Raw genomic sequence first — 71,758 nt, 5'->3', positions numbered from 1 at the left:
CTATTTTCTCACACCGTTTCTGTCTTAGAACAAAAGACATGTGCACATGGAAATACATTCATCTCCCCACATTTCTGAGGCTAATCTGTTTTTGATTACCTCTTTTGGGAAATGGTGTTAAAGTCTAATACAATTTAATGCTGCTTCTGGAAGAAGTGTATTCATTTCTATGGAAAATTCCTTTATCTCTAGGAAAAATATCTAAGAAAATGGCTTACTTCTTCCAAAACTTATCAGTAATCTCTGTGTTTTTATTTTTAAATAAAATCCCTAAGAAATCCAATTCACTATCAAAGCAAAAAACAACAAACTCGCTCAAATCCCAGATACTTCATGTTTCAGAGGAAAAAATATAGTCCGAATTAACAGTAAAGTTTCCGTTCTTAGTGTTAATTTACAAAAGTCACTTTATCTTTCTATAAAATGGGACCAGTAAGGATCTTAAAAATTAATTCCATTAAAATAAAAATAATACCAATATTGTTTGTTTTCAAAGTTTGCATTCACTGATTGACAGATCAGAGCGAAGGGTTCCAATGTGTTCACCAAAGTAAGGTAATTTGGGGCATAAAGTAAAAGGTCACAGATTAATAACAGATAAACTGAAATGGTTTTGTGTAATAAAGAGAGGGAAATCACTGATGTAAAAAGTAATGCTGATGAGATGTCAAGACTTTTCCATCTGAAGGACTGAGCACAGGGAGATCTTGAAGGGCAGTGGGGAGAAAAGTAAAATGGGGCTCCTTACTGGGAGTTCATAAAGCCTACACTTTCTGGAATTTTCCACAAGTATTCTGAGATGGGCAGACTGAAGGGAAACACTGGTCCTTTCATCTGGGGGAGGAGCAAGGGGGAAAGGAACGCTGGATGGGACCTCCTGTGATGGACCAGCCGCCCACATCCCTGGGCTGATGGGCTGGAATCGTACAGATCAGACGAGCTGTCTGCAGACACAAAAGAGCTCATATTAAAGGTATATCTTAGAAGTCGCTGAAAACACAGTGCATCGTTTAGCATGTCATCTCTTTTTAAACTATGCAAATGTGACACTAATAAAGAGACTGAAGTCTGTTCAGCGGTTTCGCAGGTGAAGCAGAGGCTCCTTGGAGGAGTGAAGTGATCAATCAAGGGGGCGGGACTGGATTCTGTACCCAGGAGCCTGGGATCACGTGTCCGTGCCCACTGCACTCTGCACGGCTGCCTTTCAAACACCGAAGATTGTTACTCAAAAGCAAACAACCACCTCAGTGAAGTCTCCTCCCACGTCTGCCTCCATGGGTGCCTCCTGCCCAGACAGGGTACCTAGCGTCCCGGATGGAGAGGAAAGAAGAACAGACTACCTAGGAAACCAAAACTTAAAATAAAGTACAAAAGACAACTTTCAAAAAGATGTACCTGTCCAGTAAAAGATTAGCCCCATTTGTAAAGCTCGTATTAGGAAACAGGAACAATGAGAGAAGGACTATATCTCAGAAGGGAAATAATGATGACACCCAAATAACTAAAAGGATAAAGGTGCAAATAAAGGGCAAAGAAATTAAGTCCTAAATCCCAAGAAAACCTGAACAACTTTTTCAACAACACCTAAAGAAGCTGATTCCCAAGAACCCCACACACAAGCATCAATTTCCAAGAAGAAACAGTAGTTGAAGCATCCTTGCAGAAATGAGTCTTTCACGAAGCAAAGCCTGCAGACTAAAAGCAGTGGGAGTGTCTCAAGGGCCCCTGGTCACAGTCACTGTGAAACGAGATGTGCGAATTGATATCAAACTCACAGAAGCCAGCCCCCAACAAAAATCCTCTCTCTCCTGAACTAATGAAAAACTCCCAGCACCTCCTGTACTCACTACGCCTTGAATCTTAAAAGGGGTCTCTTTTCTGAGAAAGACGGGCAGGAGGGAGATGGGGGGGGCGGCGGAGGGAGAGAGCCCGTTCGCCCTGTGGATTTCCACAGCCAAAGGACTCTTCCCGGAACAGAAGTAGGAATCAGAAAATCTGATAGCGGCCCCACTTTACCACCAAGACCCAACTTCTCTGCAGTTCACCTTCTCGTCTGCATGATGGGGTCTCTCTCACAGACAACACGGCAGGAAATGTGTGTGTAAATGTGTCTCCTGACCTAAAGGAAGGGACCCCGGCTGATTTCGAGTTACCCGGTACTTGAGATGATCAGACGGGCTTGACGTCCGCGCTAAATGACCCAACGGTTTACCCAGGGCTGCTCCATTTTGCAGGTTGCTGTGACCAAAGGATTTGGTAAAGTGAAGAGAATTACTCATTTCTAGTGAAGTGATCACCAGCCTTGGTATTTCACTCTCCAGGTTTCACAAATTGCTCCAAAAACCTCAAAACGAAATTAATTTTCATTTTAACAGAAAGGCATGGTATCCACTGTTACAGGCTGAAGTGTATTTTCCCCAGCTCCCTCTGCCACAAAATTCACACGCTGAAGCCCTAACCCCGCTACCCAAGAGTGTGACCTTATGTGTGAATAGAGTCTGTGTAGCTGTAGTTAGCAAAGAGGAGACCACACCGGCGCAGGGTGAACCTTAATCCATTACGACCGACGTCCTTGCAAAGGGGGACATGTGGACACAGACCGGCACGGGGGAGGCCCTGTGAAGACCTGCTTCTGCTGCCACAGCCAGGGAGCTGGCAGAGCCGGAGAGCGGCCTGGGGCTGACCCTCCCAGCGGCCTTCAGAGGGACTCTCAGCCTCCACACCTGAGAGACAGAAATTTCTATTGTTTAAGCCCCTCAGCTGGTGGTCCTTTGTTTTGGCAGCCAAGCTAACACCCCCCCAGGGGACCAGGGGAGGCTCTAACAATGAATCAGGAGTCCCACAGTGAGCAGGACCCAAAGGTCCAGTCAGATTGGTTCATGGAGACCCGGGTCCACGCCTTCCTTCTTCAGGGACGAGCCAGGGCACAGGGGACAACATTTCAGTTGGCGACGGTTAAGCTTCAAAGAAGCCTAAGCCTCCAAAGAGGCTTCCAGAAGCCACTTTATACACTAACATCCTGCGGTTTGGTCCAAAAAGACACAAACGCTCACTGGAATCCAAAGCCCCATTTCCAACACTACAGAGTCGTGACGCTGAACCAGAGCCGCGGCTTCTTTCCAGAAGAAATTATGCACGAGGAGGAAAAATCGGCTGAGCACAGAGTAAACAGCATCTCTTTATTATGAAAAGTAAATTATATGCTAGGAGAACATTCTAAAGAAGAAGCCTTGTTTGCAGGCTTCCCAGCTAACGCCTCATCTCTGCTGGGGAAAGTCAGTGTGACCCCGGCCGCGGGAGCTCTGCTCGCCTCAGCTGGGCCCCAGGTCTTCTGTGCCATAAAGGCACCTCGCCTCCGGGTAGAAACACAGCCCTGGGCTCCAGCTGCATGAATGTCGTTCGTAAGAAAGAACATGTACAGGCAAATACAGAAGACAGTAAAAATGATGAAATAGCTACACTGACCTCTTCAACTCACTCCTTCGCCCACATGTAACGCTTCCCAGAAATTAGCACCATCTTGTAAAAATACTATATATACACTACCAAACGTAAGGTAGATAGCTAGTGGGAAGCAGTCGCATAGCACAGGGAGATCAGCTCGGCGCTTTGTGACCATCTAGAGGGGTGGGAGGGAGGGAGATGCAAGAGGGAAGGGATATGGGAACATATGTATATGTATAGCTGATTCGCTTTGTTATAAAGCAGAAACACACCACTGTAAAGCAATTATACCCCAATAAAGATGTTAAAAAAAAAAATACCACCTGGTGATGTGCAGCCTCCCGGTTGGGAGTCTTACTAACTTGTAGCCCTTGTCCTCTTTTCTAGTTCGGTATACTCTGCAGTAATTGTCAATTAAGTAATTTTCAGGGATTTATTTAATTTAGCTTTGAGCCACATATGTTTGTTCCAAAATTTATTTCCACTTTCATAGGCTAATCATACAGCACATCAGCTAACGCCACAGGAACAAAACATCATATGAAAGATGTGGGACCTTTGCCGTTTCCCCTAAGCCAGTCCTCATCTGAAAGATGCTGGCCTTGCAAATACCAGGCATTTCTGCTGGAATTCACGTGAGAAACCATGGCCTTCAAGAAAGAATGCTGGGCTTCCCTGGTGGCGCAGTGGTTGAGAGTCCGCCTGCCGATGCAGGGGACGCGGGTTCTTGCCCTGGTCTGGGAAGATCCCACATGCTGCGGAGCGGCTGGGCCCGTGAGCCATGGCCGCTGAGCCTGCGCGTCTGGAGCCTGTGCTCCGCAACGGGAGAGACCGCAACAGTGAGAGGCCCACGTACCGCAAAAAAATAAATAAATAAGAATGTTAAAGGAAAATAAATATATTTCTAGATTTTTTAAAAAACCAATCCCTGTTGAAACAACTCAGGTTCCTTTTGAAAACAAAAATATTAATGTTGATATCTATAAGCTGAATATATAAAATACCTCTTTAAAAAGACGGTGTGAAGTCTGTGGAAACCGTAGACACAGTGTCTGGCCTTGAAGAGAAGTGAAGAGTATCAGTAACCAGCCCAGACCGATGATTCGGACAGCAAAGTGACTCAGTTATGCAAATACATATATCCACTCTTTTTTTTTTTTTTCCCAGATTCTTTTCCCATATAGGTCATTACAGAGTACTGAGCAGAGTTCCCTCTGCTATACAGCAGGTTCTTCTTAGTTATCTATTTTATATATAGTAGTGTGTATATGTCAATCCCAATCTCCCAATTTATCTTCCCCCCCCCCGCTTTTATCCCCTGGTGACCATAAGTTTATTTTCTACATCTGTGACTCTACTTCTGTTATATAAATAAGTTCATTTGTACCCCCTTTTTTTAGATTCCACATATAAGCAATATCATATATTTGTCTTTCTCTGTCTGACTTACTTCACTCAGTATGACCATCTCTAGGTCCATCCACCTCACTACAAATAACTCAATTTCATTCCTCTTTATGGCCGAGTAATATTCCATAGTATATATGTGCCACATCTTCTTTATCCTTTCATCTGTCGATGGACACTTAGGTTGCTTCCATGTCCTGGCTATTGTAAATAGTGCTGCAATGAACATTGGGGTGAATGTATATTTTCAAATTACAGTTTTCTCTGGTTATATGCCCAAGAGTGGGATTGCTGGGTCATATAATAGCTCTATTTTTAGTTTTACTTATGTTTTAATAATAGTTGAGTCTCTTTACTAAGAAAGAAATGACCATCAGTTATCACGTTAAGAATGCAAGAAGGCGAGAAACAATAAAAATAACTAAAGACCATAAATAGTAAAACTTTGAAGACCGTTCTGCCCCAGACTCTATACTAGACCTTGGAAGGAACGGGACCAGTCATAATTTGTACTGACATAAGAAAATTAAGCATATGCACAAATGGTACTTGGTAAATTCTTAGAACCATGACAGTTACTCTCTTAGAATATAAACAACCACTAGAAACACGGGAATCTTCCGAATAATCTATGGAATCAAGTATCTACTCCTGGTGAAAGTATTTGAAGCACATGATAATAGTCACAATTACAGAATAATGACTATAGTGGTACAGAATTCTGTTTTATTGGAGAAAATGGAAATGAGATGGGCCATTTGAAACCACAACTGAATTAGGCTCCTTAAGAGAGGAACCCAAGGGCAGGAGCATTTCCAATGTGAGATGCACTTCTCCAACTGCAAGAACACACCCAAATTCTAGGTGCCGGAAGCCCCAGCTCTGGCTCCTCTGCTTGTGTGGACTAGTTTTTCTTCATGCTCTTAACTTTGTCTACATCTGATTTTTTTTTTAAAGATTCACGCTCGCTTATCTTGTTAGGAAAATGTAAGAACAGAGTGAACAAGCTAACCTTGACACAAGGTCTTACAAGAAGAAAGATTTTCTTTGAAGCATTTACCTTAAGGGATGACTAGACCAGTAAAAACAATGGCCATAACCATTTCTGCATCAGCATTTGAGATCTGAAAAGAATTCTGCAAAGAAAAGCATGGAAAGATACCCTTAGGATAATAAGCTAATAAGACCGAAGGACCGCCACCACCAACACACCTAACACCGTACTCACTCTCACCCTGACGGGTCTCAAAGGGCGCATTAAAATTCCTCCGAACCAGAGAGGTGCCCTTTCAGGCTGGGATGTCAGGGAGACTGTGAGAACATGGTGCAGGGACAGTCCTCCCCTGGTCAAGACTGGAGGTGTCCCGTGTGTGGGCCCAAGAGCCTCAGTCTCACCTGCAGGCTGGTGGGGGTAGCTCTGTCCCTCCTTCAGGAACAGGGTTTATGTTTACTAACGTAAGCCAAGATGCCAATAAATGCTAGAGGACAAGTTATTCTGCGTTCACCAAAGCACCCAATGCAGTGCTGAATATGTGGTAGCACTTAATAAATGATAACTGATTGGTTGCTAAGGGGATTTTTTTAAGGTGTCAGCAAAATAGTGTGTGTGTTTGTGCACATGTAACCCATGCACTTCCTGGAAAAAATAAAGTTCCAGAATTACCAAGCACTCTCTACCCCTTTTGTCGGGTTCTTCACTCTTGCAAGCAAAACAATGTGGGCTGTGACTCTGCTGTGGGCCCCTCCCTGAGGGCAGGACTCTCACTTAGCAGACAAGCACAGCACTGGGTCTACATTTCGTCTTTGGCCAAGTCTGTGCTAGATGAAGGGATATTTGAGGGGTTGGCTGTTAGGAGTGGCAGGGGTAGGACATAAAAACAATGGATGGGGCCCAGCAAGATCTATCTCCCAGGATGCATGCGTTGATCACTGATTTTGCCAAAGTTATAGGGGTAGAAGAGTGATGATTTTTTCCCCCAGTTTTAAATGCAAATTCTTTAAGATGAATACTGAGTGCATTAATGAAAACACTGGTAAAGGAATCTTCATAGCAGGACATTGGTTTTTTTTAATGGAAGTGTCCCTTTAGTATTGCTAGGTATTTCTTGAGAACAGTTCAACCTAACCTTGAATTCTCAAATTAATGTAGGGAATGAAGTAGGATGCATTTCTTGCAAGGATAAGAAGTCTTCGGTTAGGCCAATTCCGGGCCTTCCCCCTGAAGTCCCCAGGAAACCGATCCTTCAAGGTGACGGCAGATAGAGCTCCTGGGTTGAGCTGGGACATCCAGCCAGTGAGGGAGGCCCTCTGGGCCTAAGCAGGAGTTTGCATCAAGGATCCATGGCTTCAGGGGCCTCCGTTTGCCCACAGCACACCCCTCCCTCTCCCAACCACCCCAAGCTCGCAGCCACACAGGTTCCCCGTGGATGAACACAGATGCCTAGGGAAGCAGCTGGACCTGGAGGGAACAGGGAGAAGGGGCAGTAGGTGACCAGAGAGGACCCCAGTGCTGTACAGCCATCGTATAACTAGGGGAAAACCTCCGGAGGTCCCCCAGGGGTCTGGGATTTAATCTCAAAATTCATTCAATTTGTAGAAAAGAAATGCAACGGTTTCTGCACAACTGTGTTTACAGGCTGGGACTTCTAACATGCGTTAGGTTCTCCCTGCGATGGACAGGGGGTCAGCCTTGCCTTGGATGTGATCTCACAGCTGTCAGACTTCTGGGCTTTTGAATGACAAAATCAGGTGTGGAGCTGGGCAAGCTTGAACACCCTTGATAATGAAAGAAGATTACTTTGTGCTGTTCTTTCCAGCTTTTATATTTGATCCCCAGCACGTCGCATCCACAGTGTAGCTAAAATCAAAGTGCTTATTCAAATCCATGTCCCACCTCTCTGGGGACCTGCTGGACCCACCTGGAGCCCGAACCGTGGGACCAGAACATTCACACTTTCTGCCAGCGATTTCATTACGTGTTTTCATATCCTGGATTCCTTTCACATAAAAATACCCAAGTCTGGGTTATTTAAAACAAGCCAAATAGCCTTCTGATTTGTTTATCTCATCCAGCTTTTTTGTTATCTGGCTTGATTTTCTTTGAAAACAGCCTTTGGTCTCGTGTTCTTCCGCACAGCTGATCACCGCAGCCTTTTTAGGTGGCATTTCTGTCAGCTGAGAAGACTCAGCTAGACTTTTTTTTTCTTCGGTAAAAATAGATATTTTCTGATTGGAGCTTATGGAATTTTCTCTGCATTGTCACATGCCGATCCCTCATCCATATAAATCTTTACTGTCTCTGAAGAAATAGTTTCTAAACAACTTTTCGGAAAGCCGGAAGAGAGGGAGAATAGCTTTTCAGGACGTCTAGATCGTGTGTCACTGGTGATCTGGTCGACCAGCCTGGGGGACGGGGGTGTGAGAGGCGATGCCCAGCTGTCAACCATGCCTTCCTCTGAGAAGGGCAGGAGGCTGAGATGTCGGCTTGAGTCTGGCCAGCGCGATACGCAGGCCACGCTCCCTGAGCCTCTCTCTGCATCTGCCTTCTCCCTCCCTGACCGACTCAAAGTCATCAGACCCTGGGGGGCAGGAAGTGTCCCGAGCAGGGGCCACTCTCATAGGTAAGGGTCCTCACACCTGCTTGAAACCTGGGAGCCTTTCCAGCCCAATCCAGAGTGAGGGAGGGGAGGGGCGCCGGGAGGGCATATGCTCCTCCGCTGCTGAAATGGCGACACCCTTCCCACCTAACTCTCACCCAGGGAAGCAGCACCCTCCCAGCTGTTCTGAGACCGCCCTCAAGAAACTGGTCGGCTGTAGCCCCTTCGGGTCAGCCCCTGTCCCTCCTCCCAGTTTTTTTCTTATCTATTAGATCCTCAGTAGTGAATACGGATGGGTGTGCAAAGCTGCTTCTAGCAGGAGCCAAGCCAGCTTTCTCCATCCTCACTGACAAGCTGATGTAGCTAAAATAAGAGAAAATCAATAACACGATGGTCCCAGGCCCTCTATCACTTCAACTTTGCTTACAGCGCTTGTTTATGTGCCCAGGTGCCTTTCCATCTGGCCTGGGTATATGACCTGAACAAAACAGACAAAATTCCCTGTCCGGGTCACATTTTAGCTGGAGGAGAGCGACGAGAAACCAATAGCTAAGCACTCTGTAACTGACACATGACGACTGGCAGGTGGATGGGGAGCCAGGCAGGGGCTGAAATTCCAGATGCAACAGTCCAGGAGGTCCGCACGGGAAGAGAGTCTGTGCAAAGACTTGGAGATGGCGAGGGCGCGGTCAGGCGCCGTCTGGCGGTAGAGGGACCGTCCCAGCAGAGCCAGCAGGTGCAGAGGCCTGAGGGCGCCATGACCTCGGCATGTGCAAGTGTGAGAAAAATCAGGGAGGCGGTCTGGCTGGTGGAGAGGGAGCGAAAGGGGAAGAAGTAGGAAACATAAGGAAGAAACGCTTACAAGTGACGCACCATCCTGCAGGCATCTTTCAAAACACAGCATATTAAAAATGCTTCCAGCGCTATTACATCCTCAAAATCACTGGAAATATCTATGTAACATCCCATTATTTTGACATACTTGAATTTGTGGAATTGCTCCCCACAGAGGACTGTTTCTGCTCCAGTGAACACCTCTGTGCACAGAGCTTTTGTGTTCTGCTTCAGAAAGTCCCCAAATGTGGCCTTGCAAGGTACATGGCTATGAACGTTTTCATGCCTCTTGTTATACGCTACAATAAAATAGCTTTTAATGCGAGGTTCATCTTACAATAGGCGACACGAGCTTTGCTTCTCTGGGTGATGTTAGAAGTGTCCTGAAAGATTTCTACAGCTCAGACACACTTTCCGTCCTGGCCGACTTTCATGAAAGTAGATATGGGAGCATTAAATGGATTGACTTACTGACATGAATAAATTAAGTCTTATGCCATGTTCCTGACTAGAAAAGCTGAAAAATGTACATGTGTATAGTCTACAAAAATTAATTTTAATTGTATTGTGACTACAGTAAAAAATCCAATTGTGGTTTATTATTTAATAAAATAAATAAGAGTTTAAACAAAAAAACAATAACAAGAACAACCCCTGCTATATCAGATATAACATACACTCTCAAGGCACATTAATTAAAGCAACGTGGTAATGGGACAAAAATATACACATAAACCGTGGGTGAGAGCAGTTCAGTTAGTAGCTGCAGAAAATATACAGGGACTTAAAATATGATAGAAGAAATACTGAATACCAATTACCAAGTGACAGATTATCTGAGACCGTTGTGGGGAAACTGACCATTTGGAAAAAAAAAAAAAGTAGTTTAAATCTCACTTCCCAAATACACAAAATTAGGGATAATTAAAATCATTATTATAAAACATGAAATCATAACAACAAAAAGAAAATATAGGTGAATATTTATGTGACTTGGTTGGGGAATAACTTTTTAAACATAAAAATGGAATAAATCACCAAGGAATAGACTACCAGATTTGTCTACATAAAATTTAAAGACTAAGGACTTCCCTGGTGGTCCAGTGGTTAAGACTCTGCCTTTCCACTGCAGAGGGTGCCGGTTCGATCCCGGTCGAGGAACTAAGATCCTGCGTGCCGCGCAGTGTGACCAAAAATTTTTAAAAATTTAAAGACTATACTTAAAATCCCAAAGTGGACAGAAAAGGTCTGTCTCGACCACCTTTGCATAATTCATGTAATTACATTTGAAATAGATGGACAAATCCACATCGTTGTTAATATGAACATATTTATGAAATCTTCCCTCTCCTTTTTGGCTTAGAAACAAAAGTTTCTGCCTTCCTCCTATTTGCGGGGACATGAAATTGAAGCATTATCCGTATATTTCATTACATGTCTGTAACACTTTTGATGTTTTCTACTACATTTTAACGAACCATCTGTCCAAAAATTGGTTTCAAAAATTAAAAAATCAGTAATTGGGTAAATTATAGACTTCTTTTTGCTTACATTCTTGGTGGTGATCTAACGGTTACCATCTGATCTAAATGTTCCGAGAAACCAGGATGCAACTGAACGTTTAGACACAGGACCCCAGACAGGCCGCTCAAGGTGAGCCGGTGAAATGTACAAGTGTGTCCAGAGTGCTCTTCCCAAGGACAGGGACGTACATCACCGTGTAGCCTTGAGGAAAACTTTCAAGTGGATTCAAAACAAAACAAAACAAAGCAGAAAAGCTAGATTCATTTGGGCTAGATCAGGGCGAGAGCAGAGCGGTGCAGAATAGTCCCCACATAAAATACAGAATCGGGAAGGTGGGGGAAGGTGGCGAGTGAGCCCCTGAGCAGATGACTCAGCAGATGATTCATGACCTGAGCGTGAATAAAGAGAAGGCGTTAAATCCACTATGGAAAGAACACCAGCCTGGGCTAAAAAGACCACAGAGTCCAAGCCCAAGACCCAAGTCCATGCCCCGGCTTTGTATTTACTCATCTCGTGACCTGGGCTGATGGCTTCCCTTCTCTGGGCTTCAATTCCGCCACAGCAACAAGAATGTCGGCCTTACAAACACCAGCGATGGCAGCCACACCTGCTGGACACCACAGCTCACACCAGAGACAGGCTGGGACCTGGGACCTGGGTGCCTTTGCTGCAGGGCTTGCACCTGGACACACGTCTCCTCCAGCAACAAAATACAAAGAAACTAAAAGGGACTAAAAATAACTGTGCATGTGCAGCTGGGGAAAATTATGGACAAAAAGATACAAAAACACCAAAAACCCAACTGCCACTTCTGAAGAGCCAGGAGCAACAACAGCGTGTTGGGAGCAGAAGCAGGGCACTGCGCATGGCCTGCACACACCGCCACCGAAGGGGTGGGCAGACCACCTAATGACCCCACCCCACCCCAAGTAAGGAGCCAGCTTGACCCTCCCCACAGCTTGGAGCAAGCGAGCAAGGGAAGCTGTTACTTGCCCTCACTCTGCCCTGCTGCAGCAGGGGCCCCAATAGAGCCTCGCGTGGATCTCCTGTCTGGCTTCTGATCAGTTTCTCTTATCAGCTAAAGAGGCCAAGAATCCTGGTCCATAACACACCCAGGATGATCAGTGAGCTTCCCGGCTCCAAGACAGGCAGGAGCATCTCCCACTTACGTTACAGAGTGGTGCAAACCCAGAACCCCTGCCCCCGAAAGCTGTCCATGGGTCAGATGGTGAGGGAGCTAAGTGCTCAGTGAAGCGTCTGGAATAAGTGGAGACAGTGAGTCCTGCTGGGTCGGGAGAGGTGCTCTCGGTGGCTGGCCTTCCCTCCTCCATGTGCCGGCCACCACCTCCTGAATGGGAGCCCCAGCTGGGCATGGAGGACGGGAACCTGTCACCTCTATTAACTTCACCAGGTTGTTAGGGGATCAAGTATGTTAATGCCTGTGGAAGTGTGGAGGGCTTTTGTCTATCACGATCAACTATACAGATATTAATGTGTTCTATCATTGTTGGTGACTGATTATTCATACTTCAAGTCTTGCTTCAAAATTTGGTTCCCCTTGAGGCTCTCTTTTCTTCTCCTTGAGGCTTTCCTGTATTCTTCCAAGGCCACTGTGTACCACTGTGCACAACTCATGGCGGGAGGGGAGCTGTAATGTCAATGGTGCCACTAGCATTGTCCTGTGCCTACACAGCTGTATGCAGTGACCCTGTTCCCAGGCTGCTTTGCACAATCCTTCTCTTAAATCCGCACTGGATTTCGTTAGGACCTTTATAACAATTACCTAAGTGTGTTGCACTTACTTTCACACCCTGATGCTTTATGCCCACCTGTTCAGTCTTCTGACCTGGAATCAAATGATTTGAGACCTTAATTCTACAGCTTTATCTCTAACACCTACAGAATGCCTTGGAATTTGCTCAATGAATTAATAAAGTGAATTATTATTATAACTTTAACACTGCTTCCATCACAGAATGATCAAACCTCATTCCAGCTGGAGCTGTGTGTCAAGTGGTCCAAGGATCAGCACAGGTCAGAAAACAGACCAGATGGTTGGGGAGGAAGTTAGCATGGGTTTATCAGGGGAGTTTACAGGTTGGACTGACACTGGGTCCAGGCGAAAAAGAACCACAGCACGAGGGTATTTTTTACATTGCTTGACAGTATTGATAGGGGTAGTGTTTAAGGATTAAGTAAAATGCTTTTTTTTTTTTTTTTGAGAAAAGATAAACTTTGTTTTCGTCAATCAACAAACCAACCTCCTGAAAGTAACAATCACTGACTGTATACAAAATACTAAAACAACTACCCGAAGGCTCTGAGAATAAGCTAAAGCAGGTTTCGGAAGGGAAACAAAATTTGGAATTAAGAAATAACACATGGTGAGTTTCTTGTTTTATGATTTTTGGGCATCGTCACAGTACGGTTCAGCTAAAACTGATCAAAACCCACAGGAATTTCTGTTTTCAGCCAGGATGAAGTAACAGGGTCTGGATTTGCCCTCCGAGCTTAAATGAAAAGATAGGAGGCAAATATATTTTTCAAAATATGTGAAACAATGGATGTGGATCATATTCTGCTCCTTTGCTTGGCTGAGCATTTTGATTGGACACTGGACGTATTCAATTTCAGCTCAGGACACAGATCCCACGGACCACTTGCTTGAAAGAAGAGAAACAGATAAGGTGAAGCCTAGGACTGCCCCACATTACTGCCTGAGAAGAGTTTCCAGGCGACAAAGCAGGAAATAAGAGTCTAAACAGAGTCTGGTGGTCCCCCTGAATTAAGGAAACAGATTTGGGATTTGGGAAGATAACAGCAGCTAGAATTTCTGGTTTTAAAACCAATGAAGGGGGGACTTCCCTGGTGGGGCAGAGGTTAAGAATCCGCCTGCCAATGCAGGGGACACGGGCTCGAACCCTGGTCTGGGAAGATCCGACATGCCACAGAGAAGCTAAGCCGGTGCGCCACAACTACTGAGCCTGCGCTCTAGAGCCCGTGCTCCGCAACAAGAGAAGCCACTGCATGAGAAGCCCGCGCACCGCAACGAAGGGTAGCCCCCGCTCACCGCAACTAAAGAAAGCCCACGCGCAGCAACAACAAAGACCCAACATGGCCAAAAAAAAAAAAAAAACCAATGAAGGGAATCCCCTGGTGGTCCAGTGGTTAGGACTCCATGCTTTCACTGCAAGGTGAATGGGTTCGATCCCTGGTCGGGGAGCTAAGATCCCACAAGCCACATGGCACAGCCAAAAATAATAAACAAAATAAAATAAAACCAATGAATGTAGGGGATATATATATTCTCAGCCTTTAAAAAGAATGAGATGATGCCACTTGCAGCAGTATGGATGGACCTAAAGATTCTCATACTGAGTGAAGGAAGCCAGAGAACAACATCACACGATGTCACTTATATGTAGAATCTGAAAAAATGATACAAAAGAACTTATTTACAAAACAGAAACAGACCCACAGGCATAGAAAACACACTTATGGTTACCAAAGGGGAAGGGGGGGGGAGTGATAAATTAGGAGTTTGGGATTAACATATACACACTGCTGTGTATAAAACAGATACCCAACAAGGACCTATTATATAGCACAGGGAACTATACTCAATATTTTGTAATAACCTATAAGGGAAAAGAACCTGAAAAAGAATATATATATGTATGTACGTATGTGTGTATATATATATATATATATATAAATAGATCTATCTCACAGAAAAGGATATTATTAATAAAATGCTCTATATATAGAAAATCCTAAAGAATCTATGAAATAATTACTATAACTAATAAGTGAATATAAAATAGTGCTAGGAGATGGAAACAACCTAAGTGCCCATCATCGGATGAATGGATAAAGAAGATGTGGCACATATATACAATGGAATATTACTCAGCCATAAAAAGAAACGAAATTGAGCTATTTGTAATGAGGTGGATAGAACTAGAGTCTGTCATACAGAGTGAAGTAAGTCAGAAAGAAAAAGACAAATACCGTATGCTAACACATATATATGGAATTTAAGAAAAAAAAAATGTCATGAAGAACCTAGGGGTAAGACAGGAATAAAGACACAGACCTACTGGAGAATGGACTTGAGGATATGGGGAGGGGGAAGGGTGAGCTGTGACAGGGCGAGAGAGAGTCATGGACATATATACACTAACAAACGTAAGGTAGATAGCTAGTGGGAAGCAGCCGCATGGTACAGGGATATCGGCTCGGTGCTTTGTGACCACCTGGAGGGGTGGGATAGGGAGGGTGGGAGGGAGGGAGACGCAAGAGGGAAGAGATATGGGAACATATGTATATGTATAACTGATTCACTTTGTTATAAAGCAGTAACTAACACACCATTGTAAAGCAATTATACCCCAATAAAGATGTTAAAAAAAATTATTATCCAAAATAAAAAAAAAAAAGTGCTAGGTAATCAGGTTAAAAAACAAAATTCGTATTTTAATGTATTAATATCAAATAAATGGAAAATAAAATTTAAAACAAGTACATTTAAAATACCATCAAAAAATAAAATATTTAAGAATAAATTCAACAAAAGATGCACAAGATCTCTACACTGAAAACTACAGAATATTTTTAAGAGCAATTAAAGGAATTCTAAGGAATGGAGAGATACATCATAGTCATTGATTGGAACACTCAGTACTGTTAAGATGTCAACTCTTCTCAAACTGATCTATACATTCAACCCAATGGCTCAATCGCAATCAAAATCTCAGCAGATTTTTAAAATAAAAATTGGCAAGCGGATTCTAAAGTTTACATGGAAATTCAAAGAACCTAGAATATCCAAAGAAATCCCTTAAGAGGAAAACCAAGTTGGAGAACTTGAACTACCTGACTTCAGGATTTGTCAAAAGCTACAGGAATCAAGCCAGTAGGATACAGTATGATTCAGCAGAAGTACTGACAAATAGAGGGAGTATAATGGAGACCCTAATAACAGACCCCCATTCATGTAGTCACGTGATTTTCAATAAAAACGCCAAAACAATAATGAGGAAAGGAATGACTGTATAACCATGTGGTAAGAAAAGGAATCTTGACTCCTCACACTCTACACAAAAAGTGATTTGCATTTGATCACAGTTAAAGCCACAAAACTTGCAGAAGAAAATGTAAGAAGAAACCTTTGTGACTTAAGAATAGTCAAATATTTCTCAGATAGATCACAGAGGGAAGTACCATGAGAGAAAAAATTAGATTTTATTCAAATAAAAACTTCTTATCAAAACATATCGTCAAGGAGGGACTTCCCTGGCGGTCCAGTGGTTAAGATCCTGCGCTTCCAATGCAGGGGGCGCGGAATCAATCCCTGGTCAGGGAATTAAGATCCCACGTGCTGTGTGGCACTGTCAAAAAAACAAAAACAGAAAACAAAACAAAAACTATATCATCAAGGAAATAACTAGGTGAGCTACAACTTCAAAAAATTACAAAACCTATATCTGACTAAGAACTGGTGTGCACGACACATAAAGAACTTCTACACCACAATAATAAAAACACAAACAATCCCCTGATATGGACATGAGATTTGATTAGACACTTCTCAAAAGAAGATACAGACATAGCCAATATGCACATGAAAAATAGCTTAACATGATTTGTCACCAGAGGAACGCAAATTAAAACCACACGAGGTACTACCACCAACCTACTAGAATTCCTACAGTTAAAAAGGGCAGTGCCAATCTGTATGGAAACACAAAAGACCCCAAATAGCCAAAACAATACTGAGAAAGAAAAACAGAGCTGAAGGAATCAGGCTCCCAGACTTCAGACTATACTACAAAGCTTCAGTAATCAAGACAGTATGGTACTGGCACAAAAACAGAAATATAGATCAATGGAACAGGATAGAAAGCCCAGAGATAAACCCACACACATATGGTCACCTTATTTTTGATAAAGGAGGCAAGAATATACAATGGAGAAAAGACAGCTTCTTCAATAAGTGGTGCTGGGAAAACTGGACAGCTACATGTAAAAGAATGAAATTAGAACACTCCCTAACATCATACACAAAAACAAACTCAAAATGGATTAAAGACCTAAATGTACGGCCAGACACTATAAAACTCTTAGAGGAAAACATAGGCAGAACACTCTATGACATACATCACAGCAAGATCCTTTTTGACCCACCTCCTAGAGAAATGGAAATAAAAACAAAAATAAACAAACGGGACCTAATGAAACTTAAAAGATTTTGCACAGCAAAGGAAACCACAAACAAGGTGAAAAGACAACCCTCAGAATGGGAGAAAATATTTGCAAACCAAGCAACTGACAAAGGATTAATCTCCAAAATATACAAGCAGCTCATGCAGCTCAATATCAAAAAAACAAACAACCCAATCCAAAAATGGGCAGAAGACCTAAACAGATATTTCTCCAAAGAAGATATACAGATTGCCAACAAACACATGAAAGGATGCTCAACATCATTAATCATTAGAGAAACGCAAATCAAAACTACAATGAGATATCATCTCACACCAGTCAGAATGGCCATCATCAAAAAATCTAGAAACAATAAATGCTGGAGAGGGTGTGGAGAAAAGGGAACCCTCTTGCACTGCTGGTGGGAATGTGAATTGGTTCAGCCACTATGGAGAACAGTACGGAGGTTCCTTAAAAAACTACAAATAGAACTACCATATGACCCAGCAATTCCACTACTGGGCATATACCCTGAGAAAACCATAATTCAAAAAGAGTCGTGTACCACAGTGTTCACTGCACCACTATTTACAATAGCCATGACATGGAAGCAACCTAAATGCCCATTGACAGATGAATGGATAAAGAAGATGTGGCACATATATACAATGGAATATTACTCAGCCATAAAAAGGAACGAAATTGAGTTATCTGTAGTGAGGTGGATGGACCTAGAGTCTGTCATACAGAGTGAAGTAAGTCAGAAAGAGAAAAACAAATACCATATGCTAACACATATATATGGAATCTAAAAACAAGTGGTTCTGAAGAACCTAGGGGCAGGACAGGAATAAAGACACAGATGTAGAGAATGGACTTGAGGACACGGGGAGGGGGAAGGGTAAGCTGGGACGAAGTGAGAGAGAGGCATGGACATATATACACTACCAAATGTAAAATAGCTAGCTAGTGGGAAGCAGCTGCATAGCACAAGGAGATCAGCTTGGTGCTTTGTGACCACCTAGAGGGGTGGGATAGGGAGGGTGGGAGGGAGACGCAAGAGGGCGGGAATACGGGATATACGTATGCATATAGCGGATTCACTTTGTTATACAGCCGAAACTAACATAACACTGTAAAGCAATTATACTCCAATAAAGATGTTAAAAAAAAAAAAATATATATATATATATATAAAATAAAGAATAAAAACAGCAGTGCCACCAAATGTTCGCAAGAACGTGGTGCAACCGGAACTCTTACACATTGTTGGCGCGAGTATAAAATGACATAACCACTTTGGGAAAAGGCTTGCAGTTTTCAAAAATTAAACAGATACCTATTCTCTGACCCAGCAGTTCCAATACTAGGTAATTACCCAAGAGAAGCACCATATATGCCCATCAAAAGGTCTGAACAACAATAATCAAAATGGCTTTATTCGTAGTAGCCAAAAATGGGGAAAATTCCCACTGTCCATCAACAGAATGGAGAAATAAACTGTTCTGATACAGTGAAATACTGCTCAGCAATAAAAAGGAAGCAACGACTGATACAAACAAGACGGTAAATCTCACGATTGCTGTGCAGATGTGGCCGGGCAGACAGAAAATGCCCCCTAAAGACACCCAAGGGCTAATCCCCGGAAACCGTGACTAGCCCAGCTTATTCGGCTTCCCTTGGCAAAGGGAATTCAGGTTGCTAACCAACTCATCTTAAACAGGGCAATTACCCTGAATTACCCAGGTGGGCCTCGTGTAATCACAAGTCTTTAAAAGTCCCAGAGGGAGGCAAACACAAATCGGGGAGCTGCAGTGCGAATGCCTGATGGGCCAGGGCAGGATTTGAAGATGGAGGAAGGAGGTATAATGTTGTTGTATAATAAATACAGATCCTGGTCTTTGTCCACAGTTCTAGGCTCCTAGCTCCCAACACCTTATAATTTCCTTGATTAGAGCATCAGGGGCATCTTTTGTCATAATATTTGGTTTTCAGAGGCCTTGCTTCCTGAAACACCTTCAGAATAATAAAGGTGAAATGGGTTTTTTTGTTATTCATAACAAACCTCTGAGTTCCCATTAATGAGGTGACTTTTGCAAAGCCTAGGTAGGGGTGGGCGCTGATTGGCAGGGGAACCAGCCATGTGATTAGAGGGTTGGAACTTTCAGCTCCACCCCCACTCTCGGGGGCGGGGGGGGGGGGTGCCTGGAGGCTGAATTAACCACCAACAGCCAACGATTTAATGTCAGGCCTACGTAATGAAACCTCCATAAGAACAAAATGGGATATGGGGTTCAGGCAGCCTCCAGGTGGATGAACACAAATACGTCCTCGTGCCGGAGGGGGTGTAGGCGCATTCCGTGGGTACAGAAGCTCCTGTGCTCGGGAGCCCCTGGACCCTACCCTGTGTACCTCCTCATCTAGCGACTCATTTGTAGCCTTTAATAGTCTTATCATGATGAGACTTTTTGTGTTTTGATTCTGTCAACTTAAAGAAAAACACACAACATAGGAGTTGTGAGTCTCAGTTTTATTCGGGGACCTTACTGAGGACCTCAGCCCTGGAGACGGCCTCCCAGTAGCTCTGAGCAGCTGCTCTGAAGAGAAGGGGGGAAGCCAGTTTATAGGTGCTTTTTGTCTGGGGAACGTGTGACATCAAGTATACACATCTTGGTAAAGGACTACTGCTAGTCACAAAGAAGAGACATCTCAAGTTAATGATTTTAGTGCTCTTCTGTGTTTGGGAAGCTACAAGAACCTGGGCTCATTGAGCTCCTCCTGAGACAGACATGCACCTGTCTAAGGGGCTGCCCGTCCACAGCACAGAGCATCCTGTTACCCTCTTAACTCCGTCTCAGAGGGCACATGGGTCAGAGCCTGCCACAGGGTGCGACTCCATCCTTGTAGAAGTGGGTGGTGAGCAAAAACGCTCTTTGTTCTTCGTTGTTAAGAATTCCTACTCATCTTGTGTGAAACTTAGAGAGTTTAAGACATGTTTAGTTCAAAATGGAGTCACAGCGGCCAACGTGAATTTCCACATTAGCTGTTCTGACAAAGCCGCTGTAGGACGTGAGTGTCTTAGAGTGATTCTAAGAAAAATTACTCTAGACAAGAAGTCTGATGGGCAACGGACGTCACCGGGACAGACAGACCACTGGTAGAGCCAAGACCCCTCCCCTTGGTAACACGCCTTAAAAGGAGACCACTGAGCCCAGTGACCTGGAGGCTCTTGGCTGCAGGACCCGACCCCAGTCACCGAGAGCTGGTCCGGGTTCCACGGGAGGCCCCAGGGGAGAGGAGGGGACGTACCCCTCAGGCTTGTCATGGGACCCTTGCCAGACTGGAGCCACTGCTCGTCCTGAGATGCCTCGTCCCCGACTTCTCCTTGGAGTGGCTCTTCTCCCCCTTTCCCTGCTCTGACTAACCTGTGTTGTGCGCTCACTGTGTGCAATTAACCCAGTGATTCGTCAGCTGAGTGCTGGCTACAGTTTTGTGTTCCTCTAATTCTCACCTGCTAGGCCCTGCGACAGAATAATTCTTTCTAATGAGCCAATACTCTGTAATAGCAAGTCAACCGGCTTCCTGAGTTCTGAGGGCCGAGCAGGCAAACCAGTGGAACTCAAGGAGGAGCCTGTGGAAACCTCTGATGTACAGAAGCACAGGTGACAGCCTGGACGCATGTCTGGGATCTGAAGTGGTGCGTGAGGGCAGCCTTGAGGGACTGCGCCCGTCACCTGTGGAGTCTGTGCTCTCTCCTGGCAGACGGTGTCAGAACTGAATTGAATTGTAGGCCATCCAGCTGGTGTCGCAGAATCGCTTGGTGCTGGGGGGGGGGGCACCCACACATTTCATAGCCAGAAGTGGAAACAGGGTCTTTGCAGATGTAATAAGACGAGGTCACATTGGAATAGGGTGAGCCCTAATCCAATGACTGGTGACCTTACAAGAAGAGAGAAATTTGGACACAGACACACAGGGGAGAGGCCACGTGAAGACAGAGGCAGAGACTGGAGTGAGACACAACCAGCAGCCTGGAGAGGCGAGGAAGCATCCTCCCTACGGCCTCAGAAAGAGCACGGCTCTGCCCACACCTTGGTTTTCGACTTCTGGACTCCAGGACTGGGAGAGAAGAAACGTCCGTTATTTTCAGCCACCCGTTTGTGGCAGTTTGTTATGACAGGCCTCGGGAATTCAGACAAGCAAGACCTGTCACTCCAGCTCCACCTCTATCCTGTGTTAACTGCCAGGCCTGCCACAGGCAGGCAGTGACCAGGGAGTAACAGCCGGAGCCCCAGCCCCGGGCAGGTTTCTGCAGCATCTCTGCATCCCCTTCGCTTTGACAAGAGCCTCTCCCCTTGCAGGCAGAGCGGAACGTCTCACAGTGTTTATCGAGCAGGTGACAGGGGCGGAAGGTGGACTGATGCCCCGAGGACCAGCCTGATTCTTCTCCTGTGACTCCTGAATGTTAGAAGGTGCGCGCCGGCCTCACTCCCTGTGCAGAGGGAGAAGGGACAGATTGTGGCAGAGGGAGTGCAGAGGGGCTGCCGTTCTGAAAAGGCCCAAGATCGTTCCTTCTCTTCCCCGGGGCCTTCGGTCTGTGTTTCACGGGCTCTCAGAACCGGGATACAAGGACCATCTCTTGGTCTGTCTTTCCTGGGTGGAGACGACGTGCAGGCTTTTTCACTCCGCAGCATCTCTGGCTGGTGCCACCTGAAGGCTGGACCCCATGCAGAACTGAGGGGGACCTTTGCCTGGTATCCCTCACTGGGAACAGCTTTGGGTGGGTTTACGGATGACTTGAGCAGGCCCCCCAAGTTAATTTTCCCTCCCAGCATTCAGAGAGCGTATGCTGGATCCCTCACTAAACGTCCGTGTTTCGGGACACGACAGACACGAGACACTGAAACGAGAGACTGACTGTCAGACAGAGCATTTACCACACCCACTTGCTAGACGTGGCCCTGTCGCTGGCTCTGGCCGGTGGGTGTGGGAGGGACGGTGTCCTTCCAGCACCGGCATAAGAAGTGGCTGTGCTTTCGCTGCCTCTTCTTCCCTGACTCGTGCCCGGAGGTCTGAACCTGGGTCAGAATTCAAGGGCGTCTGTGAACTCGAGCGCCAGGAGAAAATGACATTTGTATTTCTAATCTCTACCCGATCTTTAGCGTCTCCTTCAGTTATGAACGCAGGCAAAAAACGCAGCTGCACCTGGATGAATGATTTTGTATTAATAGAAATCACGTTTTCATATTACATACTTTGCTATCCTATGTGCTTTTGAAAATGTATTTAAAAACACTATTCTGAGAAAAAGCCCATTCACGAGACCACCACACGGGGTTCATGGCATAAAAAAAGATGAAGCCCACCGATAAGGAGAAAGGGGACCCACGGAACCACCACACCAGGAGCCTGGACCCCGAGTCACCGCGTGGAATCTGCCCAACAAGTAAAACATGGGTGCTGGACACTCCAGGAGTGAGAACTAAACTTGCAGGGTGGGGAGCCGCTGAAACGCTGGGTATGTTATTACAGCAGCTAGATCGCCCAAGTGGTACAGAACACGCCAGGCAATGGGTGGGAGCAGGGGTCTCTGCAAATCATCAAGTCTGGTTTGCACACTGGTGTGGACGGCCCAGTGCCCTGCGATCTCTGTGCACCTCCCCGGCATCACAGTGCCATCCTGGGGGTAGAGGCGGTTCTGGGCCAGCCCGAGTCAGGCTGCATGGACTGTTCCTCCAGCAGGTTCACAAAGCTCTGCCCATCTGAACTTTCTCTCGGTGAGACGCAAGGCCAGTGATGTTAGGTCATTATCACCCTGGCCTTGGAAATGAGGCCACAGGTCATGTCACCCACTGGCTTCACAAGGGTTGTGGGAGAGTGGAAATGGTGGTGGAGTGACACCCTTTCATGCAAAGGTGTCCGAGCGCTGTTTAACCAGCAACTCTCTTTCCACCACAGGGGATGGGCAGTCACATCCATGCTGGAACGCAGCCACGTAGTGGGAATGCTGAATCCTCAGCAACGTGGAACAGGAGGACAGGAGGCTGGGGGCGCGGGTGAGGATGGGACCTCCATCCGCAGGAGGGTGGGCCGCCTCCCGGACCAGGGTGATAACTGCGAAACCTCAGCTCGTGCCAGAGTCAATCTAAGCCCTTTATACCTGCCACTCCCTAACGCGTCCCATTTCACAGCGAGGAAAGTGAGTCAGGAAGCCAGTAGGTACCGCAGGCAGCTGGGAGGCAGGCCCAGGGCTCTGCATCCCTCCTGGACCCTCATGATCCGAGGCCCCTGCCTATGGGTTTTGTTGCTGTTCTCACTGCCCCCAGCCCCCGACCCTGTCTGTGTTCCTGGCTTGACTCAGCCTTCTGGTTGCTGTCTCAGTGGTTGTGAATATACATGGGTCCATGCCCTAGATCTAGAGCCCAGTCCTACATCTGCCTGGCCGGAAGCAGCGTGGCACAGAGAGGAAGCTTCTCGTCTTCCCGTGGGCAGGAGACGGGAGAGGGTCACGCAGGCCACGAGACCTCCCAGCTCCAGGCCCCTGGCTGGTGTGTCGCCTGAAACCATGCTTCTCACCCTTCACCAAGCACCGTCATCACCTGGGACCCTGTGAAGATGCAGACTCTGACCCGCAGGGCTAGGCAGGGCCCGAGACTCTGCATTTCTAACCAGAGGTGCCGATGCTGCTGGCCCGGGGCCCACACTGGAGTGCCATGACCTCTAGGAGCTGTTTTTCACATCCTTTAGGATGAGCCCGAGTGCACCTGCCCCACTCCCTCCCGAGAGCCGCTCAGAGGACCCAGTGAGTAGCAGCAGGAGGAAATGAAATCAGTGAAACAGTGAAATCAAAGCTCTGCCCACGCCTCCGTGATTTGCTGCTGGAGGGACCTTTTGGGCTCCTGCTGTCAGTCCCTGAGGAACCAGAGCGGAGATCTCAGCTCAGAAGGCTGACAGCAGGGGCCGGCTGGCCGCCAGGCCACACAGAAGAAAAAGATGCCGACCGCAGGAGCCGGCGGGGAAAACAGCACCCACGAGACATGGCTCCCAGCTGACAGTTCCCTGGTCAGCTCCCGACACGGTGAGATGGACACCAGCAGCTCGGCTGTTACAGTGCCGGGGGCAAGAGGATGCCGGGTAAATCCCAGGTGAGCATCTCAGCTGGGATGTAATTTAAGGATAAAAAGGTGTGTCACCTCTGGTCTCTCCCTTACTCCTTGAGGGTTATAATGTTAAAAGGATGTTAGAGCCACTAAACACTTGCCCAGCAAGTCCCAGCTGGAGAAGTAAAGCTCAGGGTCAGCTGGGCCTTCTGGTCTGCCCAGTCACGTGGCTCCAAGCAAGTAACAGCACGTGCAGGACCGTGACCCAGTAGAAGGGCGCAGGGCCACTCGGTGCAGTGACTGTCTGGGGAGCAAGATACCGCAATTGTAGCCTCAGCCCAACTCGATAGGTACGGGCTTTGCAATTCAGGTCACAATTCCCAGCACCGAGATTAAGAAGTCCAGCCTGTGGCTCTGTGTTTCCGCGTCCTGGCCCACCTCCTCCCTCTGCTCCAGCCTTGGCTGTGGTGGGAGGGGCCCCCAGGCTGAGCTGGGTTTCCATGGAGGTGCAACGGCTGACAGCGCTCGGCTCTGGACACTTGCAAGAACACATTACGTAACGTCCACAGCAGAAGGGCAAGGACACTCAGTGGTCTTAAACTCCTGAAGGTCTTTGTGGAGGTTTGGAGAGAGACTGAATTTTTTTCTGTTCTGGAAACCACAGACACAGGGCAGGAACCAAACAGAATGTGGAAGCAGATAGAAGAGAGACACTCGGGGACTTGGGCAAGGTCGCTCGTGACCTGGGACGTCCCCCGAGGGCCTCCCGACCCTGACCTCACACCTCACGTGGGAGCATTTAAGTGTCCTCTTCTCTGATGGGCAGGAAGAGGGAGGGGCCGCATTTCCCCTGCTCACATGTGTCCATAGCCTGGGGCTCACCACCCCTCACCCCAGCAGGCACTCTGTGAACTGCTGTTGCATAAGTGAATTAACAAGTGAAGACGACACTGGGTGGGAAGCACAGGAGTTGCAGAGGACAGGGTGACAGACCCTCCCTAGGAAAAGGTCCATCACCATAAATAATGAGCCCACAAACCACCCATCACAGAAATGTAAAACACAGCTCCACGCGGATCCAATGTACATTTCTTCCCTCCAGAGTCCATGCGTTCTTTTCCTTAGGACAGATGGGACACTCTGGTAAAATAATTTTTGTCCAGGAAGCTACTAGGAATCCTGGTGACTCTCGGTCTGGGGTTTCCAGAGGGACCTTTCGCACAGCCGCTCAGTCATTCCCAACAGAATGTGCTGCGGCCCCTGACACCCATCCCAGCCACAGCCACATGCCCTCCTTCCACTCCACAAGCTCCGTGAATGGTTCTGAAGCCCTGCAGTGGACAATCGTTCACTCGAGTGCCGGGTCCAGCTCTGTCCTGCCCCAGCCTCCTTCTGCCCCAGGCCTGGTCCTCCTGCTTCTTCCCTCACTATCTCTCCTCCGTAAGCTCTCCAGCATTCGACTGGAATTGGAGGTGTTGGTGTGAACTCACGGTTTGCCATAGACGTGGATCAATACAGAAATATGTGTAGATGTTAACGGTAGAAAGGTATTTTTTCTTTGGAGAGAAGGCTGGTTCCAGCGCTGGAAAGTACGACACGACCTTGAGACACACTATTGTACCAGAAAGTCAGGAAATGCTCAGCTGATAACAAAGACGCGTGGAGGGAACAGGGCCAGCCCACAGGCTCCCGCCAGCCAAACTGGGGGCTGTCTGCACATTAGAACAAATAACAGAAGTAATGGATTGTTACCCAAGGAGGAACATAGGAGCCTTGAGTCCACAGTGACTTCAATTACTAAACTGAAAGGATGATAAGAAACGGGATATTAACGTAACTCCAAATCTGTCCACACACAAAGCAGTTTTTAATTACAAAGAAGGAACTTGGCACCTGCGGGGGTGCTGACAGGCACCCGCCTGACGGGTCACGTAGGAACCAGGCGCCAGCTGAGCGGGGCCCGCGGAGGCTCGGTAGGCGTGACAAAGACGCGTGACCCGAGGAAACGTCAGACGAAGCCACGCGGGGGACAGCCTACCAAATACCTGCCTGTGAGTTCACAGGTGCCAAGACCATGAGAGGCACCTCAGTCCCGGGGAACGGCCCAGACTGAAGCCGACAGTGGCCACTAAGTGTGGGAGGGAGTCCTGGGCGATGCTTTGCTCCAAAGGTGACGTCGGGACAATCAGTGGAGGTGGCGTGAGGTCTGTGGATTGGGCAGCAGTGGGGCATCAGGGCCACTGTCTGGATCCAGGCGGCTGGGTTGTGAGTGTGGAAGAGAATGTCCTTCCTCGTAGAAAATGCACAATAAATGTTTGGGGATGATGTGTGTCGTGGCAGCAACTTACTCTCAAAGCCTTCAGGGGGGCAAACATTCTTTGTACCATTCTTGCAACTTTCCTGAATACTTAAAACTCGTTAAAAAGAAGAAGAGATATGGTGTCAGGTGGCCACGTGTCCCTGAGTGACTAAGGGGCAGGATCGGGAGGGAGGGCCACTGGTCACCACAAACTTTGGTTCCACGTTTTGCCTGTTTCCACCTATTCTGTTCATGTTGGTAGTAACATCTGTGTATTAGGGTCCCCAGGGAAACCTGCAGGTTTATAGGATAGAGATACACGTAGGAGGGGGTTTATTGTAGGAAGTGCCTCATGCTGTTATGGACACCAGAAGTCCCACAGTCGACCATGAGAAAGCTGGAGACCCAGGAAAGCCCATGGTGTGACTCAGGCTGAGGTCGAAGGCCTGAGAACCGGGGGCTCCCACGTCCAAGGGCAGGAAAAGGTGGCCATCCCAGCTTCAGCGGGAGAAGAATTCGCCCTTCTTAACCTGTTTGTTTCATCCGGGCGCACCTCACCCCACTGAATCACATGCTCTTCTCTTCCGGAAAGACCTCACAGACATAACCAGGAGTCTGGGCACCCTTAGCCCAGTCAAGCTAACACAAAACATTAAGCATCCCAGTCTGTATCTGCACACGCTCATTCTTTCTTGGAGGTGGGGACCCTGCAGGACGCCCGGCATGAAAGCGTGAGATGATCTCTTCATCTGCCCCACAAAGGAGAATATCGGCAAACAACCAGCTCAGGGGGAGACCCAGGAGCTCAGCTGGCGGGGGCCTTGCACGTGTCAAACAGGGAACGCGTAACCCGAAGTGTACACATTAGCCAGGGTTCTCCAGAGACACAGAACCAACGTGTGTGTGTGTGTGTGTGTGTGTGTGTGTGTGTGTGTGTGTGTGTGTGTGTGTGTGTGTGTGGAGAAAGAGAGAGAGATTTTAGTTTAAGGGCTGGCTCCCATGATGATGGAAGCTGGCCAGCCCCAAACCGGCAGTCCAAGTCTGCAGTCTGCTGCGGAGTCCCCTGTTGCTCAGGGAAATCAGGCTTTGCTCTATCCAGGCCTTCAGCTAGTTGGCTGAGGGCCACCCACAGTGGGGGCACCATCTGCTTTACTCCAAGTTCACCCCTTTAAAAGTTAATCTCATCTAAAAACACCCTCGCAGAAATATCCAGAAAAATGTCTGACCACATATCTAGGCCTTGTGGCCCGGCCCAGCTGACACAATAAATGAACCATCACAGTGGATCAAGACATTGACCACAAAGCCCAAAAGGAAAGCAAAATAAATTTTCAATTCTCCTAGGCTGTCTTTTCATGATATAGTTTCATTGTTTTAATACAGGGTAAACTGCCTGAACTTCATGGCTACGGCCCAAGTGCGGCGACATATTCAAACCTCCATGTCCCTGTTCCCCTGCGTTACCAAGTGTGATGGATAGCATAGTGGCCCCCCGTAGCATTAAAGACAACACAAGGGCAGACCCGTCCTGAGCTCAGCGGAATGAGTGACCCGTCTGTGGAATTTACAAGGCTGGCAGAGTCTTTCCTAGAGACACTGTCGACCACAGAAAGTCCCTGGTGAGACGTGAATCCCAGCAGCCAGGGAGGAAGGTAGAGGAGAGCTCACGGATCGTGGGCTGCTCACCCAGCCGCTTCTGCAAACCAGGAAGTGACAGCAATGCCAACAGCAAAGCCGAGCGAAGAGGAACCAACAACTAATTTTATCGTAACAAGCCACACTCACCTGCCATCTGCCTGCCGTCACAACCTTGGGAAGTTACCATTCGAATCTTCTCATCGACAGACACGGTCGTGCTGCCCTTCCTCAAAGCTGGCCAGGCTGGGTACAACTCAGAGGTGAGAGGCCCGGGACTGGGTGTGAGGCCGATAGGACACAGTCTGGAAAACGCTTTGCTTCCAAAAAGGCTCAGATCGTCTTCAGGGCTCTTGTCCCCGGAACCCAAGGTGTCAGTGAACCTGTCATCGTGCTTCCCACAAAAAAGGAGGCACCCAGGCCACCCAGTCCTCCTGAGACTAAGCGCCCTCGAGGCTGTGCTGGCTGCAGGCGACACATGTGGAACAGACGTCGCAGGCCCGAGTCAGCGCCATCCTCTGCTCCAGCGAAGAACTTGGGGAAAAGGCGTCACCACAAAACCAGCCGCCCCTGATGTAAAGCACTCCCGCCAGCAGCGGGGCCGAGGGCAGCCTGCTGTCTCCGGACAGGACGCGACCCCGGTGTCACTGCATCATCGGAGCCGCCGGGGACACAGGTGGCCAGAGCGCCCCTGCCCGGACGTCCACAGAGCCATTTGAGGAGGTGTCCGGGGGTCTGTGTCCGCAGAACCCCAGCAGGGTTGTTCTGCTGAGCCCCGACCTCTGGGGACCTGGACGGCGGGCCCCCGGGCCCCAGGGCAGCCTCCACCAAGTCCAGAAACTTCTCTGCGCGCAGCAGGGCCTAAAGGAGAGGGGGACACACGCAAGGCCACACCTCGGGCCTCTACCCACAGTTAAAGAAAGTTGGAGACGCCCCTGTAGAAACCCAACAGAAACTCCCACCAAATAGAGCTGGGCGGCCAGAGGGGGGAGCCTTGTGCCCTGTGACCTTGGCGGAGCCCGACGGGAAGAGAAGGACTCGGCCAATGACCATGCGAACCGTGACTGCGGCCCTCCCACCACTTCCTCTTCCTCCCGAACGCTCTCCGCCCGCTGCCCCTCGGGGACTCGCACGGGCTCGAGCCCTCGCCCCTGCCTTGCGATTCTCTGCTGATCCCAGGAAACCCATCTTTTTTTTTTTTTTTTAATTTATTTATTTTTGCCTGCGTTGTGTCTTCCTTGCTGCGCACGGGCTTTCTCTAGTTGTGGTGAGCGGGGGCCACTCCTCCTTGCGGTGCCCGGGTCTCTCATTGCGGTGGCCTCACCTGCAGCGGAGCACAGGCTCCAGGTGCACAGGCTTCAGTAGTTGTGTCTCGCGGGCTCCAGAGGCAGGCCCAGCAGCCGTAGCGCTCGGGCTCAGCTGCTCCCCGGCACGCGGGATCCTCCCGGACCAGGGCTCGAACCCGCGTCACCCGCACTGGCAGGCAGACTCCCAACCACTGCGCCACCAGGGAAGCCCAGGAAACCCATCTTTGCCAGGCAGACCTCTGCCAGGCTGTTTCAGGCTGGCCCCAGCAATCGGCCCGGGTTGTCCGGCTGAGCCTGTGCCCCTAGCGCCAGCCTGGGAACAGGACCGGAGGGCTGGCGAGGGAGTAGCCTGGCCTGGGAGCAGAGGCTGGTCACCCATTTCTGCCCTTCACAAACTTGATGGGCAATCTGCCCTGGGACCGGGAGTGTGCTCGGCTGGCATTTCTAAAAGTTCCAATGCATTTTTCATGCCAGTAACCGTCACTGTGTCCTTAGCAAGTTGGTTTACGTTTTTTTCCCTCTGTTCTTAGTTAAAATGGCAAGGATTACACCCTGCAGGGTTGTTACAAGAATCAAACAAGAACATTCATGTAAAATAGCTCATTTGTGACTTTAGGCCCTTATTATGTATTACAATTAAGCACGGAACATAAAATGTGGTTTCTCTGCTGGAATCCCCCAGCTCTGAATAGTACCTGTAAGAAGGGGACCACTTGTCCTTCTATGTCTTCTACAGAAGAAATGAAAGGGAAAAAGGAGTTTAGGGACACTCGGTTCAGGAGAGAGTTGTTTTGCTTTACAAAGGAAATGACCTGGAACCTGCTGCCAGGTGGGCTGGAGGCCTGGCACAGCTGCTGCGGTTTTGTCCCACATGGAAGCCAGGCTCAGGGAAAAGCCACCATGTGGAGGAGGACAGAGCCCAGCCAACTGTGCAGTAATGGAGCTGGGCCCCTGATCAAACTGTACCTGAAGGTAGCGTTTTCAATTACTTGAACCAATTAATTCCCATCATTTTAAAGAAAGCTTCCATTTTTTTGTTATTTATAAGTGTAAGTGTCCTAACTGATAAGCATACGTGCATATCATGTTTCCATTAAGGCATATGTTTATATTTACGATGGTGATATATGAATGTGAAAGAAATACCTATAAATGTGATCATGGATCACTAACACACTTAGAAGGGAAGATTCTCCTAATTCTAGTAAATCCTCCTTCATTGCTGCCTGCCGGGTAATAGTCTACACCTCAGGTCTTTCACCAGCAGTAAGTGGCACCCCACTGTCCCCCACATCGCCAAAACCACTGGGTTTCTAGGTGTTGCCATAGATTAGACCCTCAGTTATAGCAACATTGAATTATATTCATGGGGCTACCCTAGCAGCGCAGTGGTTAAGAATCCGCCTACCAATGCAGGGGACATGGGTTCGAGCCCTGGTCCGGGAAGATCCCACACGCTGCAGAGCAACTAAGCCCGGGCACCACAACTACTGAGCCCACACGCCATAACTACTGAGCCCACGTGCCTCGAGCCCATGCTCCACAATAAGAGAAGCCACCGCAATGAGAAGCCTGCACACCACAAGGAAGAGTAGCCCCCGCTCGCCACAACCAGAGAAAGCCCACACGCAGCAACGAAGACCCAACTCAGCCAAAAATAAATAAATAAATAAATTTGTTTTAAAAAAAAAATGATATTCATGGATTTAAATAGAGCTGCCTACCCCGGAGGGAGACACCTAGCACCCTGGATGGGGCCACTCAAATATTTCTTGCTGTGGCTGTTTCTAGTCTGCTCTAAAACAGAAAAACAATTCAGGTGACATTCAGGTCTCTGATGAATGGGGTACCATACACCTGAATAGGGGGAACATGTTGGTGATTGGCTGAATTTTCTCTTTTCAGCCGCTAAGTGGCCACTGATGAACATGGTCATCTTTGATCCATTGCTGACTGTCTCTCCCCAATTCTGGGTAAACATTTACTAAGTACCTACCATGTCCAAGCAGCTGTCAGGACACCGCGGCAGCAGGAAGAGCTCACATCTCGTGGTGGGGCCCAAAGGTACCCCAGTAACCAAGAGGGCAGCACAGGTGGGGACCGGGTCACTCCAGCTGTGCAAGCTGGGTCAATGTCTTTGCTGGTAAAAATTGGCCTGTGTTACTCTGTGGGCTGTTCAACATCAAAAAGGAATAGGAAAAGTTATTGCATAATTCTCCTCCAGAAAAAAAGGGCCCGTGAATGTGTGACAGCTGCACAGCTTGAAATGTTCAAAGCAAACCCGTGCAGAGTCACTGCAGGATTTTACAGGTCCTCACCCTGTACATCTCCAGCTTCCTAATAACCTCACCTCATCCGAGCCTGGGATGCCAAACCTGTCCTTTCTGCCTATAGCCAATGCAAGACTCACTATAGTCACTCAGAAAAATGGAATTCCCATCCCAAAAGTTATGTAAACTTGCAGCATTTCTCACTGTCTGTCAAAGGTTTTGCTCAGGACAAGCAAATCCTAGTCACTGCCCTCCTCCCGTCTATGGGAAACTGAGACCATCCCATAAATGATGCAATAGATTTATCTTCTTACAGAAGCACAAATACTGATTTAAAACCGGGGATTGTGTCCTGCTCATTTCATTTCCTGAGCCAGATCTTGTGAGGAAAAGCAGCTTTCTTATCTTCCCCTAAGCGTTTTTCAGCCCTCTGCAGTGATGAATAGAGCCAATAGAGCTGCATTTTGAAAAAACCACTTACAGTACAATTTCAGTTGCCTTAGGCCCTGGATTAAATTCTTTTTATTCCTGATTGAAAGTTCACAAAACACCACAGAAAGATAAAACAGACAATTAGACAGTTTGTGAGCCCTCCTCCTCTGGGCACGATGTAAGCTAACATGCTTCACAGACGTCTCTGCCACATGCATGTCTTCCTTCATTAGTTCGTTCATTTATTCACACAATGACTAGACAACATTGGTGTTGAGCTAATGCCCCTCCAGACTCTTTGGTGACTCCACGGGCACAGAAATAACTCCCTGCCTGTAAAGGCTGAGATGACCTTTGAGGCCCTACACCACTGCTGCCTGCTCACAGCCCAGTGGGCCAGTCGCAGCGGCCTCCCTGCTTTTCTCAGACACACCAGGTATGTGCTGCCCCCAGGCCTTTGCACTTGCTGTTTTCATCACCTGGAAGATTCTTCCTCCATGGTTGGCTGCCTCACTTCCTTCAGGTTCTTGTGCAAAATTGTATTCAGTGAGGCCTTCCCTGATGACCCTGGCTCCTTCCCTGGGTTTCAGGCTCTGAACACCGACTTCTACCTCCCCTGTCGCCTACGGCCTGGTGCTTACTGGATTTGATCCAAGTTATCAGACATGTCATCACGACCTGCTACTACGCTCTAGGCCACACAGAAATGTTGATTAAAAGTCATAAGCATTTACTGGGCCATGAACATGTTACGAACTGCTAAGCCTGCTCTTCTATTTATCCCACGTGGTCCACAAAACAGCTCTGAAATCACACGACCGTCGACATTTTACACTGTGTTGCGTTTCACTCCTCACATCACCCCCCCCCTCACTGTTACACCATCCTGCTGAAGTCCCAGTCTACCCTCAAGAAATGCTCAGACTGTATAATAATAATTTTAAAAAAGACTTTATTTTTAAAAAGAGTAGCCTATTAAAAAGCGCACCCAGGGCTTCCCTGGTGGTGCAGTAGTTGAGAGTCCGCCTGCCCATGCAGGGGATGCGGGTTCATGCCTCGGTCCGGGAAGAGCCCACATGCCGCGGAGCGGCTGGGCCCGTGAGCCATGGCCGCTGAGCCTGCGCGTCTGGAGCCTGTGCTCCGCAACGGGAGAGGCCACAGCAGTGAGAGGCCCATGTACCGCAAAAACAAACAAACAAACAAACAAACAAAAAAAGAATCATTGAGTTTCAGGTGTATTTCTTTCATACACCATAGAGTTAGGTTTTGCTTTTGAGCCAATTTGAAAAATCTCTTCTTTTTAAACCCACAAGTGAAGTCCACTCACATGTATTTACGTGGCTATGTTTGGTCTCAGTTCTGTCAGTTATATCACGTTGCAATTACTGTGCATTATGTTTCATTTACCGTTTCCCTGTGTGGTGTGTCCTTTTCACTTTGTTCATTTATTTTGGTGCTTAGGAAGGTTTGTGTTTTCACTCTAGTGATAATCTTTATATTAACGCTCTTTACAGTGTAATTGTGTCACCGAGTCCAAGCTCGCTCTGCCCGCCCGCTGCACAACAGGCCAATGAATCGGAGATGAGGTGCTGAAGCAAGGAATACGACCTTATTCGGGAAGCCTGCAGACCAAGAAGACGGCAGAGTAAGTCTCAAAATAACCATCTTATCGGGGTTTGGATGCCAGTTTCTTTTATAGCACAGAGAAGGGGAGGAGATGGGGAAGTAAAGTATAAAGGCGATAAGTTTTGCAAATATCCCGTGGAATGGCCAGCCCTGGGGAGAGAATGTGTTAATTTCTTCCTTATTGCAGCCATCCCCAGGTGGACAGGGTCCGGATGTTTCCCTGAACAAAGGCACTTTGATTTAACCTTCAGGCAGAGAGTCAGGGTTCCCTGAGGCAGGCCATTATGTGTAGACAGTATCCTTTTAGTGAACAAAAGCGGCTGAAAGCAAAGGTTCAAGTAAAAGAAACAGATCAAACATGTAGTCAGATTTGGTCCTTCCCTGTTACAGTTGGTGTCCTCGAAGAAGAAAATTAAAACATTACAGAACTAACATTTAAAACTATAACCCTTGAAAACATTCCAGAGATAAAAGACACGAACCTGCATATTTGAAAGGACCCACTGGGTACCAGGAGAGATTGAACCAGAATGATCGCTGAGACACATCCCAGCCAACCGGCCCCATGGAACCCACCTTCACAGCCCTTCTCAACCATCCCGCCCCCCTTCACCTTCTGCCCCCGGGGTTGGGCTGTTTGCTGCCTCCTTTGCCTCCAGAAGTTCATGCATATAGAGCTCACCTGAGGGCCCACCTGGCTGTAACTAGCTACTCCCATCTTGAACGTACACATTGTGAGAACAGATACATCTCAGGTGCTGCTGTCTCATCTTAGTCCTCATGCATTATGACAAAGGCAAAAGTGACAAAGAATAACCTTAAACTTGTCTAAGAAACCCCTTCAGCCCTGACCAAGTCAAGCCACTCAGTTGCAGGAGTTTTTACCTGTGTCGATTCTTCAAAGATTTCCTTCTTCATTTTCTTATGAGGCTAATAGGTCAGTGGAGAAACTAGACAAGGCACTGAGCAAGGTCTGCTCGAAAGGGCGCAAAGGTGCACAGCCCGATGGGTCCTGCTTGTTTGCAGGTGGTGTGGGTGAATGTGTCCCCAAAGATATGTCTGCATTCGAATCCCCTGTGAATGTGAACTTATTTGGAAATAGGGTCTCTGCAGATATAGTCAAGTTAGAATGAGTTTGTTAGGGTGGACCTTAGTCCATACGACTGTGTCCTTCTAAGAGAAAGAGGAGGGAGATTGAGATGCAGAGACAGACAGACACACACACACACACACACACACACACACACACAGAAGCCATGTGAAAACACAGATGGATTGGAACAATGTGTCTATAAACCCAGGGTTGCCAGAAGCCACAAGAGACGGGGAAGGATCCTCCCCTGGGGCCTTCAGTGCGAGGCTGACACTTGGTCCCAGATGTCTGGCTTCCAGAAATGTGAGAGAAGCCATTTCTGTTGTTTCAAGATGCCCCGTTTGTGGCAATTTGCTGTGGCAGCCCTAGGAAGACACAAAAAGCCTTGGAGACTCACCGGAATGGAAATAAAATTAGGATTTCCTCTGATGAGAAATTCACTGTTTAAAAAAAACCTTTATGCTATTAGAATCAATCCCACTTGCTTGTTAGCTAATAATAATTATACAACATGAAAAAGCAGACTTTATTCCTAAGTGTCACCTTTCACTGTGATTCAATTTAATAGGTTAATTTTTTAAAAAATTATTGTTTATTTATTTTTGGCTGCATTGGGTCTTCGTTGCTGCGCACGAGCTTTCTCTAGTTGCAGCGAGCAGCGGCTACTCTTTGTTGCGGTGCGCGGGCTTCTCATTGTGGTGGCTTCTCTTGTTGCGGAGCGACAGGCTCAGCGGCCGTGGCTCACGGGCCCAGCCGCTCGGCGGCATGTGGGATCCTCGCGGACCAGGACACGAACCCGTGTCCCCTGCATCAGCAGGCGGGCTCTCTCTCAACCACTGCGCCACCAGGGAAGCCCCCAAGGTTATTTTTTAAAGATAGGATTATTTTGAAAATATGGATAATATTTTTAAGTACTTAACGTAACGCCTGGCACATAGTAAGTTCTAATTTGTTAAGTAAAAGAAACAGGGCAATATCAACCTGATTAAGACAGTGTTGGGCGTCACAGTTTAGCCCACACAGCTAAAAGCATTTTAAAAAAGGACAGAGACTGGGGAGAAATAATGTTAAAAGGTAGTTTTAATAAAGCACAGGAAGTCCACTTCACAGACCACTTTAGGTATCCTCAGTTTACAGGTGAAATGCCATTCAGCAGGTAAGGACCATGCATGCAACAGCCCACCTGAGCCTGGGACTCGCATCATCTCCGAGACAAGCCCTGTCACTGGCACCACTACCCAAGGATGCAGCCCGCCCCTGGGGCCACGTCAGCCCCAGCGCTCTAAGGCCTGATGCTGCCTTCCGACAGAAGGAAAGGAAAGCAGATACAGACTGACCTACAGCATTTCTGGTCTGCAGGGAGGAGTACCCACTGACTGGGGGTGCTGGCTGGCACTTGGTCACGCACCCAGATTTCCTCTGGCGAGAAGAGAGAAGCCTGCAGCACCCTGCCTCCCCCCCCCCCCCCACAGAGCATCTCACCGAGGACACGCCCATGCCCACCCATGCCAGGTCACTGAGGGAGACGCTGGTGGGTGACCATGGAACAGGAGCCGGCAGCGTTGAGGTCGGAAGTGGAGACGCCCTCCTGTGCACCCCCTGCGAGGCGGCCCGGGCTCCTGCTCGAGGGGTGGTCCCAACGGCCCCCCAGGAGTATTCAGAGCGAGAAGGCAGCTCACTGAGAGGGACACAGGAGAGAGTTCTCCTGAATCGGTACCATCTGCCCAGATTTGTCTTCCAAGGCTGTCACAGAGATTGATAAAGGAGAGAAAAAGAAAACCATAAGCTTTACTGCAGTCACAAAGCAGCCAAGAGGCAGGGAACTTTCCTCCCTTTCAACGTACCCAATGTTCACCCCATCTTTACATGTACCATGAAAATCAACTCCCAGACACGGAGTGCAAAGCAAAACAAACAGAACAGGCTTAGGTAAAGGAGGTTGTAAACAGGAGATTTCACTTCGGAGTTGCTTTTTAAAAAGCAGTGGTTTGTCAATTCCTCTTGCTTTTCAAAATAAAGACTATTTACAAAATGTGGGCATCAGTGATTGGTCTTGTTGAGTGCGGGGTAAAAGAGGACGCCGTCCTTGCAGATCTCCAGCCCCAGGCTCGCCGGCGGCCTCGGCGGCCTCGCTTCCGGCCCTCGGGGCGCCGGCTCCCCGGGTTCCATGCAGTTTTGCAGCTGCAGGTCCTTGGAGAAGCACACCTCAATCTGCGCAAGGAGCTGCACCTCCTCGTCGCCCTGCAATGAGGAACAAAAGACGTCTTAGAATTCAGGTTGGATCATCATGACGGTTCTATGATCAGCGAGTTTTAGAACTTGAAGAAAAACAAAAGCGGTGGCGCTGGACCCAGGGTCCATGTTCCAGGAGCAGGCCTAGCTCCAGCAGTGAAGTGGGGCTGGGGCCCAAGGCAGCACCTGGGGTCACCATCCAGCCACTCCCCTGCGCCAGGCTGGCGGCGTGAGGGCAGGGACCCCACTTTCATCTTAGAAATTTACACATCAGTAACGGTGCGTGCAGACACAGCCGGACGCACCGCATCTGCATCACTGTCCCAGGAGAAGACACAGCTTTTTGTTGATAAGTAGGTAAACAGCACCCTATCGCTAAATGAATTTAAGACTTTATCAGCTGACAAAAGAAAGTACAATCCATCTATGAGTTGGACAGGTAACTACAACTGAAACGTCTAAGACTAACAATGAGAACACTGAGAAATGTTTACCTGCAAAATATACCCACGCTGCCTCGCCCCTACTGCACCACCCCTCCAGGACGGGAGCCTTGTTAGGGGGAAGCTGCCAGGAAACAAGCCCCATCCTAGCACGGTGTCAACAGACAGTTTATTATTTCAAATGCGCACACACACACGCGCGCGTGCGCGCGCGCATGCGCCCATGCACACGCACACACAGCACAAGCCCGTTTGCACACCCACACATACACCACTCTGTCCCGGGAACTTCACGGTGAGGACAAAGCTCTCAGAAAAGCTGAACTGTCTTCTTGATGGGGACAGAAAGGATGACAGAACAGCACACGTCTGACCTGTTTTGGAAGACACTGGACTTTGGGCACGACTCCGTACACACTGACAAGGGCATCTTTAATATCTGAAATCTGAAATTAGATAAAGTGCATTAGAAATGAAACTTCAACAGAGAACATGAACAGTTCCGTTTTACTCAGAACGAGTGACACTGGTTTCTACTCTCACGAACACAAACAACCGACAACAGCGTCATCCCCCTGAGCTCCCCTGGCTCACAGATAGAACTGGAAGATGCTGGCGAATGAACTGCCCCACCCCCCCATCCCCGAAGGAGACGAGGCTGCCCCCCTGGGCTCCCCGCTCCAGACCGAATCCACACAAGCCGCTCTACAAGGGTCTCCGTTCTCCTTGCTGTCCTGATCCAGGGCCTAGAGGCCGCGTGCTTTTAAAAGCACAAACTCTCCTGCTAGGAGATCAGAGGTCAGGACCCTGCCTGTGCCGTGCATCACGCTACTTCAGACACCAAACCTCGTATCTCCAGTACAGAGGAGCTCAGAAAACATGTGCTGTCACTGTTGCTTTTGCTAGAATCGAAATCAGTTCTCTGAATGTCAAGTTCTGAGCAAGGATGTAAGAAATTCCCTTTATGTACTTAAACGGGAGTCCAGATGACTCCAAGGGGCCGGCAAGCACACGGCCTCACGGCCTCCTGGCAGCATGGACAAAGGGCAGCTGACACTCCTGAAGGGCACTGTTCCCTCTGGTCCCTACTCTCCAGGGAGGGATGAAAACAGCAGATACAAAGAGCAAGACTCAAGTGCAGACTTAGCTCCACCGACTGTCACGAGACCAGAATGATGGTTCAGCATCCAGCCATGGCACCGAACTCAGAATTGCGAAAATCAGTGACTGTCAGGCTTTTATATATCTTATATCGGGCTTTTTTATAGCCACACCTTCAGGCTTTTTTATATCTGCAAAGGGCCACAGAGCAGAGGCTTCACGCCGGTGGTCTGGCGGCCACCGATGCCAGGGGTGGCCTGGCTGAGCACAAACGCAGCTGTGCTCACAGAGGGTCACCCTGGGTGGAAACAATGACCTTCTGTAGAGGCCACCAGCCAACAGGCTCTGCCATGCTTAAACTTCTAGTTTTCTCACGCAACAAAGCATAGTTATATCATAAAAACAAATTTTCACTTTCTTCCTCAAACTATTATAAAATGGTGGTTTCCAACTACATATTCTACCTGCCTCTTCAGAACCCGGAACACACTTCTCACCATGAAATCATCAATCTGCTTCAAAATCATCGGTTTAAGTAGCCTTTAGTTTACACGCAAAACACAGAGGAAAACAAGATTTAAATAAAACCTATTTAGAAACATAATAGTCAGGTCAGAGGGTCTGGTTTGGGTCGCTTTAAAACCTGAGTGTAGCTCACAGGCTGATGGGACACTTGAACGTGGCCAGGTGTCCCCAGTTAGCGGATACACATTTGATTAAGCTGAAAGCAAGACTTACCTGGTAGTAAGTAGATGGTGTTATCCCCAATTTTTGGAGCGTGCTAAAATTTAAAGTAAAAAAAAAAATAACTAGAATGAAGGTCCATTTTCCTTTCTTGTTCTTACCATATTTCACAGTAAAAATGAAGAGACTTAAAGGAAAGTGTGTACTTTCTATTACCTGGGGCAACAAATCTGTTGACAAGGGCAGCACATAAATGGTGCTCAGGCCGCCTGGACCTCCCCTTACCCTGGGCGCACGCGTGTCTGATCTGGGCCCCCCTTCCAGCACCGGAACCTCTCGGCAGCGGTCCGGATGGCTGCGACCAACTGGAGCTGCTATCACATAACCACACATCTGCCACGCCTGTCCTAAACGATACTTAGCAATTGATTTGGGATTCTAGCCTTATCCTAACAACCTTGCATTTGGCCAGATCTTTAAAATAGGTTCAATCCCCCCTACAGCCTGGAATCACTTCCTAAAGCACGTGGTTTTAACCAGCTCTAGTGAATGCTAATCATAGTATGATATGGTTAACTTACTAAATGATAGAGTACGGTGTAAAAATATTCTCAGATTAAGTAATTCCAAAAATGCTCTGTATCCCCCATCACGGCTCTGGATCATCCCAGCTGTGACCACATGGAGAAGATGCAGGGACCCCAGGCGCTGACATCATCAGACAGGGGTCTGCCTGAGGGAAACAGGACTCCAGCCGGGCCCTGCCTCCGTCAGTCATGGTTTCTGGCAAAACCATTAACGAGACAGTTTCTCTAGAGACTGCACATTGGTGACCTACGGATCTTTGCTGTGTGGTCCCAGAACAAGCGGGAAGAGGTCCTTGAAGACACACACCCACTGCCCGTCCTTGTGCTGTCACTGTAGGATAAATGCCAGATTTCAAACACTTTATGCTCCCCAAATGCAAAACTTCTCAATGATTTTTAAGTATTTATTACAAGTTGCAGTGATATTTTGGATATATTGGGTTAAACGAAATACACTATAAAACCAATGTTTCTTTTTGCTCTTTTTAATTGGGCTACTAGAAAATTTAAAACCACATATGTGGCTTGAGTTCTATTTCTTTGGGGTAACACTGCTCTAGAACCCTCCTGGGTTAAGGCATCCAGGAAATACGGCAAAGAGAGAGAGAAATATTGGGGGAAACCTGGTATCTGGACCAGGATAGAGTACAATTCTTCCTACCGAGTTGATTAGTTTGGCGTTAATCCCCTGGTCCATATCTGTGGGTAATCTGAGAGCTTCGGTTCAAGATAGTTCACATTTTTCCAGGTTTGCTACCTCTATATTATAAATTGAATTTAAAACTGCTACTTTATGATAATGTGACAGGCTTACGTTTGAGAAAAATACAATCTGTAGTAATGGTTTATAATTAGAGAAAAATAGAAGGGATGTTTCAGTTTTGACTCAATTTTAATTTTATGAGTACTAAGAGTTTAGGCTTTCCTTGGAAAAACTGGGAAAGAATAGGATTTCTCTGTGGTTGTTCTATATAGTTCTGTTTTTTTTTTTTTTTTTTTTTTGCGGAATGCAGGCCTCTCACTGTTGTGGCCTCTCCCGCTGCGGAGCACAGGCTCCGGACGCGCAGGCTCAGCGGCCATGGCTCACGGGCCCAGCCGCTCCGCGGCATGTGGGATCCTCCCAGACCGGGGCACGAACCCGTGTCCCCTGCATCGGCAGGCGGACTCTCAACCGCTGCGCCACCAGGGAAGCCCTCTACATAGTTTTTAACAGACATTGTATTCCCAGGAGTGCCTTTCACTCCGTGGGCCCCTGTGAACACACTCCAGTGATTCCAGAATTCAGCAGCTTTGCACCCGTGTGTATAAAGGTAAAGCCACCGGCATTCAAAAAGCGTTAAGCAGGAGGTCCTTAATAAATAGCTGCTGGATGAAGGGACGAATTATTCAGATATTTGACTTTAAAACTGTCAGCATGTCGGTTTATTCCCCTTTTCCTGTTTGATTCAATAAAACCTGGGCTGCAAAAAGGAATGAAACTAGGTCATTTGTAGAGACATGGATGGACCTAGAGAGTGTCATACAGAGTGAAGTAAGTCAGAAAGAGAAAAACAAATGTCGTGTAATAACGCATATATATGTGGAATCTAGAAAAATGGTACAGGTGATCTTAGCTGCAAAGCAGAAATAGAGACAGAGACGTAGAGAACAAATGTATGGACACCAAGGGGGAAGGGGTGGGGTGGGAGGAAGTGGGAGACTGGGATTGACACACATACACTACTGATACTCTGTATAAAATAGAAACTGATGGGAACATGCTGTATAGCACAGGGAACTCACCCGATGCACTGTGGTAACCTAAACGGGAGGGAAGTCCCAAAGGGAGAGGATACCTGTATGTGTAGGGCTGAGTCATTTTGTCGTGCAGTGGGACTCACGCTGCTCATGAATTGGGACCGTGAGGTCTGTAGTGGGAAACAGAGGGCACCTTCCTTCCCTCAGGGGCTGGTGGGTGGGAAGCACCCGTGGCTCTCGTGCGCTGGGCGCTGCCCGACACGCCCTGGGCTGCCTCTCCCCGGGACCTCTGCAGTGGGGAAATGTGTTCACAGGGCCTGCTCTTCTGCTTCCAGCACGAAGCCCCTGCAGGACACCCAGGACGTGTACGAGGCTGCCATTTCCATCACATCCTTAGCGCGGGCACTCAGCCCTGCACATCCAGAGCTGGAGGCGACCTCGGGCTCCGCGGGCGGCCCCCAGCACCTCACAGCAGCGAGCAGACCCAAGGAGGGAGGAGCTACACGACTGCACGACTGGCCCCCATCAGGAGCCGGGGCGCTGAGCGCCTGACTTCGGGTGTGCCTTGTGGTTCCCCGTCTCCCAAGGGCGCTCCCCTCCCGCCTCGGCCTGAGATCCTTCCCATCCAGATCCCAGCCGTCACTCCGCTCTGATCGCAGTGAGCGGGGCGGGGTGTGGGACGGGGACATGTCCCGTGGAGCCCCCAACGCTGGGACGTCAGGGCAGGTGCCAGGAACCGATGGGGGTGTCCTCGTCTCAAGGAGACGCAAAGGTTCTCCACAGGACTTGGGCACGCTCTGCTCGGCCCTAGTGAGCTGTGTCACCTCCCCGCCACGGCTTTTACACTAGTTCCCAGTTTGTTCTGAGCACCGAGATGAAGGAGAGGAAGAAACGCTGCCTATATGGTGGGCCGGCCTGCCCCAGCTCCCTGGGTCGAGCCTGGCTCTCAGCAGGGCCCTCGCTGGGTTTCCGAGTCCCCAGAGCTCACCCAGGGCCTGATCGTCGCTAGGGGTTCAAGGACCTCACCCCGAACCCCCTCCTGCTTGTCGCCAGAGCAAAGACCTAAGGATTCCGGGCGTGCGGGTCTTGATAATGCAACACGCTTCTATCAGGATCCACAGCTTAGAGGCGTGCCCCCGTCGGTCTTGCCCGCCTCAGGTTCAAGTACGTCTGATGAGCCCCCCGAGGCTCTCAGGCTGCCCTGAGTGGTCGGGGCCCCCAGGCATCTGGAAAGGCTCAGGGGAGGAGTGGCTGTTTCTCAGGGCCGACCCCACTGGACGCTTCCCCGGGTCCCCGGCAGCGGAGGCAGGGACGCTGCCCCGGGATTGGGGTGACTTGGGAGAGTGGGGCGAGGAAGGCGAGGCTACAGGACCAAGTCACCCACCTGTTCAGGGCAAGCTCCTTAGACAGATCCAGGCTTTTGCCGAAGTATTTCTTCTGGGAATTGAGGGCTTCCAGCTGGGCGGCGCAGGTCCCGTGCTTCTCCCACTCATGCTTCCTGGAAGGATGTTTTTAAAAAAAATCTGGTTAAAAAGTAATGAAACTACCTCCCAGTAAACCGTCTGCACGGGCTCCTCTCTGTGCAGGGCATTCCCGGGCAGGCACGCTGCTGCCTTCACAAAGCGGGAGGGGTAAAGTTCCTCACCTCAACACGGGCAGCTGCTCCAAGCCCCCCACCCCCGCTCAGGACCGAGACCCCTGAACGCAGCACAAGCTCCACGAGCACTCATCACTGCTCTCCAGGCGCTCCTCTGCTCAGCTGCTCCAGTTCACTTCGACAATTAACAACAAACCCAAGCTGAGAAAAAAGAGAACACCATGGTTCAGGCACCCACAGAATCACACGGCACTGGGCGTCCTCCCGGAAAGCCACGGCTTGCCAGCCAGGGGATTTCACAGGAGCGGCTAAACAGCCACTGGCACAGAAAAGGCAGGTTCACTGATCACCAACACTGCCTGGGGCCAGTTCCGCACTTGCTTACGGCGCAGACATCCATCTACACAGACACCTGTTCTGAAGCAACAGCCCAGCCCAGTGTCTGCAAACAAGCAGCCTGTATTCAAGAAAAACACTGCTATTGATCATAACTCCTCACATCTTATCAACGATTAAAGTGCTACAAAATGTCTTCCCAGTCTTCATTTGATTCTCACAACTCTGCAAAGTGAAAACATTACTGCTGGTTTAGAAACGGGGAAACCGAGGCTCAGAGGGGCTGGCTAGAAACCTGGCTTACCTGCCACCCGGCCAGGTAGCCCCTGACCTGCACCCGACCCCAGGCTCAGGGCCCTTCCCACTGCCTTGCGCTGCCATCCAATCAATTGCTGAACGTAATTTACACCCACTTTAGAATGACTGACAATTTGTCAATTCAGATGGTAACCATGGTTAGCATGGAAAAACAAAATGGCCATCAGCTTTATCAGTGATTAATTCATGAAGAGTTCACAAAAAATGTTCACGCAAGCATTCAAAAGGCACCCACATGCAGTCTCCCAGAAATACAATCTAAATGTGCACTAATTCTTTGATAACATCACCCAGAGTGCCAATTCTAAGTGACTGCAATGGCTGTAAGTTACAAGTCTCTCAGACCTAAGAAAGCCATGAGGAAAAATAAAAGTAGATAAGTAATTAACTTTCTTCATCTAGAATAGCTTCCAGGGTGATGTATTTGATAACTTTCTAAATTCTATGAAGTAGAAAAAGGAGACTCTTTCCAGCTAACTGAACATGTAACTGAATTATGGGTGCCTCACTTTCTGTAGGACAGGGGCAGCAATTCTAGAACGCCCTGCAGGGGCTGTTGGAGAAGTGAGGGGCTGAAGTCCACAAAGCACGTCACACATGCCCAAACGTTCCTAGCCTGCAGTAACAGTCAAGATGTCCACTGCTGTTATTCTTGGAGCAAGTTGTTTTTAAATTTTATTTATTTATTTTTGGCTGCGTTGGGTCTTCGCTGCTGTGCGCGGGCTTCTCATTGCAGTGGCTTCTCTTGCTGTGGAGCACGGGCTCTAGGCACACGGGCTTCAGTAGTTGTGGCTCACAGGCTCAGCAGTTGTGGCTCGTGGGCTCTAGAGCACAGGCTCAGTAGTTGTGGCACATGGGCTTAGTTGCTCCACGGCATGTGGGATCTTCCGAGACCAGGGACAGAACCTGCGTCCTCTGCGTTGGCAGGCGGATTCTTAACCACTGCACCACCAGGGAAGTCCTTAGAGCAAGTTTTTTTTAATTAATTAATTTTAGTTTGTTTATCTTTGGCTGCGTTGGGTCTTTGCTGCTGCGCGCGGGCTTTCTCTAGTTGCGGCGAGCGGGGGCTACTCTTTGCTGCGGTGCGCAGGCTTCTCACTGCGGTGGCTTCTCTTGTTGCAGAGCACGGGCTCTAGGCACACGGGCTCAGCAGTTGTGGCCCACAGTCTCAGTAGTTGTGGCTCGTGGGCTCTAGAGTGGAGGCTCAGTAGTTGTGGCTCACAGGCTTAGGGGCTCCGCGGCATGTGGGATCTTCCCGGACCAGGGCTCGAACCCGTGTCCCCTGCATTGGCAGGCGGATTCTTAACCACTGCGCCACCAGGGAAGTCTCCCTGGAGCAAGTTTAACTCAACAGACGTTAGAGATAAGAGGATGCTGAAGTCCTGATATTACTATCGTTCAAAACATCGTTGGAATCGGACACTCTCCATTTAACACGAAATTGTCTGTCACCAATCAGACGCGACTATGGTGTGGCCCTCTCACCCCCAGCAGGCACTTGAGTGATGTCACGTCACCCTCCACCACGGCCTGGCCTGGCCTGTCTCGGGGATGAGAGGCAACGAGTCCTGCTGAGGCCCAGGGACACCATCCACAGTGAGGCTGCATCGCCAACCAGGAATGACCAAACTCTCGCTCTTTTTCTTACAAGAATCAAAAAACCAACAAAAATCCTCCTTTGCAGAGGGTCGTGCACATAGTATTTTTCAGGATGGCTGATAGTGTTAATAGATTTAATCTTAGGGAATTACCTTGAGCACCAAGAGATACCAAGACCCTCTCCTTTGCATATATGAGTCTCAATTGAGATTGAAGAGAGAAGTTTTCGGACGTGAGCCTGCCCCTTAAGGACAGGAGAGGCCAGGGTGCCTCCATGGACGCTTTATCACCTGCACGCCAAGGCGACCTGGGCCACAGCTACCCAAGTGCAATAACCAGGGAGCCGGTAATGGCAGGGCCACGGGGGCCGAGTCCACATCCAAAGGCATAAATACTCACCAGAGTGCAATATTATCTTTTCCATTTAGAACAACAGTTTTTAAGTGTGTAATTTATCCTGAAAAGGTAAATCATTTTGCCTTTATTAGAACACAAAGTTGAATGTGTATTCTGCCCACACCTTTGGATCAAATCTTGAAGGACTCAGCTCACGGGGGGCCATCTTTGTGTACGTTTAGTGATGGATTTTTAAGTCACTTGACAAAAATCTGATTGACTCTATCACGGAACATCCTAACAACTGGAAATATTCTCTTTTGCTCACTTAGTCACCAAAGACTCTGCTCTGAAGTATACTGTGAAGTGCTATCTGAAATTTTTTCTATTGTTTTTCACATTCAACTCATCAAGGCCATAATCTACTTTGAAACCGCTTTCTAGAACACAAGCCGCACAGAGCCAGCGCTGGAGACCTGGACCACTCGTCTCCCGAACTTTCAGGGGGGCTTCTCTCTTCCCGTGCAGGGGGCACGGCAGCCTCCAGACCCAGACCCACGCGTCCTAAAACACCTCTCCCTGCCACGCACCCTCGAGTGAACTCAAACCCAACACCAGTGAACCAGGGGGCTAGACGTCACTGTCACTCCATTTTGTTTCAAAAAGCTTTTCTCCAGATTTAACTCTTCCTGAAGCGTCTACACAAAAATATTTCAAAGTTAAATTAATCACTTGGGACAAAATCTGACTCATTGTCATGTGAGTTATGAATTGCTGTCCTGCAGTGAGGGAGAAAATGAAGGATTATCTTTGGTTAACGCAATGTAAATAAAAGGAATGCCAACCTTATCTTCTCCAAAAGCAACCATTTAAAAAGGTCTGTTGAATTAAACAGAGCACGTTTCTCCTCGGCTCAGCTCCCACTGAACTGAGGACACTGGGACGGACAGGGCTCAGCCTCCGCGAAGACCTCACCTTCTCTCTGCCCTGAGTCACAAGAGAGAGGTCATTGTCTTGTGAGGACGTCTTCTTTTTTCTTCTCAATTTCAGGACAACAGCACCACTTCTCTGAGGCACACTCTCTCCTGTCTGATTTGGAGCGCTGGCATCTTAGATATGCAAGTATTTGGCATAATTAAGCCTCAGTAGAGGACGTTTTTAAAACGAAGTCATGAACGATCTAACAGATTAAAAAGCAAGTTTACAAAGTAAATTCTACCTGCCCTCATTTTTTTATCCGTTGAAGACCAGCTCCACAAATGGCACAGCAGGTGCAAGGCCACTCCCGCTTCTGAGCCTTGGGAGACAGGTTCTACGTTACCTGTGCTCCCGCAGTTGCGTCCGGAATAGCCCCGAAGCTCACACCCGTGCTTCAGGCTCGTGACGGCCCCCAGAACTCAGACTCACCACAAATGGAGGCTGCGGTTAGGAGACGAATGCAGCAGATCGGGCCAGTACATCCTCATGTCTGACAAAAGGTCCTGTGCAGAGTGACAGCAATGAGAATAAATCGAGGTAGGACCTAACAACTCAAAACCTAGAAGGCAAACCTGAGAAGCTAATACATAAACAGAACTGAGCTCTGCGGATTAGTAACACTCAGGTGAGTCAGGTGATTCTGGGCTTATTTGGCATGAAGTGTTTCTTAAGACACATCTAAACGTGAAATCTGGGTAATCATGAAAGTGTATTTGAAAATACAAGCTCTGACAGGTGAATGGATAAACAAATTGTGTCCATCCAGATAATGGAATATTATTCAGCACTAAAAAAAATTAGCTATCAAGCCATGAAAACACATGGAGGAACCTTAGCACGTATCACTGAGGTAGAGAAGCCAACCTGAAAAGGCTACCTACCATATGATTCCAACTACATGACGTTCTAGAAAAGGCAAAACAATGGCGACAGTGAAAGTCAGGAGCTGCCAGGGGTTGAGGCTGGGGAGGGATGAACAGGCTGAGCACAGGGGATTTTTAGGGCAGTGAAACTACTGTGTGTGATATTATAATGGTGGATACACGTCATTACACATTTGTCCAAACCCATAAAAACCACACAACACGAAGAGCGAACCTAACATAAACTATAAACTTTAGTCGGTAATAAAGTATTAACACTGGCTCATCACTTGTAACACGTGTACCTCACTAACGCAGACGTTTGGACTGGGGAACGCTGTACAGGGTAGGGGCATGGGGGGAAGTGTATGGGAACTCTGTCCTGTCCACTTAAATTTTCCGTTTTAGGTTTCTAAAACTGCTCTAGAAAAATAGTGTCTACTAACGAAATCAAACACAAAATACAAGTTCTCGCTATCCCTAGAGAAGAGCTTGTCTGGGCTGGGCAGTCTTAGCCCTACACTGGTCAGTCACCCTAAACTGAACAGCGTTCAAGTTTACTTTCCAATTCCCACACACCCAAGGCCAGAAAAGGTTCCATTAAAAAAAGGTGTGTAACCAGGCCCAGGATGACCTCACCTTCTCAGTCCTGCCACCACTCCCGCCGTGATGGGTCCTTCCCATCAACCCAGCAGCTATGAACCGATTTCACACACCGCCCCCGACCCCGCACGGCCGGACATCTCCCCGGATGCTGCCCTCCCCGACTGTCTCCATTCCCACCTACCCTCCGCCTGCCCCCATAGCCCTCGGGGGAGCAGGGCGACGATATAATTTATTGCCCAAACTAGGCTGCTTTTGTTTGGGACAGATGCTAGATTGGACACTGCTACAAAGCAAGTGAAGCGGCACTGTTCTGAACAAAGGGCTGCTGCCGGTCACCTCCTGGCCTGGGCCCGCAAGCCCTCCATCCAAAGGGCCCCCCGCCTTCGCTTCAGGAACCCTGACTACACTCCTTCGCGAAGCTCCCCTCTGGCTGCTTCTCTGCGTGGCCCTCGTCCCTCCTGCTCTAAACGCCGGGGCTACTGGAGGCTGGTCCCTGCCAGCTCCGCACTACCCCATCCGCACTCACGCGTACGCCTTACTGACTGCGCTGATGCAGAAGTTCATCTCCAGCTCAGACCTCTCTCCTGACACACTTACCCTACCTGGATGCTTCCAGGGCACTTCAAACTCAATGTGTCCACAGCTGACCCTCGATCCCATGTGCCAAGGCGCAGTCCCCTGGGCCGGGGAAGGAGGCTGACACCCCCCTAGTTAGACAAGCCCCCACCCGGAGACGGTTCTGCCTGTGCTTCCTCCCCCTCCATCCCCCAGCCTCCGTCTATTCCAGGCTCCTGGCCTCTGGCAGGGACCCTGCAGAGCCTCCTCACTTAACAGGCAGGCAGCCGGGGCAACCACAGAAAAGCCACACTGGCTTCCTTCACTCTCCAGCTTGAATGCTTCCAACGACTTCCCTCTGGGTCTTCACGCAGACAAACGACCCTTAACCAGTACACAGGCTCTGTAGGACCTGGCCCTCAACACTGCCCCGGCCCACGGCTCACCCCCCAGCCACACTGGCTTCCCCCCAGTTTCTCAAAAGCTCCGTCCTACCCCGGGGCCTTTGCACATGCTCCTGCCCCAGCCTTCCTCTCCCATCTCCTGGTTAAGTCGGATTCCAGCCCTCTATCACCTCCTCAGGGGAGCCTGGCCCAGGTCCACCGTCCTAAGCTCTAAGTACTCTCCCCCCAGGCACTCCGCTTGTCACTCTGTGATGTGTGTGCTGGCTCCTGGCTGCAGGCAAGGTGGCCAGAAACCTCGTCCTGCTCTGCTCCCCGTGTCCCCAGCCCCTGGCCCGGTGCCCGATACACTGCAGGCACGCAGAACATTGTTACGAGTAAATTAACCTGGATGCCGCTGCAGGATCACAAGACTCTAACCAGGAACATTAGCGGGAGTCGAAGTCAGTCCGGGAAGAGAAAAGTATGTCTGAGGAAAGAGACCTCACCAGGCTTTGGGGCTCCGGCCTCTCAGCCTCCAGGCTCACAGCACTGAAGGTCCTCATGAGAAGGAAAGAGGAGGAAACAATTCCATTTGGACTAGAACCTGCGATGGGTTTGGAACTCATTACCTTGTCCTCCTGGGGGCCCCATAGTCCTGGAAAGGGTCCGTAATTCTACCCCATGTTTTCAGGGAGGCCTCAGTAGCCGCACAGGCCCTGCACTGTGAATCCAGGTATAGTTACCTCGACAGCTGACTAGTCACACGAGGGGCTGTCAGCACCCTGTGCAGAGGTGAACACACACGTGTGCACGTGTGCGCGTGTAGGCGTGTGCGCACGTGCGGAAGGAGCGTCTGCTACCAACTCTCCCAGTGCCAGGAGTCCCTCTGTACCACGAGCCTTTGTCCTAGAAAGGCCCACCGCTCCCTCGCTGCTCACGGGGCCCACTGAGAAACCCATCCCGCCCGCAGCCAGCAAGGACAGCCTGGGGGCCACGGCGCCTCTGCAAGCCAGGGCCGCGCACACACGCCTGAGCACACGCCGAGCGGCCGGGAGTCCCGGAGCAGGGATGACGGGCCGCGGGCTGGGGCCAGGGTCACCTCACACAGTCACTGCGGCGCTTCGTGCCCAGGGCAGAGGAGGATTTAACTAAATGCAAATCGTATTTAACTTGTGGGACTATTTCAGATATCAGTAAATGCTGGTGAATACATCTTAAAGCATGACTTCCAGGGCACACTTAGAGGAGGAATGGATCTATTGGGAGATTGGGATTGACACGTACATGCTGCTCTATTTAAAATGGGTAACCGTAGCACACGGAACTCTGCTCAATATTATGTAACAACCTAAATGTGAAAAGAATTTGAAAAAGAGTAGACCCATGTGTATGTATAACCGAATCACTTTGCTGTACACCTGAAACTAACACAACATAGTTCATCAACTATACTCCAATGTAAAATAGCAAGTAAAAAAAGAAGTTAATACCTTGATCTCTTCTGGATTAAAATGCCAGGATCGGTTACATCCTTCACTTTTATCAGGCCTTGAAATTAAAATTGAACAAATAAAGAGAAATTAGTCTTGGTTGGGCTGGTTCCAAACGGCATGAGAAAACACCTGCGTTAAGGTCTGTAGAGAACGAGAGGGAGGTGACTTCTAACTGGGAATTCCTTCTGCCACGTGAGTCATGCTCGGGCACAAGCAGTCACTATCGGAGTTTCTTTCAAAGTGGAAAGTCGTTCAAAACATCCAGGCACAATGCAAACCGGCCAACTTCCTAGCAGAGGAAGCACAGTAAACAAGCCGGTAGGGGGCGCCCCGGAGCCGGCCCGGCGGGGATTTCTGGCCGGGTTCTGAGTCTGCAAATGTCCCCTCATCAGCCACAGTGTGAGAAGAGCATGAGTTCCCGTCTCCTTAAAGGCGACGAGGATTAATGGGACAACACATGTATCGTGCTCAGAAGTGCCTGGTATGTTTCTTTCGGCACCGAGCATGTGTACCCTCCCGACCTGCGCATGTGACGCTGTCCTCACGTGTCTAATTCTGGACGTGTCAACTCTCAGCCTCCACCTGCAGCTGACATCATGAGGGACCAAACCTGCTTTCTCCAGGGTCGGCAGGCCAGCCCAGCACCGAGACCAGCCCAGCTCCCACAGCGCTGGGTGCCGTCCCCCAGCTCAAGGACAGCCGAGGACGTGAGCAAAATCCCAGAAACCCAAAGGTGGGATGAGGCCAGGTCCTCAGGCCCCGGTTTAATTTGCTTCCTGCTGACCCCTGTCCCTGAGGAGCAGCCCAGCACGAGCCAGGATGTCCCTCCTCTCGGGGAGAAGGGGGACCAGGCCGATCCCTTTGGGCAAATTAGCACACGTAGTTTAACATCACATATATACGCGCATACAACAAAAAAATAAACTAAACAAAATGCAGGCAAAACCAGAAAAATAAATTTGGGTGTCTGTGAAGTACGTATACTATACATACACATCATATATATATACATGTAATATACACACATTTATTTATTTATTTATTGTTATGCATTTACTTATTGGCCCCAAAAGAAAATAAGAAAATTAAGATTCAGTGATCTAAAATGTACCGAGAATCCTCAAATGCATATTTAAACTAGACTGTTACTGTTCTATCAAAACAGAACTCAAGTACGACAGAAGTAGGGTTATGTTAGAAAGACTAGAGACGTTCTTCAATAAGGATCTGGTCTATTGAGTAAACCCCTAACAGAAATTACAAGTATACACATCAGGATCAGCCTCAAGCTAGATCTCCAGGTCAGCCAGCTTCTGAGGCCGCTGAAGTTTTAAACGCATTAAGTACTTGCCATAATCCGTGGATGGTCCAGTAATCTGGGGGGTCTTTGCAGTGGTTCTTAACTTCCTATGGAGAAAAGACAGAGAAGACAACTGGTTTGTTGTTTGTTAAATACACTTAACAACCTTCCTTTCTTCTGACAAATATCAGTGAGATCCAACACAGGACTAACACGAAATAAGTTCCGTGGTAATTTACCATAAGCAGTATTCATGAGAATACCACGGCGGGGGGGGGCAGCTGGATATTTCATTGGAAATGAGTGAACCAACGATTTGGAAAACAGAATTTAATAGCTACTTTTGTTCTTTTTATGTGCTTGAAAATTAAGTCAATCTGATGGATACACTCATACTTACCCATGAATTATTTTCTTGTCATACAATCAAAAATGAGGACAAGAGGCTGACGGTATCCTGCTAAACTCAAGTTTGTTCAGGCACCAGGCCCAAATACAACAGTGGAATAATAAGTATTGAAAATTTGGAGCCAAGAAAAATGCCAAGGTGAGAATAGGAGCATATCCTTAACATTAAAGATAAACTCTAGAGATAAAAATCTCAGTGTAACACGTTCTAGGGACCTCCAAATTGTTTAGCTAAAATGGGGTTTTTCCAAAACAATAATCACCTCAGCTATCAGGCAGTGGGTCAGAACCCAGGCCCAGTAGCCCCGCAGTGAATAAGCAAATGAATAGTGCATGCCAGGCCTGGTGAGGAGTGCTGAGACATCCTGCCGACACGCAAGGCCCTCCTGTTTGAATCACCTTTTGATGTAGCGAGGCTGCTGCTTTTTACGGCTGGTCTGGAAATGAGGGCAGGCCTGGTTTAGGTGCCTGAAATGTCTGATGTGAGGCTACAGAACAAGGGGGCAGAGGGCGGGAGGACAAAGTGCGGGATCAGAGCGAGAGGTCGTGGACTTCATCTCATCCCCAAGGAAACCACACGCAAAGCAGGCGGGCCCTTTCCCACAGTGCGAGGCTGGGGACGGGCAGACAGGCCCCAGAGGGGATCTTCCACCTCAGCTCTACACCCAGCGTCTCAGAGGAGCCTTTACGGGGGGAACTGAGGTCAAGGTGCCGCTTCCTTTCCCGCGTCAGCAAGCATTCGTGAGGGGCCGTGCTGAGCACTGAGGACAGACCTGTCCCTGCACCTGTGACGCGTACATCGCTCACGGAGGCAGGAGCCCAGAGACGGCCCTGTCCCCGGGATGACACTTGACTGGGATAGCAGGACCCTTGTCATGGCCGCCCTGGATCGAAATGAATCCCCTAAGAATGATATTTTGCTAGTAATTGATTTCTTTCATCTCATTTCTGAAGCCTCAAGGCAGGAATGCACTTCCATGTATATTTAGTCAGCACACGGGAACACCCACAAGTTTCGTCCCAGGCCCCGAAGGCAAATCTCCCAGCATTACCCAGGGTAGGAGCTCCACACACAGGTCCTTCCTGAAGGAACCCACGGCTCCCATGCGTCCTCACTACGTAGGAGTGAGAGCCAGATTCCCAACAAAACTGAAAACAGCTTACAGGTAACTCCATTCTACCCACCGCCAACTGTCCTCCCTACCCTGGAGCAAAGAACCAGCACCAGAGGGAGAAAGACACAGGAAGTTGTAAAGTTTGGGAAACTAAAACCAGAGCACTCTAATACAGTAAGAGATCCCCTGTTAGAAATGAGTTTCCAGGGGCAGCGTGGTGGCTGCCAGGGGCGGGGCTGGGGAAACGGGGAGAGAGATGCTCCTCAGAGGGTACAAACCTCCAGTTATAAGGTGAAAAAGCCTGGGGATCTAACGAACAGCATGGTGATCACAGCGAATAATGCTGGTTCACGCACTTGAATGCTACAAAGAGAGCAGACCTCAATGTTCTCACCACAAGAAGATGTGGCGGCCGTGATGGGCGGGTGGTAGCTAATGCTACGGTGGTGAGGCTTTGCCATTTACACGTCTCCGCCTCCCAGCACTTAAGAAAAGGCCTCAAAATGGAGAATTTTCAAGTCAAAATTTCAGAAACACTGTAAAAAAAATTAGGGCCAGCTGAGCAATACGATGAAACGACTTTAGAGTCGTGGCACCAATACCAGGATCGGCGCGACAACTGCCCCCAAGATGGACGGCGGGTGGGCATGGCCCGCAGGCAGCAGGAGGGGCGCCAGCTGGCTGCTCTCGGGACAGAGCCTCTGCAACCCGCTCTACAAGGACAAGGGCACCAGGCGAGGCAGGGCCAGACGGAGGCCACCCTGAAGGAGGGAAGGCGCCATCTGTGCCGAGCGGAGCAAAGGAGGCCGGCAAGGCTCCGGCGGAGACATTTTAACGAGACTTGCGATAGTGGACGGAGGGGACAGGTCAAGGCCTGTCCCCGGAGGGCACGCTGAAGTCCTAATCCCAGGCCCTTCTGAATGTGACTTTATCTGGAACAGGGTCTCTGCAGGTGTCAGCAAGTTAAGAGGAGGTCAGACTGGAAGAGGGTGCGCGCTCAGTGCAACCCCTGGGGTTCCTATAAGAAACAGACACACAGGGGCTTCCCTGGTGGCGCAGTGGTTGAGAATCTGCCTGCCAACGCAGGGGACACAGGTTCGGGCCCTGGTCTGGGAAGATCCCACATGCCGCGGAGCTACTAGGCCCGTGAGCCACAACTACTGAGCCTGTGTGTCTGGAGCCCGTGCTCCACAACAAGAGAGGCCGCGATAGTGAGTGGCCCCCGCTTGCCACAACTAGAGAAAGCCCTCGCACAGAAACGAGGAGCCAACACAGCCATAAATTAATTAATTAATTAATTTTTAAAAAAAGGAATGGAAAAATAAAAAAAGAAACAGACACACGGATGGAGACCACGGCGCGGAGGCGGGGCAGAGGCTGTGCCTACAAGCCAAGGAGCGCCGGCACCGCCACAAGCCAGGCAGAGGCCTGGAGCACTTCTCCCTCGAAACTTCCAGAAGGGGCCTCTGCCGCACCTTGGTTTCAGACTTCTGACCCCCAGAACTGGGAGGATACATTCGTGATGCCTGAGCCAGCCCCCGCCATCTGTGGGCCTGTGTCACCGCCCGCAGAACCTTGTGCAAGGCCCTCCCCGAGGGATGGTCTCCGGCCGGGAAGGCGTCGCCTCGTGAGGCAGGACAGGCCGGGAGGTTCGGTCAGCAAGAGGCGCTCGGTGAGAAAACCTGCTGGGCAACCTCCTCTTCACCTGGGGGGCGGGGGGAGCGGGGAGTCACTGGTCAGAGGGGCCGGTCAAGGCAGAACTCACCTTGCACACTGTCGCAGGCCAGTGGTGAACCATAATTAGTTTATGCCACTCATGGCTGTCACTGTTAAAAGACAAGGGACGTATTTTTCAGGAGCTTTTTAAAAAGGTACAGAAAGGTCAATTCATCCATCCACTCACTCCAGCGTTCATTCGGGGAACACGGGGCGCCCGCCGCAGGCCCGGCGCTGCGGCTGCGCACGCGGCCCTGACACGGCTGGGGGACCGGGTCCCTACCGTCCCGCAGTGCACCTGCCACCTGCCAGCGAGGGGAATGACGGCTGTGCCGACTGAGGACGCGCGGGACGCAAGGCGCCGAGGGCCAAGGGCTGTGACTAAGGAGGACGGCAGGCCTGCCAGGTGGAGAGAGGGTGCACATTCTGGATCAGGCAGCCGGGAGGGCCCCCGCTGAAGGGGAGCAGAGAGCGGCAGTGAGGGAATGAGCCAGAAGGCGCCCTTCCCCTCAGGTGTTCACGCGGTGCAGACACAGACCCCTTACCCCTCGGCAGCATTTGTGAGACCCAGAAGCCTGAAAACAGAATGGTTTTCGTAGCTCACGGCCACAGAACAGCACCAGGGTGGCACGCGAGGCTGCCGTCACCACCCCACCCACCGGGAAGCTTTACTCGTTCTCTGCAGCATGGGTGACGTCTGATCCTAGGGGCTCCTTCCCACGTCCCCGTGAAACCCACCCGTCCCTCCCTGAGACTCCATGAGGGGTCGTGGAGTAGCATTCACACGGGGACCCTCCCTCCCACCAGGTGTGCAAGGCTTAGCACACACAGAGACAGAGGCAGAAAGGCCGGCTTGTGAAAATACTCGCTGTACAGACGGAAAACAGCAGCAGCAACAGGGGATACAACTCGAGCAGACACGTAATTCAGGATAAATGCATTTTTAGAAGCAAAGACTCAACGGCAAAACAGTATTAAGTTGTTACACGTTAGTTTTGTAAATAGCTGAGTAGGGCTGAATAAGTAGAGAATTCACGATATTTCGAAACACTTTTCAGTCTGAGCTGATGAGCAAGTGCTCAGTACAGGAGAGAGAGCTGCAGCACGAGCATTAGGGCTGGGGAAGCATGAGAACTGCAGCACGAGCATTAGGGCTGGGGAAGCATTAGAAGAGGGTTGTTTGGTTTTCTGGGTACGAAAACCTTATTTCACATAGGTGGAAACTGAGGCCGAAGGCCAGGCACAGGCCGGGAAAACTAGACCAGCAGGATGCAGTTTACAATAAAACCACCAAGACTCACAACGTCTGTCACACAATAACCACCTACGACCCAGAGAGAAGCATCCTCCCAAGGCGGCGGAGATGCTGACTGTGCTGTAAAGAGAAAGGCCCACTGAGCAGAGAAAGAGGACCTGGGAAAACACCCGCTGACCCGTGAGGCCCTCAGAGTCTGAATCACCCGCACGTTCTCGAAACCATGCCTTGCTCGCCAAGTGTATCAGTGGCGTGAATCGCGAGAATCAGCTGGAGGTGACCACAGACTACACACACCACAGCCTAACGTCTTCGCTGACATGTATTGATTACTATCGGGCAGGCATGGTTCCAAGCACATTCTGTACTTTAACTGATGTCTCCTGGCACCAAGGCTAGGAGGCAGGTGCTGTTACTCTCTCAGCTTTAGGATGAACGACCTTGATGGAGAGCTCCAAGGTCCTACAGCTGGATATGAGCCAGCAGTTCATACTCAACCCGTGCACCGCACTACCTCTCCGATGATACACTCTTAACTTGACAGCAGCAATTAGTTAATTAATGGAGCTTTTTTTTTCAGAAAATACACTTCCTGGGAAAACTGAAATTTAATGGTACTTTTTAAAGTGATAAAACAGCAACGGTGGTTCACTAAAAAAGAAAAACAATTTACACTCCCACCAACAGTGCAAGAGGTTTCCCTTTTCTCCACACAGCCACTATGGAGAACAGTATGAACTTCCCTTAAAAAACTAAAAATAGAACTACCATATGATCCAGCAATCCCACTACTGGGCATATACCCTGAGAAAACCATTAATTCAAAAAGACACACACACCCCGATGTTCACTGCAGCATTATTTACAATAGCCAGGACATGGAAGCAACCTAAATGTCCATCAACAAACAAATGGATAAAGAAGATGTGGTACATATATACAATGGAATATTACTCAGTCATAAAAAGGAACGCAGTTGGGTCATTTGTAGAGATGTGGATGGATCTAGAGACTGTCATACAGAGTGAAGTAAGTCAGAAAGAGAAAAACAAATATTGTATATTAATGCATATATGTGGAATCTAGAAAAATGGTACAGATGAAGCTATTTGCAAAGGAGAAATAGAGACACAGATGCAAAGAACAAACGTATGGACACCAAGGGGGGAAAGAAGGGGGTGGGATGAATTGGGGGACTGGCTTTAACATATATACACTACTATGTATAAAATAGATAACTAATGAGAACCTGCTGTATAGCACAGGGAACTCTACTCAATGTTCTGCGCTGACCTAGATGGGTGGGACGGGGGTGGGGTGGGAGGGAGGTCCAAGAGGGAGGGGATGTGTGTATACATACAGCTGATTCGTCGTACAGCAGAAACCAACGCAACGTTGTAAAGCAGCTATACGCCAATTTTTTAAAAAAAGAAAACTGACCTTTTCCCCAGGCCTGCGAAGTAAGTATGAAATCCTTCTGTTAACTGAAGCGTTACCCAAATAAAACAGAAGAAAATTAAAATCTGGTTCTCAAATCTCGGTCTCCACTACATTAGTAAAATGAGACTCCTCTCCCAGACAGCCTGTTTACCCCTTACACTGTCAGCTGCAACAGAAAGGATGGAAAGAGGGAACGAGAGGGAGCGGAGGAAGGGCGAGAGAAAGAAACCTGGAAAGAGGAACCACGACCACCTCACCAGGATACCGGACCCTGGACGGAAAGCGTGCGCGCCAGGCCTCCGGGAGACGCTCGGTGGCTCCGGGCACCCGTGTCCCCCTGCAGGCCCTCCCGCCCCCCCGCGCCCCTCCGCAGCTCACCTCCTCCAGAGCCCGCGCGCGCCGCCCAGGCAGCACAGCGCCAGGCACAGGGCGCCCAGGCGGGCCGCGGGCTTCATCGGCCGAACCCGGCGGAGGACCCCGTAGGGGTACAAAGGCGCGGCCTTCCGAGGGCGCGAGGCCTTGTCCAGCGCCAGGCCCTGCGCTTCCCTAAAAAGGGGCAGATTTCCTTAAGCCGACCGTGCACCGGGCCGGCGGCCACCGAACAGCGCGGCCAACCCCTGCCCACGGCCGAGGACGCGGCGGGCCCCCGAGAGGCGCCGGAACCCCGCCCGCCCGCCGACCACCGGGAGCCCCAGGGGCCCCGCCACCTCACCGGGACCTCCAGGCGCACAGCAGTCCCAGCCCGCGCGCACCGCGACCCTCGCCGAGACCCTCGCCTGGACCCCGCGGCCCAAGCCGAGCCCTGCTTGTTTCCGCCCCGGGCGCCCCAACGCCACGCCCCTGTGCGACGGACGCGCGCCCGGCTGGCGAACACGCCACGTGAGGCCCCGACGCCACGCCCCTTCTGGAAGACACGCCCCTTTTGGAGGACCGCCCCCATCGGGAGGACAAGCCCCCGGACCAGGTTAGTCCTTCTGCCCCTTCGCCTCTTTGACGCGGCTTCCCTTTCGGTCTAGTTCCCGGCCGCCTTTGGCCCGGACCCGTGAAGTCGACTTTAAAGCCACCTTCTCTGATGTCCTCGGTGCCGCGGCCCCTCCTCCCGGCGTTGAGCTGCCCGGGAGCCGGTGCGGTCAGGGCCAAGTGGCCAGCCCGTCAAGGAGTGGGACAGTGTGTGGAGACAGCGGCTTGGGGCCGCAGAAAAGTGTGGGGAGGAGGCTGCTCCCTTGGGGCCATGCTGTCTTCAAGGAGGTGCGACCCTCGGGACCCAGCAGGCAGAGAGGCGCGTGTGCCATGTCCTCCCCACCACAGGGGTGTTAGGGGCAGCCCTCGATCCCCGGGCAATCATGTCTGACCAGCTTCAAGACTGCAGAGGGCGCCCCTACCGTGACCCCACGCGATTCCCTTGGTCTCTGCTCCATTCACATGGGCCCCGCTGTGTGCAGCACTTCGCAGACTTAGAGCTGCAGGACCGTCGGGGCTGAGCCTGCCCCCAGGAGCAAGGGCAACGGCAAATCAAGCCTGTGCCGGCTCCCTCCTCCAAACACACAGGGAATGTCCTGGGTCTAAGAGCCAGGGAAGTGCAGACCCATCAAAGCGATGCTCAGTTCCATGGGCGGGGGGGGGGGGGGGGAGCGGGCGGTAGTGGACTCCTGTGTGACCGCCTGCCCACCTCTGCCACATCCTTCGCAGTCCTGTATCCACATTCCTCCTCCTGCGTCCTCAGAAACTAACCCTCAGAGATTGCGCCTGGCCCCTGGGTTCTCTGTGGCTCTGTCAACTTTCCCTTTCCCCTCTACTGCCAAGGGGTGGGCAAACCAAGTGGGACCGTAGGTGCCCTCCCAGGTACAAAAGCCTTTCTGGGTCCCCATTTCTTGTTTGTAGCAAGAGGCTTCAGCCTCCTAGACCTTCCCTGAGCTCCAAAGTGTGGATTCAGGCAGTTACTAATGAGGGAAGTGAAGGAACACAGAGACAGAGGAAAAGCAGCGCAGCGATAAGGCAGAGTCCTAGTTCCTCCTCAAGGGATAAATATATATATACACACATATATGGATATATGTATCCATATATCTTTCTCTACAGGAACCAGGTGGAGGATGGTAACTTCAGGCTGAGCACAAGATTCCTGGCGCCCTGCCCTGTTACCTCATCAATCAGAAGAAGCCACACACCCCGCAGCCCTCACCCCAAATTTCGCCTATAAAAACTCTTCCCCGAAAACCATTGGAGAGTTTGGAGTTTTTGAACACAAGCTGCCTGTTCTCCTTCCTTGGTTCTGCAATAAACCTTTCTCTGCTTCAAATTCCCATGTTTGGGTCTGTTTGGCCTCACTGCGTCGGACAATAGTGGCTCTACAGTTAGGTGTGGATCTAATTAGGTCACTCCCCTGGAAAAACTTTCTGGGTGTCCCCACTGATCTCTGTTTTGTTTTGTTTTTTTGCGGTACGCGGGCCTCTCACTGTTGTGGCCTCTCCCGTTGTGGAGCACAGGCTCTGGACACGCAGGCTCAGCAGCCATAGCTCACGGGCCCAGCCGCTCCGCGGCATGTGGGATCTTCCTGGACCGGGGCACGAACCCATGTCCCCTGCACCAGCAGGCGGACTCTCAACCACTGCGCCACAGGGAAGCCCTGGTTTTTGTTTTTTATGGCCATGCAGCATGCAGGATCTTAGTTCCCTGGCCAGGGATCGAACCCGTGCCCCCTGCAGTGGAAGTGTGGAGTCTTAACCACTGGACCACCAGGGAAGTCCTCCCCATTGGTCTTTGGATGAGCATGAAAGTTCTTAGCCTGCTCGGGCCTCACAGCTCAGCGGACCAGATCGCTGTGCAGGACAGAAGTGCACATCCATCCCAGAGGCCCTGGCTCCACCCCACAGACGCTGGCCTTGTCATTCCTCAGCCACTGTCTCTGCTAAGATGCTCCCCTCACACCATCCCCATCCCCACATGCTACCCTAGTTAATGCCCATTCGTATTTACCTTTTGAGTAAAATATGCCTTCCTCAGGTTCCTCTGCCATCCAGGACTGTCCAAGTGCACGGGTAATGTGCTCTCCACCTTGTTACTCACCCACATAGTACACACCACTGTTTGAAATAAAATATGTGTGTGATTATTCCATTCACTTCTGTCTTTCCCTGTAGACTGCAAGTCAACACTCATAGCTAGTTTACTCACCACCGAGTCCCCACTGCCTGGCACGATGGATGGCAACTAGTAGGTGCTCAGTAAAATAGCGCCTGTGGAAGGAATGCATGAGCTCCTCCGTGGTCTTATGCAGCGTTGTGCCTTTCTTGCCTTCCCCGTTTCTCCAACTGCTTGCCTCTTTCAGGCTCCTTTAACCACTTCCTCTAAACAACCTAGGCACACCCCACAATTCTGTCCTCTTCCCTCTCTTTTCTCTTAGGCTAAAAATATCCATTTCTTAAAACAAAATCACCTCTCATAAACCTAGTTCTCCCTTGAACCATTGTCCATCTGTGTAAATCACTCCTCCGTGGGGAGGGCTTTCCTAACCACAGCCAAATAAAAACAGAACCTGACTTAGAAAAGATTTTATTCTTGAGGATACTGCAGGGCGAGGGGACTCTAGCGACAGCAGAAAGCTCTGACTTGAAGGTCTGCAAGCTTCTCAAGGGTTAGGCGAAAAGGGCTTTCTTTACAGAGAGGGGTAAACACAGCTAGAAAGAACCGGGGGTGGGAGATGGGCTGGGAGGGTGGCTTCCTAGGAGAGGACGTCAGGAGGGGCTCCTGCTGGCTCTGGGTGAGGCTGGGCCAAAGGTCTAGGCCTGGAGGAAGGAGAGAAGCTGAACAGAAGGTTGGTTACTGAGCGTCATGTTCCGAATGACCACTGGGGACTGAAGTGAGTTGAGGAATGGGAATTCGGAGGGTCTGTGTCTGGCCTTGTCCCAGGTAAACAGGGTCATCTTGCAGTCGTGTCTGAGTCCTTGCAGTGAGCTGTTTTCTGGAACACAAAGGGCAGGGGGACTTTTTAACCTTCGCTGTGGTTCAGGATCACAGGCTCCAGTAAAATTCAGCATCGTCACCACTGGCTACTTCCCACGGCATCACCTTGTTTATTTTTAGCAGGGCTCTCTTCATCGCCTTTGAGTTTCCTGTTATCTCTGTGTTCATCCTCTCCACCCCTTCCTCACCCCACCCCCTCGGGTGCATTGACCGTGAAGCTGATGAGGGTTCAGCTCAGGCCCCTCACTGGCATGGGCCTCCAAAGCCCTGTCCCTCATTTTGTATTCATGGGTTTTTGTTCCGGTTCTCAGTGAGGGACCTCCAAATTGTACAAGTTTTCAACCCCCAGACCTGGATCTGGACCTGGGATGTCATCTTGTTCAATACTGTCCACCTAGCTAGATCCTAAACAGAGCAGGGGGAGAGTCCAATAAACGTACAAGAAAGAAGGTATAGCACAGGGAACTGTATTCAATATCCTATGATAAAGCATAATGGAAAAGAATATAAAAAAAGAATGTATGTATATGTATGGCTGAGTCACTGCTGTACAGCAGAAATTGACGCAACCTTGTCAATCGACTAGACTTCAATACAAAAAAAATGTAAAAAAAAAGAAGAAGGTGGGAAGGGCAGCTGGGGTCCAGGCCAAACTGGGGCTCTGGAAGCTGGCGAGCTGTCCCAGGGACATCATGCTGTTTAGGAGATAGAGTTAGCTTGTGAAGAAGCATGTCCACAGGAGGCAGGGGATGAGATGGCAACAGCCATTTCAATGACCAGATCAGCCTTAAACAAGTGCTGATGCCTCAGACTCTCAGGAACCTTTATTACACAACTTCTTATTGGTTTAACTCCCTTTGCTTTCCTGTTCCCAACTCAGGAAACACTGCAGGTTATACTGCGACAGCAAACACCTCCCAAATCTCAGGGCTTCGCTAACTACACCAACAAAGGTCAATCTTTGCCCGTGTTCCATGCTGGCGGTGGGTCAGGTTCTTTTCACTCTGGGACCCAGGCTGAAGGAACAGCTGGAGCTGGTACCTGCCTTTCCAACGGCCCAGCGGTGGCAGAACCACACCTGGGCTCCGATCCCTCAGCATCTGACATCTGGTCTTCTATTCAAATTCTTTTGGCCAGAACACGTCACATGGCCAAGCCTGGTGACAACGAGGAAGGAAGTGTACACCTCCCACAGGGGAGGGCATTGTAGTCACAGAGCAAATGTTGAGAGTGTACGGGGAACGTCAGCCATAGCTGGCAAGTGTAACATGGTCCACCGTCAATGAGGAGGCGGAAAGAAGGCCTTGGAAAGCCAAGTGGGCAAGCGGAGGGTGGGAGGTGGGCGCAGGTTGCTCGTCTGTGCTGGCCGGGGGTGTGCCCCTGCTTCCCCCCAGCCCCCGCAAGAGATGCCCAGTGGGCGGAGTAACAGGAACCACGGAGCAGCACAGATTTGGCTGAAAAGCCCCGGGTGGGCGCGCAGCACCCGCTGGTGGGGGACTTGTCAGATGCGAACTGATAAACACTGAGCGCTCAGCTGCAGAGCAGGCACCTGTGCTGAACGTCAGAGCAAAGTTTTCCAACAGTGCACTCCGCGCTGGACGTCTGCATTGGCTCTCAGGGAACAGAGCCCGGAGCTGGGGGCCGCGTAACCCGCAGGAGCCACGGGAGGGGCTTGCCAGCTGGGGTCCCGCTCACCTTCACTGGCGTCGTCCAGTCTTGCCGCCCCGTCCAGGCCAGGGGAGGCTCAGGTGAACCGGGGCTCTGGGTCAGGTGTCTCCAGCGGTTGGGAACGGGCCTGTCTGGGGGTGAGTTCAGACTCTCCACTTATGACCTGTGTGACCTTGGTAAGCTAACTGGCTTCAAGAAGCCTCGACTTCCTCATTTGTAAAATAGGAAAGCAACGCGCTCTGACGACCTGTCATGATGGTCAAAAAAGTGTCGGTAGCGGCTTAGTGCGAGCCCACTGCGCCTGGCACGTATTAGGAGCCCAGTGCTGCTTTGTTTCTTATGACAGAGCCTGTGGACCCTCACCTGGGAGGGAAGGACCTCAAGGGGCTCCTGGGGGTCTCGGCGATTTTGCCTTAGCCCTGAGCCTGGTGCCGGTGGGCGTTGGTTTTAGACCTTGTGTGTTAAAAGCCATAACAGGAGAGAATGTCTCCAGTCTCTGCGGCATCTTTTTAGGTTCTGAAGCTTTAAGTAGCTTTGTCACACTTTGGGGACTCTTTCCTTAAAAACTCCTTTGCACTCTAAATTGTTTCTAGATTGAGAGCGTTGGGCACTTTCTGGGTGTTTTCCCTCTGGCCTTTCTCCAGCTCTCATAGGACCAATACGTGTGGCCTTGCCGTGCCAGCCCGGCTGCCGAGGGAGCTGTTCTGCGGAGCTGCTTTACTCTGAGCTGTGGTTACGACAAAACAGGAACAAGAGAGGATCAGAAAAAGATCAGCCAAGTGTTTTTCATGGTGTCGTTTTTCTTGAAGATTCACTTTAATAGTTGGAACTATAGGGAAGAAACGTTTTGGAAGCGAGAATAAGACTACAACAAGCCAAACAGCATAATATTCTAAATGTGAAATAAAAGAATGTATCACTTCCTGAAAAAAGAAAGAAAGAATTGAGCTCACTGACACACACGTATGCACCTGTGCACACATCCCACACACGTTCCTACTTGGATATTAGAAGAGACTGTTTACTTGGATATTTTTAAAAATTACTTATCTTGGGCTTCCCTGGTGGCGCAGTGGTTGAGAGTCCGCCTGCCGATGCAGGGGACACGGGTTCGTGCCCCGGTCTGGGAGGATCCCACATACCGCGGAGGGGCTGGGCCCGTGAGCCATTGCCGCTGATCCTGCGCGTCCGGAGCCTGGGCTCCGCAACGGGAGAGGCCACAACAGTGAGAGGCCAGCATACCGCAAAAAAAAAAAAAAAAAAAAAAAAAAATTACTTATCTTAAAAAAAAAATAAGCAGGGGGGGTGGGGTTTAGGAAGGCTGTCAAAAGGGACAAACTTCCAGTTATAAGATAAGTAAGTACTGGGGATGTCATGTACAGGATGATCAATGCAATGAGCACTGCTGCAGGTTATATATGAAAGTTGTTGAGAGAGTAGTCCTAAGAGTTCTCATCACAAGAAAAAGAATTTTTTTCTATTTCTTTAATTTTGTGTCTATATGGATGATGGATAGTCACCAGATTTACAGTGGTCATCATTTCAGGATGTACAAAAGTCAAATCATTATTCTGTACGCCTAAACTGTATTCAGCGCTGTGTGTCAATTATATCTCAATAAAACTGGAAGAAAACCAAAAATTAAGCAGACTTAGACTTCTGAGATTTTACGACACGACTGAGCTGTTTTCCCTTAGATAAGCACTTCTGCCTTACAAATAATAGTTGAATATTCATTAACAGTTAATGTAGTGGATATTCTATTAATATTTAGTCTTGATCAATAGTGTTTAGTAGCCGATATAAGTACATATAACTAATGCTCAAACATACTGGAAAGGGCTCTGAAGTCAGCCATCGAGTGGCCTTAAAGCTACTGTGTGACCTTGAACAGGTGCAGCTGAGGTTTCCAGCTGTGCCCATGCATGCCCGGGAGAGGGCCTGGCACCCTGCATTCAGTGCACCGGCCCTGCCTCCCTACAAAGACCTCCTCTGAGTGAGATGGGTAGTGGGAGCCCATAGGCGTTATATAGGAGGCTGCCGTGAGGAAAAAAGCTCGTGCAAGCTCGTGCTTGCTGTGAATATAAGTCCCAAATAATTATCCCTTATGTACAGGCACTGACAAGTCAATTTCAAAGAAAAAAAATCCCAGCTCATTCAAATGGGATTCCTCCTTCCCTCAAAGGAACGAGAAGCATGGGCCTCCTGCTGGCCTTGCAGCGCAGCTCTGGCTTCCTGCTCACGCCCGCTTCCCCCTTCTTGGGGCCCCTGTCCTTGTCGCCACCAGCACCGTCCATCCTTCCAAGTCCCCTCCCGGATCCGCTGCCTCGTGGAATCCCTTTGCAGAACTGTCCCCATTCTTCTTCCGTCTTCAAGCATTTAAAACGGACGGACAAACCGAACCGCATCCCAGTGTCATGTCATTTTCCAAAGTGGCCACGGCGTTCTTGCCAGCCCAGAGACTCTTCCAGAACCTTGTCCTGCTCCGTGGAGTTACGGAGGCCCCTGCTTCAGTGACCCTGGGTGGGATTGCTGACCCTTCGCCTGGGAGAACGTAGCGGAGGGGACGCTGTGTGGCTTCTGAGGTCTTACAGCCTCCCTGGGCTCTCTCTCCTGGGATGCTCCCCGGAGCAAGCCTGCCAGGCGCTGAAGTGCAGACTCAGGCAGAGAGGCACATGGGACGGCCACCTAGGAAGGACCGGAGCCAGCAGCACTGCCCCAGGTGACCCCAGCACCCAACCTGACTCTTCCAGCTGAGACCCCGCATCAGCAAGCAGAGTCAAGTCACCCTGCGGGGACGTCTGAGCTGCGGCCCCGAATGAGCGAGTGTGATGGACGGCGGTGCAGGGCACTAGGTTTGGGGCCTTTTGTGCTGTAGCCTCAGTAACTGGAACAATTGGTGACCAGTGGAGAAAACTAACCAAGGGACAGGAGGGAAGCCGGAATTCTTTGACTGTAATTGTCTGGTAGATTTAACTTTAGAACAGTGTAGAATAAATGTTTTACATAAAAATTCTTAAAAGGCCACCCCTCAAAACTAAAAGCAAAGTGGAAGAAGTGTCTGTCGGTATTGGGTAGGTTGCTTGACCACACAGGAAGAGGTATTTCAAGTATTTTTTAAACACAGCGATTTTACTTCCCAGTACTTCCTAGGGGCACATATCCTCAGGTCAAATGCCTGCAGAGGAAACTTACACTGTTTTCGGTTTCCATTTTGTTACTAAGCAGGGAGTATTGTTACTGTGAAACTAAATAAATAAAATAAACACAGCAAATAAATCATGATATTAATGCCATAGGGATGTTTTAAGTCTGCGAGAAAGTCGGTGTAAAAAGGGAGATTAAAGAAATAAAGAAATGCATGAAAACTCAAAATTTGTGTCATGCTAAATTTGAATTGTAAATGTCAGTGAACTCATGATATATTTTCTTTAAAAAGAAAAGAGAAAAAACAACTGAGAAACAAAAAGCCTCACTACCTAGCTCTATCCACTGAAAAGTCCTGGTACCAAGGACCAGCTCAGTACCAAGGAACACCAGGACTGTGGTCTCCAAAAGGAACCAGGGCTCCCTGAGAAATGGCTGCCGCCAGGTCTGTAGAAGGAAAGGTTGGACACGAGCCTGGAACACACTGTTGCATCGGAAAGCAAGGGAGCTGCTGGGGCCCTGTCCAGAGAACTCACAGGCGGGCTTGAGGGGATGATTTGGGGGCATCGCAAAGAATAATGACTACAATGGGTTGAAATACATTAAATCTGTTAAAATCCATGGATGCATAATGACACCCCTCCCCTCCCAAATCCTCTTGGTCACCCTTGGGGATTGAGTGGCAACAGAAGCAACTGTTATTCTGAAAATTTGTAAATAAAAAGTAAGAATCACTCATTTATTTATTTTTTATAATTTTATATAACTTAAAATTTTTTTAACATCTTTATTGGAGTATAACTGCTTTACAATGGTGTGTTAGTTTCTGCTGTATAACAAAGTGAATCAGCTATAGGTATACATATATCCCCACATCTCCTCCCTCTTGCGTCTCCCTCCCTCCCTCCCTATCCCACCCCTCTAGGTGGTCACAAAGCACTGAGCTGATCTCCCTGTGCTATGCGGCTGCTTCCCACTAGCTATCTATTTTACATTTGGTACTGTATATATGTCCATGCCACTCTCTCACTTCATCCCAGTTTACCCTTCCCCCTCCCTGTGTCCTCAAGTCCATTCTCTATGTCTGCGTATTTATTCCTGTCCTGCATAGGAAGCACAACTCAGATTAATCAAATAATTGAGGAGGAAGAGTTCTGTATGGAATTCCAGATAAAAGATGAAATAATAGTATTACAATATTACCATTTTGCAACCCACATAAAATAACAAATCCCGGGGTATGATCATCAATGGAAGCTAGAGCAGTAGAGGAAAGTTGAGAGGGAAATTTACAATGGATGGGCCAGTCCGAGGTCATCAGCAGCCGCGATCAATACTAACGTGTCACATAGAGACAAGCACACGTGACGTCACACAGAGACAAGCACACGTGATGTCACACAGAGACAAGCACAGTCACACAGAGACAAGCACACGTGACGTCACACAGAGACAAGCACACGTGATGTCACACAGAGACAAGCACAGTCACACAGAGACAAGCACACGTGACGTCACACAGAGACAAGCACACGTGACGTCACACAGAGAGGAGCAGAGAACCCACCTCACCGCCTGTGGAGCAGCCGTGCCACGATCTTACCTTTCTGTGTGTTCTGCTTTTAGGTTATTTGGTGCTATAGCCTCAGGTTCTCGTTATACAATTTCCCTTTTATCATTAAAAAAAGTCCCTTTTGTATCATAATGCACTTGCTTCAGATTTCACATCAGTGATATCCATATTGCTATTCCTGCCTTATTTTGTTAGAAGGCACCCTGGCTCCGTTCAGTGGACGTTTGTATTTGGAGACCACAGTCCTGGTGCTCATTGCTACTGTGTTAGTCACTGGTCCTAGTGCTTTCCAGTGGATAGAGCTAGGAAATAACTTCCGTTTGTCCTTTGGTTTTTGTTTGTTTGTTTTTTAAAGAAAATAGACCATGAGTTCATTCTGACATTTATGAATCAAATTCAGGATGAAAGAGCTTTGCTATTTTGTTATTTTCTTATTTTGATGTATCTTTGTGTCTCCCTTTAATGTCTTTCAAGCATTTATTTGGCCACAGATTAAAAAGGGGACTCTATTAGTCTACATGCTATCTTGCTTCCTCAAAATAGAGCTAGTCATTGAAGTAATTTACCTTTCCCTTGGGGCTGATTTTGGCCTGGGAAACTGATTAAACCACAGAGTAGTTTACCTGGACCAGATTAAGATGCCGACTCATAACCTGTCTTTTTTTTTTTTTTTAAATGTGATGGAACTGAACATTTCTTTTTTATTTTTATTTTTTAATTTATTTTTATTTTTGGCTGTGTTGGGTCTTCGTTTCTGTGCAAGGGCTTTCTCTAGTTGTGGCGAGTGGGGGCCACTCTTCATCGCGGTGCGCGGGCCTCTCACTGTTGCAGCCTCTCTTGTTGCGGAGCACAGGCTCCAGATGCGCAGTCTCATGTAGTTGTGGCTCATGGGCCCAGTTGCTCCGCAGCATGTGGGATCTTCCCAGACCAGGGCTCGAACCCATGTCCCCTGCATTGGCAGGCGGATTCTCAACCACTGCGCCACAAGGAAAGCCCCCATAACTTGTCTTAACTAGCTTAAAGTAAGCAAGATTTCATCCTCAATTGCCTTTCATCATGACCTTAAGAAGTACGGGGTCATTTGACACATCATTGCTGTTAACTCTCCTTCCAGGTCTGTTAATACAACAGCAAACGCCGCAGGGGAAGACGAGTTAAAAGGGGGTCCCAGGAAGAGAGTGGAGGCTGCTTCCTGCTAGACCAGCAGTAGGATTAGAGCCTGGCAGTGCCCCAAACGTAAAGGCAGCCGTGGTACGTGGGCTCAGAACACCAGAAATCCTGCTTTTTCCCAGTCGTCTCCCTCCTGCAGTGCTAGCGTTTCATTTTCACATCTCTGCTGGGAGCTCTGTCTCCTCCTGCCCTTCAAATCCTCTCCATTCCTCAAAACACAACTCAGGTTTCATCCTTTTCCTGAAAGCTGACCTCCTTCACCTAATTTCCCCAGCTCCTGAATTCTAATTTCTCTTGTAGGCTAAAGCCTTTGAAAATATACTCTTGTGCATTGATTTATCCCTCTCTTCCACAATATTATAAACTCCTCGGGACAGAGCTGGGTCTTTCAATCCTTGCATGTCTCCGCTGTGCTGTGACACGGCAGGCGCTTAATAGTTATTAATAAGCTAGTTTATTGCTTTAGTCCCATTCAGCCAAACGCACTTTGTCCGAAGATATGCCCCATATGTGCTAAAACACAAAACAAAGCAAGCAAACCAAAAACCCCACCAAACCCTACTTACATTTATCTAGTCTTTCTGGATTAGAAAGCATTTTACTTCCATTATCTTACTTCGTTTTCTAACAACCCTGACGGTGGACAGAGCCGGAATTTACGTCCCTTTTCCAAAAGGAGGAAAGTGAGGCCTTGAGAAACTCAGCACCTGACGAGGACACAGCTCCTCGGTGGGTGAGCCAACGGCAGAGCCAGTGTAAGCCTTCAGATTTCTCTTCCTCCTGTACCCCAATAGTTCTAGAAAATGTGTAAGAAATGTTACCTAAAATCTTGGCGATAATGCAAAAAGATGCTTCTGGGTCCTTTGAACGTCATCCTGGAACATCACCTCACAGGCCCCCAAGGATGCTTTATTCTCTGCAACAGCAGTTCTCAAGCTTTTTGGTCTCAGAATCCCTTATACCCTTAAAAATTATTGAGGACGCCAAAGAACTTTTGTAAATATGTGTTATATTAACAATATTTACCTTATTTGAAATTAAAACTGAGGAACGTCCAAAAGTTTATTACTTAATTTTAAAATAATGGCAAAAGCCCACTACGGATTAACATAGATAACAGATTTTTAATAAAAATTAACATAGGTTCCAAAACAAAACCAACTGAGTGAGAAGAGTGGCATTGTTTCTACATTTTTGCAAATGTCCTTAACGTCTGGCTTAATGGAAGAAAATTGGATTCTCATACTTGCTTCTGTTTTTAGTCTGCTGCAAGAGGTTGCTTGGATAAAGAAAATCCAGGCCCACGCAGGTATGTAGTTGGAAAGGGGAGGAGTATTTTAATAGCCTTTTAGAAACTGGACAAATAATCTAAAGTGATAAAAGCTCAGCTGCAATGTGGAATCTGAAGCTCTATCAGTGAACTTTTTGCACTCTGTTACCTGGGAATCCATTGCTCTTTCTGGAATGTTGAAGGGCATCATTTATCCACATGTGTAGGCAGAATAATGGCCCCGAAACACATCCCCGTCCTACTTCCCTGAACCTGGGAGATGTGGCAAAAGAGACATTTGCTGATGTGATTGTGAGGGACACTGAGAGGGAGACAGACGGACAGAAGAGAGTGACAGAGATGCAACAGGAGAAGGACTCAACCCGCCGTTGCTGGCTTCAAAGACAAGGAAGCAGATTCTCCCCTGGGGCCTCCAGAAAGGAGCACAGGGAGACCCGTGTCAGACGGCAGAACTGCAAGATCACAGAGCTGTGTTGTGTGAGGCGCTAAGTTTGCGGTGGTTTGTTGCGGCAGCAATGGGAAACTCTGACAGCATGTAGACTTTGTAATGTCGTGAGCTGGTCATTTGGAAAGTAGTGGTTCACTGGGTTACGTGCAGATTTTCCCAGTGTTGATGTGGTTCATTACACAGTCTCAGAGAATCATTAATATCACACTGATTTCATCAGAAAACTCTTTAAATATTAGGAAGCTTTCAAGGGCTCACAGCAACTATCCAAAATTTTCACTTGAAAACTTTAATTTTATCCTTGGCAACAAATACTGTCAGCGGTTTTCCTTGAAGTGACAGACTAACTTCATGCACTCTTGAAAAATGTCTTCTAAATACTGAAGTCTAAACAACCAGCTTGTCTCTCAGTGGTTCTTGAAGATGAAAATGGGTCTCGGGCTGGATTAACTGAAGTGAGCAAAGGAAAAGACAAAATAGCTCCGGAAGCCTCAGGTTCCTCTCCTTTGCTTCTTTGTCTCGGGCTCTGACTCCAGGGCCAGCTTCCTCCTTTCCTTCTAAACCACCTATGCCTTGCTATAACCTCCAACCGGTCACACAAATTTTCCCACCAAACTTTCTCTTTTCTCACTCCCTTTTCCTCTG

At 49.0% G+C, this 71,758-nt stretch overlaps 1 protein-coding gene across 2 annotated transcripts; it reads right to left on the bottom strand.

The window, feature by feature from the left end:
* Positions 1 to 35,833: 35,833 nt before the first annotated feature.
* Positions 35,834 to 58,667, bottom strand: RNASET2 (ribonuclease T2). Of its 2 annotated transcripts, XM_082855851.1 has the most exons (10): positions 58,566 to 58,667; positions 58,232 to 58,399; positions 55,208 to 55,268; positions 51,971 to 52,026; positions 50,617 to 50,674; positions 47,149 to 47,222; positions 42,940 to 43,053; positions 39,286 to 39,328; positions 37,821 to 37,892; positions 35,834 to 37,012 (listed from the first exon to the last, which is right to left on the bottom strand). In XM_082855851.1, exons 2-10 carry the CDS (start codon positions 58,306 to 58,308, stop codon positions 36,812 to 36,814), a joined length of 756 nt encoding a protein of 251 aa, XP_082711977.1. In that variant the 5' UTR covers positions 58,309 to 58,399; positions 58,566 to 58,667; the 3' UTR covers positions 35,834 to 36,811. The 2 variants fall into 2 exon arrangements, with proteins under 2 accessions (XP_082711977.1, XP_082711978.1); XM_082855852.1 differs by lacking the exons at positions 58,232 to 58,399; positions 58,566 to 58,667 and adding an exon at positions 55,457 to 55,564.
* Between the last annotated feature and the right edge of the window lie 13,091 nt (positions 58,668 to 71,758).

This window comes from Leucopleurus acutus, assembly GCF_964270905.1.
Source record: "Leucopleurus acutus genome assembly, chromosome: 15".
Lineage (NCBI taxonomy): Eukaryota > Metazoa > Chordata > Mammalia > Artiodactyla > Delphinidae > Leucopleurus > Leucopleurus acutus.
The sequence above is the reverse complement of the archived record's forward strand: the minus strand, read 5'-3'. Positions and strand labels throughout refer to the sequence as shown.

What these genes read in the sequence shown, in the direction of transcription:
- RNASET2 (XM_082855851.1), bottom strand. Translation starts at nt 58,308, where the DNA reads ATGAAGCCCGCGGCCCGCCTGGGCGCCCTGTGCCTGGCGCTGTGCTGC. An exon ending in GCGCGCGGGCTCTGGAGGAG is followed by an intron (nt 55,269 to 58,231) that starts GTGAGCTGCGGA and finishes GTCTTTTAACAG; the next exon opens with TGACAGCCATGAGTGGCATA. An exon ending in AAGGAGCTTGCCCTGAACAG is followed by an intron (nt 39,329 to 42,939) that starts GTGGGTGACTTG and finishes TTTAAATTTTAG; the next exon opens with CACGCTCCAAAAATTGGGGA.